Consider the following 72,089-nt stretch of genomic DNA (forward strand, 5'->3'; position numbering starts at 1 on the left):
ACTTGTGTTAATAAAATACTTTATTTAAAAACAAAATGAAAGAAAAGTTTTAATTGTTCATCCTAGGATATTTGAACCCACAATAATCTTCTGAGGGCCATGTTTCCCGAATTTTTGCAATGGCACAGCTAGGGATAGGGGTGCGTCGCTTGCGGCCTAAGCGCTTAAAAACAATCCTGACAAACTGCCGATAAGCAACATATCTATAACGCCTAAAAATAAAATCGTCATCAGGCTTAGTTTTCGAGTCGCTTGAAACAATAAAATCCTCACAGTGGCCTGCCTATCTTATTAAAAAGCTGAATGCCTACTCATGAATGTTATTCTCATTTTCGTCACTAGTGTCGTCTACATACGCGTAGTAGGCTGGCCCAACAACATCTAAATCTAAACAATTCAGTTTAAATTTCCTCCAATCTACTACGCATTCCAAATCCGGTGTTAACTCGGTCACCTTGACCATTTCCCGACAACACAAACTTTCATGTACTGTATCCATTGGGATACAATGGTTACAAATACACCTAATATGAAACAAATTAATTTTCGAATCCATGAAGCGAAACTAACGTACAACTAACCAGTTTGTGTTGCCCACACGTTGCTGGGCATTACCAAGATCAATATTTTGGTCATTTTCATCGTTTTCACTATCATCATCGCTATTAACCAAAAACTCTGGGTGGTCAATCAAAAGCATATGGTAGGACACCCAAATCTTCAGTTGGTGGTTCCATACCCTAAATTATGTTCAAGACTTCATGGGGGATAAGATCATAAGACACCAACTTAACGCCTCCAAAACCCCCATTGCATAACATTGAAAATATTGTTCCTTTTGCCTTTCTAGATTATTATATCCGTATTATAAGTTCTTTAGAAAGATTAACCGATATATTTTCCAAAATATTTCCCTGCTGTGTTGCCTACACATTGCAAATATTTGCCCCCATAATTTTAGCAGCATAAACTATAAAGGATGCAAGTGTTGTTAGCAAAAAGCAGGCATATTTACACTAAGCCTTGGCCACTGGAGAATTCGTTAGCATTTTTTCGCGAAATATTCGACGATTATGTGATTATTATCAGATAATTTAGAATAAATGGCGTTCACGGACGTAAAAACTTACCAGAAATTAGTCAATTAGATATTTTTTTTATGTAAAACGCAGTCAAAAGTATAAAAGTAAACAACTCGTTTATTAAGAACTTGTCAACACTCAACAGAAGCAGACAGACCATAGAGATACAAGAGGAACAGTTGAGAGTCATTTTTGTGACGGTTTTAGGGCATTCGCCCCTTCGCATGTGTGATGGGGTGAAAGACTGGTGGCGCCCCCCTATCGACGAGCGAAGGAGTTATTAATAAGGATGAGCTTAGAGTAGTGGCACTCTATGTTAACTCCCTATAGGGAATAATAAGTCAAAACCTCGGAGATGCCATTACTCCATTTTACACGAGCTAAGAGCGGAAAAACGTATTTTATAAATTTTACACCTGTAAAATATTTTAAAAAACACTTGGAACTTGTATTTCTACTTACTTTCGAGGAAATACCACCGTTTTCTGAAGGTAAGAGTCTTTTTTTATACATTTATTAGTAATAAAAACATTTAAGGCGAGCTAAGCCTTGGTCTTGTAAAACACGGCAGATTAGTGATTAGCGCGAGGATTAGCGTCGTTTTCAAAATCACTCATCTGCCGTGTTTTACAAGACCAAGGCTTAGCTCGCCTTAAATGTTTTTATTACTAATAAATGTATAAAAAAAGACTCTTACCTTCAGAAAACGGTGGTATTTCCTCGAAAGTAAGTAGAAATACAAGTTCCAAGTGTTTTTTAAAAGATTTTACAGGTGTAAAATTTATAAAATACGTTTTTCCGCTCTTAGCTCGTATAAAATGGAGTAATGGCATCTCCGAGGGTTTGACTTATTATGCCCTATAGGGAGTTAACATAGAGTGCCACTACTCCTTATTAATAACTCCTTCGCTCGTCGATAGGGGGCGCCACCGGTCATTCACCCTATCACACATGCGAAGGAGGAGAAGCGAAAAATCCCTCACAAAAACGTTCAAGGACCGCTTTCCCCAATAGTTTGTCTAGGCTTTAATAGTGTTATAATGTCTATGAGACAGACGCTACGGAAAAGGCGCGACTCGCGTGAACTTTTCGACCTGTTGAATGCGTCCGATAGAGGGCGCCTTGTGATTGTTCGTGGGGGGTTAGGTAAAATTTTTTAAAAAAAGGCGAAAATCGGCATTTATTTTGTTTTTTAAAAACTTTAGAGATATTGCCTGAACTTTTTACTATGCAAACAGGTATTAATTTTAGTAATAGAATCGATAAAAAATCACTTGATTTTCCTCTTCACCCACCCTTTAATGGACATTTTATCTTTTCTCTGCTTAGGTTAAAGCAGAAGCGCATGACATACGAAGTGATTTTCTAGACTCTTTGGTAGACCCGTCTTATACGGAAAGATTTTTATTCAAGTCGGCACTAGCCACCTATGGGGGGATACTGACAAGAACTGCATCGATTTATTAGGGTTGCCGTCTGGCGAGAATAAGGGGAACTATTTCTAGGCGGTGACATATGCGTACGCACCTACAAAATCCACCCGAACCCCACCCGCTTGGATTTCTCGGCGCGAGAGGAAAAATAAAGTTGGAAAGGGGGCTGACATTCCCCCCCCCTTGATGGTAAAAGCTTTCCGTATAAGACGGCCGCTATGTTATGCATAATAGAAAATCACTTCGTATGTCATGCGCTTCTGGTTAAAGCTATTTAAACTAAATTCCCAATAAAAGATTATTAAACTTGATTACCTTGTGGGTGCTTGTAGGTACTTGTGGGTACTTGTGGGTAGGTGCTTTGCCCGGGTGCTTGTAGGTACTTGTGGGTGCTTGTGGGTACTTGTAGGTGCTTATGGGTACTTGTAGGTGCTTGTGGGTACTTGTGTGTTCTTGTGGGTACTTGTAGGTGCCTGTAGGTACTTGTGGGTGCTTGTAGGTACTTGTGGGTACTTGTGGGTACTTGTAGGCACTTGTGGGTGCATGTAGGTACTTGTGGGTACTTGTGGGTGTTTGTAGGTACTTGTGGGTGTTTGTAGGTACTTGTGGGTGCTTGTAGGTACTTGTGGGTGCTTGCCCTGGGTACTTGTAGGTGCTTGTAGGTAATTGTGGGTGCTTGTAGGTACTTGTGGATGCTTGTAGGTACTTGTGGGTGCTTGTAGGTACTTGTGGGTGCTTGTAGGTACTTTTGGGTGCTTGTAGGTATTGTGGGTATTTCTAGGTACTTGTGGGTACTTGTAAGTACTAGTAGGTACTTGTGGGTGCTTGTAGGTACTTGTGGGTGCTTGTAGGTACTTGTGGTTGCTTGTAGGTACTTATGGGTGCTTGTAGGTACTTGTGGGTGCTTGAAGGTACTAGTGGGTACTAGTAGGTACTTGTGGGTACTAGTAGGTACTTGTGGGTACTAGTAGGTACTTGTGGGTACTAGTAGGTACTTGTGGGTACTAGTAGGTACTTGTGGGTTCTTGTAGGTACTTGTGGGTACTTGTAGGTACTTGTGGGTGCTTGTGGGTGTTTGTGGGTACTTGTGGGTGTTTGTGGGTACTTGTGGGTGTTTGTGGGTACTTGTGGGTGTTTGTGGGTACTTATGGTTGTTTGTGGGTACTTGTGGGTGCTTGTAGGTAATTGTGGGTACTTGTGGGTGCTTGTAGGTACTTGTGGGTACTTTCGGGTTCTTGTAGGTACTTGTGGGTACTTGTGGGTTCTTGTAGGTACTTGTGGGTACTTGTGGGTTCTTGTAGGTACTTGTAGGAACTTGTGGGTGCTTGAAGGTACTAGTGGGTACTTGTGGGTACTAGTAGGTACTTGTGGGTACTAGTAGGTACTTGTGGGTACTAGTAGGTACTTGTGGGTACTAGTAGGTACTTGTGGGTACTAGTAGGTACTTGTGGGTGCTTGTAGGTACTTGTAGGTACTTGTGGGTGCTTGTAGGTACTTGTAGGTACTTGTGGGTGCTTGTGGGTGTTTGTAGGTACTTGTGGGTACTTGTGGGTGTTTGTGGGTACTTGTGGGTGTTTGTGGGTACTTATGGGTTATTGTAGGTACTTGTGGGTGCTTGTAGGTAATTGTGGGTACTTGTGGGTGCTTGTAGGTACTTGTGGGTACTTGTGGGTACTTGTGGGTACTTGTGGGTTCTTGTAGGTACTAGTGGGTTCTTGTAGGTACTTGTGGGTACTTGAGGGTTCTTGTAGGTACTTGTGGGTAGGTGCTTTGCCCGGGTGCTTGTAGGTGCTTGTGGGTAGGTGCTTTGCCCGGGTGCTTGTAGGTGCTTGTGGGTAGGTGCTTTGCCCGGGTGCTTGTAGGTGCTTGTGGGTAGGTGCTTGTAGGTGCTTGTGGGTAGGTGCTTGTAGGTGCTTGTGGGTAGGTGCTTTGCCCGGGTGCTTGTAGGTGCTTGTGGGTAGGTGCTTTGCCCGGGTGCTTGTGGGTAGGTGCTTTGCCCGGGTGCTTGTAGGTACTTGTGGGTAGGTCCTTTGCCCGGGTGCTTGTAGGTGCTTGTGCGTACTTGTAGGTACTTGTGCGTACTTGTAAGTACTTGTGGGTGCTTGTAGGTACTTGTAGGTACTTGTGGGTACTTGTGGGTGCTAGTAGGTGCTTGTAGGTACTTGTGGGTGCTTGTAGGTACTTGTGGGGGCTTGTGGGTGCTTGTAAGTACTTGTGGGTGCTTGTGGGTGCTTGTAGGTACTTGCCTCGGGTACTTGTGGGTGCTTGTAGGTGCTTGTGGGTGCTTGTAGGTACTTGAGGGTGCTTGTAGGTACTTGTGGGTACTTGTGGGTGCTTGTAGGTACTTGTGGGTATTTGTTGGTGCTTGTGGGTACTTGTGGGTGCTAGTAGGTACTTGTGGGTGCTTGTAGGTACTTGTGCGTGCTTGTAGGTACTTGTGGGTACTTGTGGGGGCTTGTGGGTACTTGTAGGTACTTGTGGGTACTTGTGGGTACTTGTAGGTACTTGTGGGTGCTTGTAGGTACTTGTGGGTGCTTGTAGGTACTTGTGGCTGCTTGTAAGTACTTGTGGGTGCTTGTGGATGCTTGTGGGTGCTTGTAGGTACTTGCCTTGGGTACTTGTGGGTGCTTGTGGGTGCTTGCCCCGGGTACTTGTGGTTGCTTGTAGGTGCTTGTGGGTGCTTGTAGGTACTTGAGGGTGCTTGTAGGTACTTGTGGGTACTTGTGGGTGCTTGTAGGTACTTGTGGGTACTTGTGGGTGCTTGTAGGTACTTATAAATAAATAGAAGCTAGTTCTCATACAAATAAAATGGCGCAACGCGGCAGCACTTAGCAATCGCCTACAGAAGAGTAGGGGCGTGCGCGAGGTACATTGGGAGAGATACGGTGCCGCAGGTCGCCCATCACCCTTTCCAATCCATCTCAACTCCCTTATCCCTGTCCCAAACTCCGCGACTTCCAACGACTAGCATAGCCCACTCGATCACGCTCTCTTTTCCCCGGCTACAAATTTTGAAGATGGAACTTTTTAGGCGTATTAACAATCTTGGATTATCTTTGTGAACTTTTAGGGTAGCCCTGACTATATTTTGTTTAAGGTTTTAAGCTTAATATCAAACAGACGTTAGTTAATGCTACAAAAAAGGTTGAAATTGACAATCTCGGATCGTCTTTGTGAAGTTTTAAGGATATCCGAATTTCATATTGGGCTTATGACAATTTTGAGCTTAATGATAAACGGACATAAATCAGCAATTTTAAAAACTTTGTAAAATTGTCAATTTGGTCCTATTTCTGGAATTTTTAGGGGGGCGCCTCGCGTTTCAATAAATGATTGTAAAAAATTATATTATGTTAATTACAATAAGAATACAAACTTTTATTAATTTACTTTTTTTTTGAAGTATCATTATAAATAAACGTCTGTTTGAGCTAAAGTTATGTTCCCATTTATATATGTTTCTGCTTAGTGCAGATTTTGAAAATTTAAAACAGTTTCTTAACATTCTTAATTAAAATGAAGACTGAAGGGACAGATATTAATCAAAAATGTCTTGATTAGAATCAAGACCTAAAAAGTATCGATAAGACTGAGGTTATCACTTGTCTGAAGGATCAGATATTAATTTTTCTTTTTAATTGAAACTTAAATGCATGCTTAAGAAAAAACAACGTTCCATTACCGTTTTCCGTTGAAATAAATTATTTTACTGGTAATCAATTTCAAAAATTTACTTATCTCGGCTTTTCGACCACAATTCCATTCCCCGAAAACATTTTATCATTACATTAATTACTTTTGGGAGATAACGTGTCAAAATACCCTATAAAACAATAAAAAACTGTAATAGCGGTCTGTTTAGCCATGACAACAACCTTTTAAAAGTTACAAGCACTATATAACCCTTTCGAGACTAACAGGACCTGAGCAAACTATAGCGTAACCTACTAGTAGTACGACCAGGGAGAATTGATGTAAACTGGAGTTGAAATTTCATCATGTGCGTCCTGCGGCCCTGAAACTCTCCCATAGTCCCAATGTGTGTAGAACATAATTTTTTCGCGGTTATCTGCCAAAATCAATCTATCTAGGTAGTGCCGCCTCCTCACTTGAATTTTTCATGATACAATAAGGTTTGAATGAACAAAATTCTAGATTACTATTTTCACTACTATGTCCCTCTGCCAACTTGAAGCAAACTGTCCTCTCTTTTTGCTGCTCATTACCGGTGCCATTCCCTTGACTTTCTGTTCGTTATAACTACTATCATGAGTTTATTTATTTCAAACGAAAACATAAAAAAATGGATTCTTTTTCCTTTTGTGCTACTTAAATTTTCAAATGTATATAACGTTGTGCCGTGCCATATCAAATAGTCTCTAACTATTGTTAGAAACTAGAGAGAGAAATTGGGCAGTAACACTGATCATGCCCTGAACTATGTGAAAGAGCAATACGACGGTTGACTGAAGTACACTTGATATTACATCATTTTGCAAAACTGCGAGTAAAAATCTTACTGTCCCTATTGAATTTGGCGCCATTGGTTTTAGAATAATTAAAATGTTCCACTGCGAAGCGTGCCGGTCACGTATGGGGATGTAACGTCTTTAGGAACCTTTTAAAACGCAAAACCATACACGTACTCTCCCAAAAGTAATTAATGTAATGATAAAATGTTTTCGGGGAATGGAATTGTGGTCGAAAAGCCGAGATAAGTAAATTTTTGAAATTGGTTACCAGTAAAATAATTTATTTCAACGGAAAACGGTAATGGAACGTTGTTTTTTCTTAAGCATGCATTTTAGTTTCAATTAAAAAGAAAAATTAATATCTGATCCTTCAGACAAGTGATAACCTCAGTCTTATCGATACTTTTTAGGTCTTGATTCTAATCAAGACATTTTTGATTAATATTTGGAATGGTTTTAAGGTGGTGTTTATTATTTGAAGTTACGTCTATTTCTCCATAAATCGAGAAGAATTTTAAAAGAAAGTACTAGCTTGTGGCCCCGGATATTCACTTATAACGTAAGTAAATTTATTGAAGTTGGGATTAGGGGGTTATAATTTTTTGTTAGGGCATCGAGGGGCTATTCACTGTGATTATCTGTACTTCTTTTAATGGGTATTTCGTTTTACCACTGTTAAAGGATGCGCATCCTGGGGGTACTCACTCACATTTTCCGTTCGTGTCACACTATTATAACTGAAGTAAAAAAATGTTAGTAATAATTTTAAAACAGTAGCGCATCGAGGGGCTATTCACTCAAATTTTCTGTACTCCTGTATGCTACGATGTGGCTGCTTTACGAGCCCTTGGGTCGTCATGTTCTATAGCATAGCTACCCTACACCGTCCCAAGCACTGAGGACAACATCTTCCCCCTGTCGCCTAAATCGCCTGCCTTCAGAAGCAAGGTCTAAACAATAACTTCTCCCCGTCCTCTACCCACTACAGTACCGAGGATTTCCGAATCGAATAATTGAAATTTTACCATTAACTGCCCCCCTCAATTAAGCACGCCCACTAGTCACACTCGAGTTTAGTCTAGTCCTGATATAGTCAATGTCAAGTTATATTCAAACATTTTAAGAGTAATAAAATTAATTTGTGTGATGCGAAAGCTTTTGTGATAAAACATGCGTTCAGTCCTTAATTACTTTTCCTTATTTTATGACTCTAATATTCGCCTTATAGACAAGAGAGTGTCAGGATAAAAGTGATGTGTTTTGAAAAATTGGAAACACAATATTTAGGGAGGGCTTAAGCCCTCCCAAATTCTAGACCCTGGCGACGCCACTGACCTACAAGTACCCACGAGCCATGTTTTTCTTGTTTAATATCCCTCTAACGGCGTGAATTCGTGAATCACGACAAAAACGCCGTAAGTCCAATATAAAAAAATTAGGGCTTAAATGCGTGTCTCTAACAGTGGCAAAACGCCGTAACTCCAATACCCAAGACAACGTAAGTCAAAGTATGTGTTAATAATGATAAAAATCAATACTTAAACTTAATGGATCTTAATGAAACTAAAAAATGCGCTACATTGAACTGTTCTCTTTAATTTAAGATGGTTCCCAAACGTATCGAATGAATAGTTTTCCTCATATGCCTGCTTACATAATCCTCATTTTTATAAAATTCCCATGTTATGTCTATGGAAGAATATTGTATCTTTCACCAAATGTCGGATTAATTTTATGGATTCTAAAACCACCCTTAACAACATTTTTCTTTATAGAATTAACTATTAGTTGGATCTCTCTGAAATTTTAACCACAAAATTAGGGCCCAAATTTTAGTTCACTGGCAAAATATCAAAGCAGCAAACACAATACGTAAAAAGTTACGGCCAATCAAAGAACCCTCCTTTAGCATTAGAGGCAGTATCAAGTCTTATCTAAGAGAGTGACCGCTCTCCTAGAATACAGAATAAGCAGTCGTCCGAGGTAGGGAGTTGCCTATCCTATAGCGTCAAAACATATTTCCTCACTCGCATTGATTCTTTTTCCATGCTTTTTATTGGAAAACAATTCGGAAGTGGACCCGGTTTTAGAGCATTTTTAATCGGATTTTTTTTCGTGGCCAAATATTAAATAAGAAGTCAAGTTAGTTCTAATTTATATTTTGAGACCTATTTCATAATTTCCTGTCCGTTATTTGACAGGCGGTGAAATTAAATTTCTCGGAAAATCTAAGCATTGGTCCAACGGCGCCACAGCCGCCACTTAATTTTAACTTCCTTCGGACCAAGGCCTAATTCTAGACGGCCGCTTTGCGGAATTTCTTCGCCTTAAAAAGAACTCCAACTTTGAATGTTCATTATTCGTCAAATAAGGGACGGAGAATAAAAAATAGGTCTCAAAATATAATTTTCAACTTACTTGACTTCTTATTTAAAATTCGGCCACCAAAAAAAATCGGTAAATATTAAAAACGCCATCGCAAAGCCAACTTCTTCTTAGCCAAGACTTAATTTCCACCGCGCCGACAGACGCAGACGCGATCCATTTTCGCTCCCAAAATCACATGCTAAACCGGAAGTGAGTAAGTTAGTGCGCGTGGGCGCTAAAGATTTGGGCAACTATTTCTTCGGGAGTTAAGCGGTGTATGAATCCGCTGAGCTTTACGCCGACACTTATTATGAACTCCTGCCTACGTTTATAGGTAGCTGGGGAATCATTGCATTTTAAACGGTTAATAATACTTCACGAGAAAGATTAAAGTAAATATGAAACTTTAAATTATTGAAAACGAAGTGAAGTTGTGTTTTCGCGAAACATTAGAAGCGACACTGAGAATATTTCTGTCCACGTCTACACTAAGTAAGAATGGTGAGAAGTGAGGGAGTACTGAGTACTCTAGTAAGCGTGGAACCATACGAGACTCGTGTCGCACCTAAATTAGGGATATCAACTTGGCACAAACCCAGTTTTCGGTTAACTGGTCTTTGAAAAAGGCCGGTTTAACCGATCCAAAAATAAAAAAAATTGACAAAAACAGAAGCACTTAGCAATGTGAGGAGTAACGAAACATTGAAGCTTTTTTTACCCTTCAGAAATCATGCAAATAAACTGACGTCGCTGACTCACTGCGTCACTACAAAATGCTGGGCATAAAATTCAAGTGATTGAAACGTGAATAGTGAACTCAAAAAAAAAAATAAAAACGTTTCGATTTTAACCAAAGAATTAAAAAACCGAAAAAGACGGTGCTCGGGATTAGAAAAACGGTTTTCGGTTAAATCAGGCTGTTTATGATATCCCTAATATAAATATTGGGGGGGGGGGGGTGTTCCCATTCAACCGAATCTCATTGGACAGAATCGCATTCGACAGAAAATGTTTGGCTAGAATTTCAAAATCTAGCCCAACGGCGGGTTTCAATTGAGGTGGAATATTTTATAACATTTTTAAAGTCAGTTTAGGTTAGGTTTGGTTTTAATTGGTTTATTGATAGGTTATTGTTTTGGTTTGGTTAGGTTAGGTTAGTAATATTTTGTAAATCATTTAACTATGGTACGCGTTTTCCAAAATATTCATGTTTAGCTTCATTGACTTCTCAAATAATATGCCTTTTCCAAAACATTACTGTTATGTTATGAGAGGTTTGGTTTGGCTTAGTTAGGTTAATAATATTTTATAAATCATTAAACTATGGTACGCTTTTTCCAAAATATTCATGTTTAGCTTCATTGACTTCTCAAATAATATGCCTTTTCCAAAACATTACTGTTATGTTATGTGAGGTTTGGTTTGGCTTAGTTAGGTTAATAATGTTTTATAAATCAATTAACTATGGTACGCCTTTTCCAAAATATTCATGTTTAGCTTCATTGACTTCTCAATAATATGACTTTTCCAAAACATTACTGTTATGTTATGTGAGGTTTGGTTTGGCTTAGTTAGGTTAATAACGTTTTATAAATCAATTAACTATGGTACGCCTTTTCCAAAATATTCATGTTTAGCTTCATTGACTTCTCAAATAATATGCCTTTTCCAAAACATTACTGTTATGTTATGTGAGGTTTGGTTTGGCTTAGTTAGGTTAATAATGTTTTATAAATCAATTAACTATGGTACGCCTTTTCCAAAATATTCATGTTTAGCTTCATTGACTTCTCAAATAATATGCCTTTTCCAAAACATTACTGTTATGTTATGTGAGGTTTGGTTTGGCTTAGTTAGGTTAATAATGTTTTATAAATCAATTAACTATGGTACGCCTTTTCCAAAATAGTCATGTTTAGCTTCATTGACTTCTCAAATAATATGCCTTTTCCAAAACATTACTGTTATGTTATGTGAGGTTTGGTTTGGCTTAGTTAGGTTAATAATGTTTTATAAATCAATTAACTATGGTACGCCTTTTCCAAAATATTCATGTTTAGCTTCATTGACTTCTCAAATAATATGCCTTTTCCAAAACATTACTGTTATGTTATGTGAGGTTTGGTTTGGCTTAGTTAGGTTAATAATGTTTTATAAATCAATTAACTATGGTACGCCTTTTCCAAAATAGTCATGTTTAGCTTCATTGACTTCTCAAATAATATGCCTTTTCCAAAACATTACTGTTATGTTATGTGAGGTTTGGTTTGGCTTAGTTAGGTTAATAATGTTTTATAAATCAATTAACTATGGTACGCCTTTTCCAAAATATTCATGTTTAGCTTCATTGACTTCTCAAATAATATGCCTTTTCCAAAACATTACTGTTATGTTATGTGAGGTTTGGTTTGGTTAAGTTAGGTATTTCGGCAGTTATGTACTATATATATATATATATCTTTGGGAACGAATAGGTTTTTTTAGGGTTATTGTTTTCATACCTAAAAAACCAATATTCGAAAATATCTAGTTAATACTCTAAAACTGCAGCCAAAACCATGTAACCTGATAAATATGACTTAAAATAATAAAAAAAATCTACAATTCCATTTAAAAGGTAAATTTTCGGGGATCTGAAAGTATTTGGTTCTTCTAAACTAAAATAGGTGCTTAATATTCTACAGAATGTTCGCGTATGGTGCTCAATTTCTTTGACCATTATTTTATTACAAGTCAAAGAAATTCTTTGCTTTGCAAAGATGCAATCTTTGCGCTCCCGGGAATTAAATTCATTTTAGTTCCATCGGGTGTATATGCGCATGCATTCTTGTCCCAATGGACCGAACCCGAAACCCGGAGAAGTGCGGGTTTTCGCTCCGATGGGAATGTCCCATTGGACCGAATCCGCCAAAAGTGCGGGTTTTTTGGTTGATTGGGACTGGTTTCGGCCGAATGCGATTCGGTCCAATGGGGCAGAGAAAATATTGGTGTATTTAAATATAAGGATATAAAACTCAGTAAGAACAATCAGTAGAAAAAAAACGACGATAAAATATTTTAGTGAATAGTCTTATAACAAGACGGACCAAGGGCTCGTAATAGTAGCCACATCGTTCGAGTGAATAGCCCCTCTATACCCTACCCTTATGAGTGGATAACCCTCTATACCTTACCCTAATGAGTGAATAGCGCTATCTTTTACAATGCTTAAATGAATTACCTTGCATAAAATCCGAGTTAATAGCCCCTCGATGCCCTACTCTAAACAGTGATAAAATTATAATCGTATAAATTTACTTATGCTGTAATTCTAATATTCCGGCGAATCAAAGAACAGATAGTTTTAGTGATAATCCCCTCGATGAGTTTACAACATAGACTTATGCCGTTGCACGCTTATCGCATCTTATAAATACCTAACAAGGACTTATGCCCAGAAACTTATGAAAGAGAAAGTTTAGTTATAGTGATTACCCATTTTAGTGATTATCCCCTCGAATTACCTTTAGCAATGCTAAAATGATCAAACGCATAACGCTCATTTAACACTATGTTAGCTCTATCTAAACCCTCATTAGAATTAACCGCCAAAACGTTCCAGTCAAACATAATATAGATGACGATAGCTACCGAACGAGAACAAAACACACGAGGAGCACGGTAGGAAACGGGGAAAATCGTTATCATTTTAATTAGCACATGAATAAAAAGAAAATAAATATATAAACCCCAAACATACAAATTCATAAGTATCCGACCCCACAGATAAAAATTCAAAAGTATCCGACCCCATAGATTAAGAGGTACCCCACCCCACATCACCCCGACATTTTAGAGATAAAACTAAACTATAAAACCTCGCGATTTCTATCAAGTCTCTATGGCTCGGTGGTAGAATGTCTTACTACAGCGTCAGCGACCCGGGTTCGATTCCCGGCTGCGATCCGAAAAAAATTTTAATCAAAATTAAATCTCTAACTGAGCCCAGCTACCCTTTTAAGCTAAAATATAACGATAACGAAAGCAAAAACTCCGGGCCGGCCACAACTACTACTACTACTACTATTACGGCTCGGGTCAAACTAAGAGCCTATCGTATACTACGATGTGGCTAACAAACTATATAAGAGAGAATTTCTGTATTATTAATTTTGGCAAGAAATAAAATACCGATGAAAAAAATTTCATGAGCGCAGAAACAAATAAAAACATTGGAACTTACCTATATCAGGCCTTGTTTCAACATCGGCCACATTCTGCATACAACGATATAAGCATGCTACATACAGTGGACTAAATCTGTCACACTCTAGTGGATTGACGTCACTTCCGGCTTTTAATAGCTTCTCGACGATTTCAGTATAACCAAACCGGCAAGCCAAATTCAAAGGCGAAAAGAATCCACGGGAGCCTTCAGAATTCCAAAGTTCAACTTTTTCGAATTGTCTTTCCCGATACTGAACTAAAAGCTTTAACAGACTTTTGTTATCTTTGGATAAAGTGTCGATCAAGTTGCTCAGTGTATCAAGTTGACCTTCGCGGATTAGTACGTGTAGAGCGGTTTCTTTAGAGGCATTGTGGCAAGCTGGTGGATTCCTGGGATAATTTTCATCTAAAAATTTTATATAACTTCCTAAAATCTTCTCAGTTTCCTCGGAATTTTTGCCATTTCGAATGAGACCATCGAGGAAGGTTCGAATCACTGTAAATCCCGCTTTTAACATTATTTCTCGAGTCAAAATTGACAATTTATTCCGGGCGCCTGCGGTACTTTTCGTATTTTTAGCTAGGTACAAGAGGTAATCCATTACGAAATATTCAGCAAAGGTTCGATGCATAAACGTCAGATTTCCAATATAAACTCCCGCTTTTAAAAGTGAATCCTCAAGTAGGCCTTCTTCGTCCTCAGGTTCGGGGTACTTCAATTCTTCATATACGCTTTCAGAGAGTAAAAGTTGAAGAGCGTATTGTCTGTGTTTCTGAAGTATTTGTTTTTCCGCAATTTTTTGCGTGTTGGTCGAAGCTACCTTACCGTCCGTCGAGGATCCTTTTTCGGTATCATAAATTGCCATTTTACATTCAATAAAATCTTTGTATAAATCCATTAACGATACGTTGTCAATCATTGCAAATTGGCCATTTGAAATGTTACGGAGCATATATGACGCTAATAATTTGCATTGTAATGGGACTCCCATGAACTGTCTTTCGTTATCTTTTATAGAGTTGGATAAATTGTCAATTGATGTTGAGACGTATTTATTCAAACCTTGAAACGTTTCCGGGAATTTTATATTCAGGACATTGAAATGTTTTTGCAAATATTTAGCAATAAACTCCACTTGATCTTCTTTCGAAAATGGTACCATAGTATGGGCCCAAAAGCTGAAACAATTTTCCAACTGTTCCTTGGTATATGGCCTAGTTGATATTATAATTTTCTCGACACGAGTTTTCATCAACGCTTCTAGAATTTTTATGACCTGGCTATCATAAGTCGGACTAATTTCGTCAAATCCGTCGAAAAGTAACACCAGTCTCCCGTAATTGGTTAACGCATTTTCGAACAACTTTTCTTCAAACTGAGTATCTAATTTCGTGTTTTCGCTGCATGGTAAGATATATTTCAGCATAAAATTCGATACCTCTTTTGGATTTGAGATGGAAATTTCCTCTTCTATTAGCGGTTTTAAAGTCTTTGTGCACTCGTTTAAGTTAACTCTAATAACCCAATAATCCGGATATATATCTTTGATTTTTTGGCCCAACACAGAAAGCACGGTTGATTTTCCCATTCCGGGAGAGTCGGATATTATCAATGATTTGCCGGATTTTTCAATCAAGGTTTCTTCAGAATAGGAAGAGCTCAGATCTTTGACCATGTACTTTCGTAAACAATCCAGTTCACCACGTGACTTGTACCAAATTAACTTTGAATTTGAATCATACTTTAACCAATGAATGTTCTTATTTGGATATTGTTCGCATAAACGTTGAAAATGCTCATCTTCCGTTATTTGAACGCAGTTTTCTTGATTTGAGAAACGCGGATTGCATAGAGCTATTAATTCGGAAGAGTCTGATTCGTTTAAACATATATCATCAATAACGTACTTTAGTTGGAACTCTCGTGGAATATAATAATCCTCGACGTCACTCAGACTCTCGAGCTCCTTTCCGACCGTTTTGACTTTGTTTTTAATCAAATTAACTAGAGTTTCCCCTTTCAGAACTTCTTCAAATTGAATAAAATCCTCTTCGCAAAACAGATCTTTTAAACTCGAGTTTTCATTTCCTTGAAATTTGATTACTTTTCTCTGAGTTAGATCTTCCTGAGCTTCAATGGTCAACTCGTCCCAAGTGAGTCCATCATGCTTTATCACATGCTCTATCTTTAAATCTTGGTTATTCCCATCCGTTATTAAAACTAATTTGATATTAGTTTCAGTAGATATAATTTCGTCTCGCAAATCTTGCAGAAATTTCCAACGTTCGGTATTCGAGCCGAGTTCGCCAGCGCATTCGATTAATATTATGGTTTCTCCCAAATTTTCGTGTTTTAAAAATTCCTTCAAAGTGAAGAAAGTTTCCGTTGTTAATAAACTTTGCAATTCAAAGGCCAAAATTAAATTATTTCCCCGTGAACTTGGAATTGTCGTCAGAACCTTTGCCATAGCGATATCGGTTCCATACTGAGCCTGAATTTCACAAACTTTGACTGGTTTATTTTCGAAAAAGTTTATCAAACCATGCCAAGGATTTTTGGAATCTCCGATCTTTAATTTGATTAAATCGTTGATTTGTTTTCGGTATGTTTGGGATATGTCGTTATAAATCGTTTTCCTGACTTCAAAATCGGTTAAGGCATCTTCGGTTTTCTCGTTTAATTCGGGATAAAGTCGAAGCAAGCATTTAACGTATGGCACAAGTTGACGGATATCCGAATCAGAGTCGCAGGTAACGATATCACCTTGAAGATATAATTGTTGCAATTTTTGTTTTATCACGTCTTGTAATCGATAAAATGTTTGATTGTAGTCAAAAATTCTATTCGGGATTATTTTCAATTGCTGGAAAAGTTGCAAAAACTTTAATTCCGAATCGGTGAAAACGCTGACGTGGCATTGATCTTTCCCAACGAGTTTCGCTTGATACCGAACTTTCAAATCTTTTTGTGCTTTCGAGTTAGGTCCATCGGTGTATGTTAAATATGCCGTCGTATCTTGCGGTTCAATTTTATTCACTGCTTAGGCAAATTGCCAAAAATTGGCAAATTCTTTACCGAAAGATTTGTTTTGCCTTGTCCCCAATACTTTTCTTCCAATAACTTTCATACCAGTCCACAAAGTGGGTTCAATTTCGGGCCAGTCGACTACTTCAATATCATCTGATGACGGATTTTTCAATTTTGCTAAAAGACCTTCGAGGGCGTGAGACTGTTTTGTGTATTCAATAACATCTTCGGCAATATTAATCTCTGGAAAAATCCGGTGCAATTTTCCAACATGTTTATTGCAACAGTTGACGATATTCGGTGACGATATATGGTTGGTTATGTCCAGGCGATGCAGTTGGATCTTTCTATCAGCATATCGAACGTCAAAATCATCTTCCATCTTTGCCAGCATATTCTTGCAACCTGGGCTATCAAAAACTTCAGTGTGTGCGTGGTAACCTTTGTAAATCTTGCCTCCATCTTCTTGGTTGATGAAAATTCCTTTTTCCAACTTCAAGTACTTGAGGGAAAATGTCGTCACTTGGGCTAACCAACCGCCCAAGGAATGTCCAGTGAAATATATTTCGAATTGGACGTTGGATTCTTGCTCAACTGAAGTGACAGCTTCGTAAACTTTGTGCGTAAACGTGCAAGCGGCGTTCATCTGTCTGACATAACGATTCCACACGACTCCCATTAAATCGGCTCGTATTGTATCCAAGTTATTGGTTCCTCTATGCGCTATGACAATTCTGCGATGCTCTGGATGCAAAAATGCAGCACCAAAATATCCCCATTTTAATTTCCAGAACGCTGAACTTCTAGCGGTTGTAAGAAGTTCCCAACCTTGAGGTAGTTGCAAACGTTTCACGTAATCCTCATCAATATCCTCTTTATTTCGGTCCGGGTCTTTGTAGGCACTGTCAGCGAATTGCCCTAGCGTGAAACGGTCCAGGAAAGGCAATACGCTCTCCAGTTGCTCTTCTTTAGCCCTTGTTTCTTTTGGTGTTTTAGTTTTGAGGTCGTTGAGAAAATTTTTGTTGCTGAATTCTAAGCTATCTTCTACAGTTAATTTTTCTGAGACTTCTTCAAAAGCTAATTTGTCAATTTCATTTTCCGCCTTTGAAACCGTCCCTGTTATAGAAACCAGATTCAATATTCAATATATTTAAAATAAAACCATGGTCATTTAAGCTAGACGGTCATAGCAACTCCGAATGACTCCCTAAAAATATGATTGCCTTCTTCGAAGTGGGGAATAATCGGTGGGTTGCTATTGATTAAATTTTTAACATGATATGTAAGCCTTGGTCTTCCCATATAAAGCTCGTGTTCCCTTATAACACAGGTAGGTAGGAACAAATCAGAACTCTTACAAGCGAGGGTGGATCTAAAACCATTCATTGCTAATCTTAGAGAGTCAACCAATTCGGTTTGTTATCGATTGGGCGTGTTATCAAAACAGCATTGTCTAAAACGGCTTTTTCATAAACGCGTTTGCCAATATAGCCATTTCTCGTTTCAGCGCATTTTGATTACAGCGTTTATATCTTGAGCGTTGTTTCGTATTGTTGAAGGGATAAGTATTAGACCTCGGATTATCTGTCCATTATCCATGTTATTTTATCATTATCCATTACCCAGAATTATCAACAGAAGTTGTATATTAGATCGAATTATGTCCACAGCATTTATCTATAAATTATCGATTATTCACTAATTTACGGATAACGGATGGATAATGCCGAGCTCTAATTAGTATTAATTTCAGCTTTTTTAATGGTTGTCAAACAAACAGTTTCATGGTCTAGTGTGTTAATGCGTTTTAATGTTTGGTTGGGATGGGTTATTTGAACTCCTATAAATTACCTTCCACCTTATCCAAAATATCCTCCTATTAATTAGCTGCCACCTTTTCCAAAATATTCTGATATTGATTAGCTGCCACTTTTTCCAAAATATTCTCCTATTAGCTGCCACCTTTTCCAAAATATTCTCCCATTAATTAGCTGCCACCTTTTCCAAAATATTCTCCTATTAATTAGCTGCCACCTTTTCCAAAATATTCTCCTATTAATTACCTACCACCATTTACAAAATATCCTCCTAATAATTAGCTGCCACCTTTTCCAAAATATCCTCCTAATAATTAGCTGCCAAGTTTTCCAAAATATTCTATTAATTAGCTGCCACATTTTCCAAAATATTCTAATATTAATTAGCTGCCACCTTTTCCAAAATATACTCTTATTAATTTGCTGCCACCTTTTCCAAAATATACTCTTATTAATTTGCTGCCGGGTCATTCCACACCGATTCGAACGACCATGTTACCATGGGTCGGCCGATCTTAATGAAATTTTAACCACGTTAACTATCAACTATTTGATGGTGAAAGCCCAAATTTTAGCCCAAAATACTAATTAGAACCAAAAGTAGAGGGTTTTGAACAAAAGTCACGTTTTTAGGTGTGCGCCATGACCATATTCGTACCCCTAAGCATAATGTTGAATAACCTTTTTGCATTTTGATCAAATTTTGTAATATTTTCAGATAAAGGGTAATATAACCAGTAGATTTCAATAAAGCTAACGATATGTCTCTATCTTGAACGGTTCTCTCGCAAATAGGGGTCCATTTCAAAATTTCCAAGAGCGGGGGGTCAACTTTGAAGCAAAACTCTACAAAGGCGTTAACTTCAATTTTTTAGTTTTTATAAGGGATCGATAGCCCTATTCCTAGGCTTTAACGTGATACCAGATTTGTTTGTGATGTGGGAATGAATTTATGGTGGCTTCGAGGCCCTATGACAATACAAGCTTCTGTTTCATTAAGTCCATAATATCATACATTAAGGTAATTTTACCACACTTCACACATCTACACTGCTTTAGCGATGTAGGTGCTTCGCAATACAAAAAATATGCTAGATTTAGGTTTCCACTATTCGGATTTTGACTAGCCGCAGAATGGAATTCCTTTGATTATTCGCATGGTAAAAGCCCCTGTGACGGTGCTTCCTTGCAAAACATCGAAAATTATCAAATATTAAAACCTTTACAATTCTATGAATGGCCAGCAAGAATTCTTGTACTAATTTTTTTTTACATTTCGAAAGATTATGTTAAACTTCATGAACTATCTCTTGAAGAACATCTTTCCAAGGCTAATACTGTCATTGGGCCTCGAAGCCACCATAAATTCATTCCCACATCACACAGTGAATTACAAATGTACAGACTTCATTCGTTCAGCACAAATGTTATGGTCGCAATAGATGAGGATGTTGATACCAACGTGAATACAATTACATTTGATGATATTTCTGTTGTAGAGTTCGTAACAGCAAAATACGATAAAGACGTGTATGTGGCCTCATGTGATGGAAGCCATCAAAGAAGAAAATGACTTCCTTTAGCAGGTTTTTGAGGAGCGACAAAGTTAAATCGGAACTTTCTAGGCATATTTAGGGAAATTGACAACTCCCAAAATATGCCTAGACAATGCACAAGTATTATTTATAGCTAAATAATGGTTTACCTTGCGCAATAAAAAAATATTTTCGCCTAAAAATGTGTTTTTCTTGAGATTTGGTTTTTTACGTTTTTTGTGCCTTAGAACCAAAATATCACAAACAAATCTGGTATCACGTTAAAGCCTAGCAATAGGGCTATCGATCCCTTATAAAAACTAAAAAATTGAAGTTAACGCCTTTGTAGAGTTTTGCTTCAAAGTTGACCCCCCGCTCTTGGAAATTTTGAAATGGACCCCTATTTGCGAGAGAACCGTTCAAGATAGAGACATATCGTTAGCTTTATTGAAATCTACTGGTTATATTACCCTTTATCTGAAAATATTACAAAATTTGATCAAAATGCAAAAAAGTTATTCAACATTATGCTTAGGGGTACGAATATGGTCATGGCGCACACCTAAAAACGTGACTTTTGTTCAAGAGCCTCTACTTTTGGTTCTAATTAATATTTTGGGCTAAAATTTGGGCTTTCACCATCAAATAGTTGATAGTTAACCTGGTTAAAATTTCATTAAGATCGGCCGACCCATGGTAACATGGTCGTTCGAATCGGTGTGGAATGACCCTGCCACCTTTAACAAAATATATTCCGCGAACCAGTCCATAACCTGAGGATCACAAACGGTTATGAAACGCTGTAGTGCTAAACCGCTGGTTGGGAAAATAGCACTATATTGAGAAACGCGGAAACAGCAACCGCTGTTTTGGGAAATAGTGCTGTATTGAGAAACGCGGAAACAGCAACCGCGGTTTTGCTTCCACGCGGTTTTGCAAACCGCTGTTTTGGACACCGCTTTATTCCAAAACACTGTTTTGCAAACCGCTGTTTTGGACACCGCTTTATTCCAAAACGCTGTTTTGAAAACCGCTCAACTACCCGTGTACCAGTCAATTATACCTCTCGACTATGGGAGCATCTAGTGGTATTCATTTAAAGTAACAGGCGGCTCCATTATCACCCCTGGCATGCTGGCTAATCTTCTCTACACGAATTTTACCTTGTCAAAGGCAGGAACCAATCAGACCTAATGCACTTGGTCCCATTGGTTCCTGCCTTTGGTTTAACTAGCCTTTGCCAAGCTTAGCCAACGTGTAGCAGAAAAGGCATCTTTCAGGGGCATCAAGGGAGCCGCCCTTTGCTTTAAACTAAACCACAGCTGAGATTGGCTTTAAAGGAAAACTTTCAAACAGCGGGTCAACTTGAGGACTCCCCAGTCAAGATTTAGACTCCCACCATAAGTATCTTCGATGTAAGAGGCAGGGCCGTCGTCAGGGGGAGGGCCGGGTGGGCCCCGCCCTACCTACAATGTGTTTGGCCCTACCTGAAATATTTCCAAAATTTTTGGAAACTGCTTATGGCCCTACCAGTAGTTTCATTGGCCCAACGCTCCTACCCCTAACCCCACCAGACTACATTCATCAGTGTGGGAAATAAGGATTTTTTTAAAACTGGACCTGTGACCTGTGGCCAGTAGAGCCTTGGTATTTTAATTAAAAAACTGGACACGGTGCCACCTACCATTTTTAGCCTGAAAAACCAGCCTTTCGTATTTTATGGCCAAATTATCTATTCTTGACAATATGTGCTAGGGCATAGGCTTAGTAGGTTAGTTTTAGTACGGGTATTTCAAAATATTGGAGTCTTAAATTAAGAACTATAAGTCTTTATTGAGTAATGCTAAATTAAAAAATTCGACCCATAGGGAGGGAGTTGACACTCCATTGTTATCTTCCCATAGACTCTAATACAGTCAAAGGCAGCAGGCTGCCTTTTCTTTAGACCAGACCCAAACAAGACTACCGAGCATATAGTGTTATATGTCTATGCTACAGAGAGATTATCTTCCCTTTAGCTAACTGCAAAAATCACTTCATCTACGGTTCTACAATGTGTAGAGTGTAGACAGACAGAGGAAACCCACCCATAATCCTACTCCCACACACAATTCAGGCCAAGCAAGCTAACAACGTAGAAGCAAAGACGCAAAGACGAGACAGTTTTAGGGATTAACATGGTATTTATTTAATTAACCAAAATCTTGAGGGGGAAAGACTTTGAATTAATTAAGTGGCCACCAGGGCCAGTAGACCCCAAAGCGTTTATTTTTAAACTGGCCCAGGTAATTTTTAAACTGGCTATTGGCCTGTGATAGTGCCTATAAATCCCATATCATTAAAACGAAATTAAAAAATTATTGTCTGGCATTAAAAATCGTTTTCGCCAAGCTTTGGCAAATTGGCACACTCTTCGTAGACGGTAGAGCAGATGATTCCAGTGTTGCCAATGTTTGAAAGTGGATTTTCCCACCTTTATTTGTAAAATTCCCCACATTTCCCACAGGTCCTTTTTAGCCCCGCCCCCAGCTAAAATATGGAAAAAAGGGTACAGTCACATTTATCTGGACTATGTTTTCCTACTAGGTTTTATATGGAATACACTACGCATGGCGTTGACATTATGTACAAAACGCGCCAAAACGCTATAAAGCTTTAAAATTCTCAAAACATGCTACTCTTTTTCCAGTGTCAGATTTACAATCACCGAATTTATTTCATAATATCTCTTGCAATTATTTAACCGAGCAAAATTTTGGAAAATGCACTAATTTTAACTGCATAGTCTGAACTTTTAACACTTAAACAGTGAAATTCCAACATTTAACCGATTTCGGAAAAAAATTACGTTTTTCCCACAGAGCCTAAAACCTTACCAAAATTATCCGCACTTTGGCAACATTGGATGATTCTGAACGTGGCAACTAATTATTAGGGCCAATATTTTGGAAAAGGTGAAAGCTGGTTATATAATTTGGAAAACGTGGCAATTAACTATTCACATATTTTGGAAAAGGTAAAAACAAATCATACTAAGTATCAGGGCTCTATTTTGTAAGATGGGATCTTATTTGAAATAGACCTACGCGAATGCGAGTTGACATATTTATTTTAATTCGCAAACGTAACCTGACCCAACCACTCCTGCCAATGTTAAATAAATCATTTTTAATATACATACTAAATTAAAGAACGCAAAATATTAATATTGGATTTAAATTACACTTGGAAATAAACATTTCGTCATTTGGAATATTTATTGTCGTTTACAAACCTAACCGCTCCTGTCTTAATGTTAGTTTAGTCTTTTTTTTATTGATACACATTTTAGCTTATGGTCAAATCTCTTAACATATATGCAGCGTAAGGTTATTTTATTTTTTTGCCAAGTTTGGAAAGTTCACATTTCATAGTTTTTTTTACAAAAAAATAAAATTATAACGGAAATTAGCCATGAGTCGGAGGAAATATGTTTTTTTACGGTTTCACTGGTTCGAGTCTTTTGAAATATTAGTGAAAAGTATATTGAAGGGCTTTAAATTATCGTCACAAGGTGAATAATCTAACACCAAGGACCTAGCTTTCCAGCTTAGGAATGAGGGTATTGTGTGTCAGGTTTTCTCTAACGAACGTCTCATCTCGAGTGTTCCTAAAACTTGATATCCCAAGGCTAGGCCGAATGTATCTACTCTAGAGTATATGGTGGTTGATAGAGCTCGGAATTATCTATCCATTATCCGAAAATTAGTGATTAACCGATTATTTACAAACAAAACTGGCGGTTACAATGCGATTTAACATGGTACTTCTGTGGATAATTCTAGATTTCGGATAAAGATAAAATAAAGCGTATAATTTATTCGATAATGCCGAGCTCTAGTGGTTGAACACCCAAAGTTTTTCTCTCCTTACATTTTTTCTCGGCGCCAACTAACATCAGCCGCGAAAAGCTGGCTCTCACTAAAAAAATTCCACCCCCTTATAAAAGGTACGAAACTTCAATTTTTGGATTGGAGGTTGGGTCCGCTTGCGATGAGCTTCTCGGCCAATAGAGAGACGGAGATCTTATTAGACGATCGGAGTTTACGTTACGGCGGAGCAAGTTACAAATAACGAAACGGATTTAGGGCTCTCAAAACAAACTCAGTATATCCGTGCCAGAAAAAAATAATTCTGTCGGCTTCTAATTTATCCATTATGTCGACTTAATCACCCTCTTTAAAAACGTTAGCACTCCACACGATACGCCGTTGCCATAAAAAACGTAAACACCGTATATGAGCCCTCCATGCTTGAACTTACTCAGATAAAAAAAATTAGCCACCGCTGTGGAGCGCTGCTTCAAAAGCTCGTTCTCGGTCGTGGCCGAGATTTTAGAAATTTTATCTCTCCATTCACGCGAGCTCCGTTGGAAACTTTAAAAAGCTTAACGTCAGAACTTTCAGACACAGAGGCTACGGCATAAAATCTTACATAGGAACTTGGTGTAAGATTATTCTACTTGTGTTATCGTGCAAAGGTTCAGAATTTTAAAACTAATAGTTTTTATTTCAAAATTCATTGAAACTTTGTTTGTACTTAACACAGTAACATAGACACTTTTTTAGGAAAAGAACCAACTTTTTTAACTTTGCGCGATAACTTGCATCGTCATATTGACGGTCATGGTAAAAGCTGACGGCTTTGAATTTTCAAGTGGTAGTCGGAAATCCACACTTCAATTTATTTTCTTCTTTTACATGTTATTGTTATGACTTGCGTAATTTAATTTATAGTTAAACCCTTGTATTAATTTGTTTTAAGACCTCGTTGACATTGTCTCTTCTCTCGCTTAATTTTTAATAAATAGTACAAAGTTTTTAATTTCTTGTGTAGACAGCCTTTTAATACTAATCCCCCCAATTCCCGATGAGTATACCAATGCTTATAGCACGATTTTAATTGAACAATCTGAGGCAAAATGATGCGTCCTGTTCTTCACAGTAGGAACTTTTAAGTTATTTTCTAATATGGATCATCTTGAACCAGACTTTTCAGTTAAAAATCTTGCGTTAAGACTTGGCACACGCATCGATAGTTAGGTGCATTCGTCCGAATATGTGCCCTACCGTGGCCCTACCTAAAATTTGACCCTGGCGACGGCTCTGGTAAGAGGGAAAGACACGGTCACGTGGGTAAAACATTGCCATTCATCTCGCTTTTCGGCGTCTGCGCTATAGACGTTTTGGGCACAGAGACGGCTATGGGTCCACCTCCTATGTCACGATACTCAGTGTCGCTACCCCCATTTTTACATCGAATATTCTTCTTCTACTTTCTATCGAGTTGTAAACAGTCAAAAATATAGACAGAAAAGTTGACCGTGAAAATCCACACTTAATGCCACCAATTCCCGATTGGGAAAGGTCATAGGACGAGCCTATCTCTCCCGTGTTAAGGCTTTACATAAATTGGTCACAATTAACAAACTGTAGTAGGTAAGCACTAAACCATTCCTGCCCTCACCATTTTCGCACTATGACCATCTAGCTTAAAGAACTATGAAAATACGTTCGAAGCGTATTATAAAATATCCTACCTAGCCCTTCCATTGTAGAATTTCTTAAGTTTCCGCAGAAACTCGAAAACCAACCACAGAAAGCTTATGTTATAATTTCACACTACCAAAAAAAAACATGTAAATTCATTGAAAACTAAACTAAAAGTGAAAAACATGTTTCTATTTAAAATAGCACTGAAATCACTCACGTGACGTTTGATAATTCTATCCAATTTCTTCATTCGCCATTAATGGAGTGCAATTTCTATTCGTTAAGAACTAGGTATCAACATGACTACGTTAATTATAAAGAATGTTTCAAATATTGAAATCAAAACCTACTTTTTATCTTGCTAAGCCTTTTCACAAACCATCTGCGGAATCTTGAACAATACGCGTTCAGATTAGCGAAAAAACAGCGCAGTTTAAAATAACTTTAAACCATCATTACAATGTTCTCACTAAACAATCTTATATCTATTTCAACCAATTTTAAGCAATTAAACTAAATATTCCGAATTTAGCGTTAATTTCCGTTAATAAGGCTATGGACACGACTGAAGTAATTTAATCTTTCAAAGTCATTATCAGCTTACAAAATTTCACTTCATTGTGTAATAACATCAGCCGAGATTAGTAACGCGATGAAACTTACCTTAAAAGGCTAAATTAAGATAAGACTATAACACGCATTGTTTTATTCTAGTGAGATTGCAACGGCATAATCCAATTAAAAATGAGTTTCTTCAATGAATTTATTGTTACTAAGGCAAAATAAAAGTATTGTCCTTCAGATTTGAAAAACTATGACTCAATATGCTAGCAATTCCGAAGAATAGCAAACAAAAGCAGACTTGAGTGTTACACTTATTGTTGTTATGCTTCTTATAATAATAATAATATTGCAATAAATATAGTGTTAATATTATTTATTTACTATTTACAAAGAGTGCAATGGATCGTTAATGCTTCCCCGTTGTACAGAACCAAGGATGGTTAAGTATGGAGCGGGAATAAGACGTCATAAAAGATAAAATAAAGGATAATTAAGAATGGAGTAGCATGGATTAAGTAAAAGAGACGTCGTATAACGAGATAGTTTATTATAGAAATAAACAACTAATTCCAATTCAACATATTGGCGCCGATTCCCTTTAAATAGGCTGGTAGTACTGTAAAGTTGGTTATATTGAAATTCCCTTATTTCGCGCCAAAATATCCCCACGTGGCCACGTTGTATTTATGAAGGCCCTGTTTCTGGCGGTTGTAAAAGACTTGTGGTTCTTGGTATTCTAATTCAGTTGAGTTCCTCGTCTTCCCAAACCTTTTCAGATAGTTGCACGAGTGTGTACGCATACAGTCCATTGTCAAACCGTTCTTCGCTAGTCTTTGTTTCTTTAATCCTTCGAGATTTAAGGTTTTCGAGAAAATCGAAGTTTCTTAACACTAAGCCTTTGTCTAAAATTAATCTGTCATTGTAGGGTGGTGGTATGGGATTTCCCGCGTTTAAATCTAACGCTAATAATGAAATATATCGAGCAAAGTAAAACGCAATTCACAATGCTTAACCATACTAGTACAATTAAATTCAATGCTTAATCTTTCTATTATAATCCATATCCTTTTAAAATACACGAACGAAAAATATCACCACCTCACCTCAATCCTCTCCCATTCACTGTCCCTTCATACTGCCAAAGGCGTTACTCTTTCACGGCGACGCCAACAACAGGGCAGGTCAAACTATTACCTACATCGTAGATGTACATCATACGATGTGGCTAAAAAACCTACAGTCGCTAAAATTTCAACAACTTTCCAATTGATCCATGTCCTAAAAGTTCAGTAACCAACCTTATGACCTTTCAACTAGAGTGGCATATAGACCGAGTGGGGAAAGGTAAAGCCCCGCCCATTGACATGCGCGGTAACCACTGGATGTTTTACTTCCAACAGCAACACGTAGATGGCGGGAAAATCTACTCTTTGGAGCGAAATTTAAAATGCTTTGTTTTACAACATTGGTGTTGATATAGATAATGTTCGTTCAAATCTTAATAAAAAGGCGAATATTTGTGTTAAAATATAGATTTTAAAATACAACATAATAATAATAATAATAATAATAATAATTTATTTCCAATACCAGAAGGGAATAAGAGAGAAGGGACACACTTTATATCTCCATAATGCTTTACACTCGTAACAACAGTCTTACTAACCTCAAATCAACTACCCTTCACTGATTGGCTATCTAACTTCTGGCTTAGCTGTGACGTCACATAAGAAGGTGACGTCTCGGTTGACTTACATTGAAGGAGATAAAAATGGCCGAATTTCATGTTGATAAACGAAATCCAGCTGTGCAATTAATTTAGATACACGGGAATTGAGAACATACCAAAATCAGATAATTTGAAGGTAATAAATAGATGAAAACTAATTATTCTGAATTAATATTAAAAAATAAAAATTTGTTTCAATAAAATACATACTTGAGGTTATAATTACACAAGAACGAAACATCGACAGCCCTAAGACAAATAGGCCGCCTGATACCGCGGAGAACTTAAAGAACTATATTTGCAGTAAATTGGTTAAAAGCTGTGTACTTGCGCAAAGTTTTCGCGGTTTTCTTGAGGTTGGTCGGACTCTCGTTACCAAAGTAGGCTCTAATGTCTCCCTTCTCTCTTATTCCCTTCTGAACATACACATTGTTTATTACTAAACAATAAAAGTAAATATGTTTAAGTTCGTGAGTTTTGCAATATTAAATGTATAATTATGGGAGTAGTTTGTCTTTAGGATTTAACTTTATCATTTCTTAAATAAATATGGGTTGTAAAAGCCCATTTTCGAGTTTCAGAAACGCAGAAATGAATGTATATTTCCCAAATAAAGCTAATCATATCTGGGTAAATAAGTTTGTAAGTAGGCCTCCTTTTGACTCGGAGAGGTAATATTTTGGTTTTCCCAACTTGTTTATTTTTTTATTTATATTTTTTATATTTTATATGGAGTGTTTTTATTCTAGTGAAAATATTTTTCCTTAAAAGTGCATTGATGTTTCTCCATAGTTGTAACAAAAGCGCATAGATAACCAGAAAGTGAAGAACGATCGAGAAGCCTAACCCGCAACATGAGAAATGAGTTCCCCCATAGTCGGTTCAAGATTTCCGTCCCCCCCCCCTCCATTCAAAGCGAAGGGAAGAGTTGTCTTTTGCCGCGCCGTAGAGGTACTTTCGCGTAGTTTTACACAAGGTACATGCGTAAGTTGGCTAGAAATAGTTCACTTATTTCCTTAATTTCACGTCGTCTGCTATAGTTTATTTCCAAGGCCTAATGTGACAGTCTTGTCAGAATGTCAGATATCAATGTAACAAATATATCTCTCTTGCGCCCACCTACCACGGTGCACAGCCGTTAACAAACTTCTCTGACTATTCTTTCCTCTATGTTGCGCCGATTGCGCATGTGTGGAACTCTGATCCTGAGCTACATCTCGGTACCGGTTTTGAAAGGGGGACTGACGGAGAATTTGGCAGGGTTGTTTGATTTAAATCAGGCGATTTTTTAAAAAAATCATTTGATTAAAATCAAGAATATATTTTTATTTTTAAAAAATGTTTTCCGATGTTTTCTAAGATTCCAAGAAGTAGTTTAAGAAACTCGAGAAGAAACTTAACTAGAAAAGATCTAAAATTAAAAATAATAATGATTTTGGTATATTTCAATACCCAGAACACCAGTTTGTCTTGCTGGAAATTATTTTGGTTTCGGTTAATTTTGACTCAAAAGTTTTCATGTTGGTAATTTCCTATCTATTAGTTCAATAAAAATCAAATAAATCAATTAAATTAAAAAAAAATCCGATTTAAATTAAAAAAATCGATTTTGTTTTCATTTTTTTGAAAAAATCAAAAAAATCAACAACCCTGGAATTTGGTCTCTCCTAGCATGGAACTAACTAACGCTAGGGACGGTTCGCAGGCAAGATAATTTGAAAAACGTTCGTTGACAACGGCCCTAGCGGGATTTCGGTGCAGCTCCGGAATAGTGAGTCAATGTTTTAGGGGGGGGGACGTCATAAATAGTCACATGACTCACGTCAATCGGAGGGCGTAGTCTGCTTACATGTCTGCTCTACTTGTAATTCAGGTGTTTTTATTTACCCTTCAATTGGGTAGTCTTTCCTATCTAACCATTCTATCCATTGTTTACACTTTTCGTAAGTACGCTTTGGCTTGGGCAAAACAATGAAATCAACACCTTTCATCAGAAGTAAATGAACCGAAGTTACTGGAGCCCCATTGCTTCTTCGTTAAACACAAGTTACTTATAATCCCCCTTATTTAACCCCCATTCCTGCACCCCATTCTCAAGCGCCGTTATTCTAAAAACGCCACCAAACGGTCGCTGTGTGGAAACGGAAGTCGGTTGTCGGAAATTTGTATATTTTAAAATGGCGGATTCCTTCAGAGAAGATTTATTCTTTATCGATGAAGAATTGAAAGAAGATATGGTTTTGTCGTTCAAAAATGTTAGCACCCAGTGCAATTTTTACTTAGAAGCTAAAGTTCAACAAAAAAATAAATCGGTAATGTGTCATATAGAAACAAATAGAGTCGAATCTCGCCAAAAATCGAAGTTCAAGATAAGCCTTTGCATAGTGTAAACACAGCCACTGTTGCCACGCAATGTTTCTTAGGAGATTTATCTTTGACTAAAAAACGGTGAAATCTAATTCTAATAATGACGATTCCGAGGGAAATAATAAGCACAATGCCGGATTACCTTTAAAACCAATAGGGAAAGACATTTGCACCCAAACTTGAATCAGAAACCATCGGTATACAGTTCCGAAACGGCGAAACGGCAAGTAAACAACAGGTACTAAGCCTTGGACGTCAAGATCAATTTGATCAAGCAGACGACTTTTTCAAAACAACCATACCGGAACAAAGAATATATAGTCGGGCTTAAATGGCACAGTCACTTATAGTCTTTGGTCCCAGAATCCTCTGCAATAATTCTGCCAAGGACGAGGGAGGGATGAAAGGTTCTGCTTTTTTTAAAGCCCCGCGTTATGGCAAATGTGTTGGACAGTTTTTAGAGTCTTAAGTAACTTCGGTTCATTTACTTCTGCTTTCATGTATTCTTTATGTGCTTGTCGATTGTCACTTCTACAACCCTTATACACACATATCTTGTGTCTCACCATATTTATAAGAAACCTAATTGCGCATTAATCGCCCTATATTCTATAATAGTCAGATAATTATGAAATATCCGATTCCACAATAACTGTAAGTAGAAGTAACTGTCGATAACCTTATCTTAGCAGACGAACTTTTAGTCCAAGGTCAAGGTCCGGTAAATTAGTTTGAAAATGTTGTAGTAGGTGGCGCCGACAGCCTAATTTCTTTCCGTTTTGACTCACCAAATTCTTGTCAGGGGTCGGCTAAAATAAGGGAGATTTGTCAACGAACGTTCTTCAGAGGCGATAATGTAAACTCTATGGCTGCGAACCGTCCCTAGCGTTAGATAGTTCCATGCTCCTAGCTACTAGCAAAACCATGCTTTTAAAACACATGGTGCTCTTCAGCGGATTATTCCGTTATTACATTTCCTTTAAGCAGAAGCGCATGACATACGAAGTGATTTTCTATTATGCATAACATAGCGGCCGTCTTATACGGAAAGCTTTTACCATCAAGGGGGGGGGAATGTCAGCCCCCTTTCCAACTTTATTTTTCCTCTCGCGCCGAGAAATCCAAGCGGGTGGGGTTCGGGTGGATTTTGTAGGTGCGTACGCATATGTCACCGCCTAGAAATAGTTCCCCTTATTCTCGCCAGACGGCAACCCTAATAAATCGATGCAGTTCTTGTCAGTATCCCCCCATAGGTGGCTAGTGCCGACTTGAATAAAAATCTTTCCGTATAAGACGGGTCTACCAAAGAGTCTAGAAAATCACTTCGTATGTCATGCGCTTCTGCTTTAAGCAATGCAACGTGTAATAATATCAGATTCAACGTATCTAGAAACCCATAAAAGAAAATTATTTAAAGAAATAATCAAGAGAAATGCGAAACACAAGATTCAAAAGGTACTTTCACGGTTTTTCGGCTCGGTATGCTTTAGTTTTAATTTGACTTGTGGCAGTACCCTAGTTTTTACTTGGGCATAAGTTTTAGGAGCCTCCTGGTTATAGCAACAAGAACTTTTATTAACAACTGACTTCGCAATGAAAAAAAAAAAATTAAATATTTCCACCGATAGGTGGCTGCACTCTCAGATTTCCAACCACGAACAGCAATCTCGAGTTTCTAACTTTAACAAGTAGGCCTATAGATGGCAGCCGAAATCAAACGTTTATCCTCCAAGTTATCACATAGAGCATAGCCGCCTTTATTATTAAAGCCCGTGCTTGGTCGGATTTTTTTTAAAAAAACTGGCAATTTAAGGACGCGAATATTGACCGTTTGGTGGCGTGTTCTGGACTAGGGGTGGTGACGTATGTGCGTAGGAGGCGTCTGCTACGAGGCTTTCAGTCTCCTAAATTTTTTATTAACAATGAACATTTCTTTTGCCGGGAGTGTGGCGCACTCCTGTAAGCCAAGCTACTGGGCGGCAAAGTTTGAGGGAATACGACACATGTCGGCGATCCTCCCCTATAGGTGCCGACTGCCCCGTGTCCGCCGGAGGTGACTTGACCCCCACACCCCTTCCGTCACCTCCCAAGTAAACCTCATTTCCTTCCCTGATTAGTCACATACTGAAACCTGACTAATCGCATCCTTGTCGCGGACCCTTAAGGGACCCAATTTACATTGAAACCTCTTAAAAAAAAAAAAAAAAAAACATTTCATTTAACAGGTAAGAACTGATTTCAAATGAAAAATAATTTTTAGCTTATTGTTTCGTAACTAGGTATTGTTATTGTTTTGTAACTAGTTTCAAGTACATGAACACTGTGCACCATACTTTATTTAGGGTGTTCTATTTTGAACTACATATTGATGTTGTATAATTAAGACTTAGCTTAGGCTTTTTGGTGTTTTTTCCTTAAACTATTTTTATTTTTCAGTTAAATTGGTATTTTCATGGTTCATGAAACTCTAAAATTATTAAAATGGTCTACTGTATGGTTCCAAGATGCAAAAATAATGATTGGCACAAGAAAGGGGTTGATAAACGAAGTTTTCACAGGATTCCAAATAAAGAAAATAGAACTAAATGGCTTTGTGCAATATTCGGGGAGAAGTACGAAGATCAAAGGGAATACATGGATAATATTAAAAATCCTGGCGCAAGAGTTTGTAGTGATCACTTTAATCAAGCTGATTACAGCATTTCAAGTTCCAGAAAGTCATTATTGGCATTCGCTATTCCTTCAATATTTGCTGAAGACAAATTAAACAAGGCTTTAGTTGATAAAGGTAGTCACGAAAGCCGAGGAGATTATGCAACAAAAAGAACGCCTTTGTCTAGTATAATGCTCAATGGAACTTCTAATGATACAAGGAATCCTTATTCATCTCCTCCCAGGAAAAAAAGGTTACCTCAAAAAGTACAAAATGTAAATGAAGCTTGTCAAGAAACCTTAAACTTAGTAGCGACGGTTGATGTAAATGAAGCTAGTCAAGAAACCTTAAACTTAGTAGCGACGGTTGACGTAAATGAAGCTAGTCAAGAAACCTTAAACTTAGTAGCGACGGTTGATGTAAATGAAGCTAGTCAAGAAACCTCAAACTTAGTAGCGACGGTTGATGTAAATGAAGATAGTCATGAAATCTCATATTTATCAGATGCAAGTTTAGTGAACGAAAAGACCAACTGTGATATCAGTAATCAGTATTTTACTCCTAGAAAAGAAACGATAACACAAGCGCCAATCCTTAATAGAAGAAAACAAGCTTCCAGGCTTAGAAGATTATTATTTGAAAATACAAGCACTGAGGCTGAAACTCAATTTATCACGAGCAATTCTATAGGCCCTAAATGTATGGTAGATGAGGCAATACAAGTGTCTGTTCCAATTACGAGTAGGAGACGCAGAACAACAACTAGAAAACAGTCCAGGGTTATTTCCAATTTGAAAAATAAAATTGATAAGCTGAATAAGAAGGTTTCACGACTTGTAAAAGAGAATAAAGAAATGAAAAATGAGAAGAAAGAAGGTGTAAATGTCCAGTTTCGTAAAGTTGTTGAAGGTAGTACATCTGATTTACAAGCTGCATTTCTGTTGGAGCAAATATTATCATATCAGAAAAAGAAAATGCCATACCATGAATCGACTCTCAAAATCTGCTGTATATTATTCAGAAAATCCTCAAGCGCTTACAATTTCATAAGGGAATTAGGAATTCTGAGACTACCTCACAGAATTACGTTAGCCAGGTACGTTGGGCATTCTTCTGGTGAAGAAGGTATTAATAAACTTGTAAAACTAAGATTGAAAGAAGAGTTTGATAAAGTAAAAAATGACCATGAAACATTAGGCTCACTTGTAATGGATGAAATGTCCATTAAGCCAAAGCTTTTGTATGATCGCAACATGGACACATTTTTTGGTCAAACCAGTTCTGCTTCCTTAAGTGGAATAAATGATACTCTAGCCACACATCTCTTGTGTTTTGTCTTTCATGGAATAGGAGCGAATATCCGCATACCAGTTGCATTTTATTTTACAAGAAATACTGATGGTGTAACATTGCACAAATATTGCATGGAGGTATTGAAGATTGTAGAAGAAAGTGGCTTTGTCGTTGTACGGTTTGTGTCCGATAATGCAAAAGTCAACACCATGGCTTACAAAATATTTGGAAATGGAATTTTAACTCACGTCATCCCACATCCATTCGACCCAAAACGGAAATTATTTTTTGCATTTGACCAGAGTCATCTAATCAAAAATCTGAGGTCGCTGTTCCTGTCACGAGACATGGTACTTATTGGATTAAACATCTCGGCAGACTTCATAAAGAAGCTTTACAATATGCAAAAGGAAAATTTGGTTAAAGCTGTTCGTTTCCTTACAAGGAAAGTGGTATTTCCAAACAACCTAGAAAAAATGAACGTGTTACGGGCTGTGCAATTATTCTCGAAACCCCTAACTTCGGCTCTAAAAACACTTTTACACCTGGGTCTCGTGGATGAACGTGAGAGAGAGAACTTGGAAGCAACGATTTTCTTTATGGAAACTATAAGAAAATGGTACGAGATCCATGACATAGCAAATAAAACCCACGCCATTCATTCTCGCAATGAAAATAAAATACCATTCTCAGAATTGGATGACGAGCGACTCGAGTGGCTTCAGGAAGAATTCCTACCGTTTTTAGCGATAATTCAAGATAATGCTACTCATAAAATGGAACGTTTGTCAGACGAAACTTACGAAGCAATACAAATAACAACAAAATCTACAGTTGCCTTAATCAAATATCTTCTCGAAGGAGGATTTCACTATGTACTAACTCGAAAGCTATCAAGTGATATAGTAGAAATGACATTTAGCCATATCCGTCAATCAGGAGGCCGAAATGATCAAATGGACGTAAGGGCTGCTACATTATCCATTGAGAGAACTCTCAAAATTGGAATTATAAAGTCATCCGGGCACTCCAATGTAGGACAGAACAAATGCCTGAAAGAAACACTGCAATCCCGTAAGCATACTTCAAACCACTTTCACCAGAAATTGATTCGTAGTATTAAATCATATTTATCAAACTTTCAGAAATATTATGCAGCAACACAAAATCTTTCCGAAATCGTTTGGAAACATCTAATATCACTAATCCTAATAACGCAACAACTTCCAGTTCGCAACCAGTTTTATCATGGGGTTTGCAAAATTTACTCAATCAAATGGATCTTGTAACTCCAAACGGTAATATTTTGATAAAACTTAGAAGAGATAACTGATCGTAATGTTAAGTTCATTTCTTATTGTTTAGATCACTGCATGATTTCTATCAGAAGTTGTTCAGTTGCTTTAATAGGCGGTTATATAGTTCGTGTGGCGGAAGAAAATACAAATTGCCCTGGATGCTTAGAAAAACTTATCCAGCCACAGTCCGGAACTCCACTACTTTATTTAATTAAAGCTAATGATAATGGCGGTCTTAAATATCCAAGTCGGCTACTAATACGTTTACTTGTAATTGTGTTAGATTTTGTCCAATCGTCAATCACGTTTTTCACTCGACAGAATGTTTTAGCTAAATATGTTGAAATCATATTGCCCCATTTCCAAAAGCCGTTAAAATGTGATAGAAATTGCGTGAATTTAGATCTTCCTAAATTACTTTTAGAGAAATATTTAAGACCATTGCTAAATAATTACGCTAAAGATGTTTCTGATCGGATGGAGAAAGTTAGGAAATATAAGGCCAAGCCATTGTCTAGAAAAATTTTAAAGGTTTAGTTCCTAAAATTTCGTGATATTCAATTTGAATACTGTTCCTATTTAAAGTGCCTTTAACAATTGTTACTATTTTACACAAAAGTTTACGTAAAAAAATAAAACTTATTTTATAATAAAGCTTTGATTTAAAAACGTTCGTTGCCGCCTCTAATCTTATTATATCCTATTTTAAATTAAATAAGATATTATAAAGAAGTTATAAATAACTAAATAATAATATGTATTTTATTTTGTTTTGATATTTGAAAAACTTGCATTTCGAACTTTATGGAGACCTCCCTACTTGAACCTTTATTAAGCACCCCCCCCCCCCGAGTTGTAGTCCATAAAACGCCATCCAACGGCGTACGAAAGAACTAAAGTTCGGCTAGGAGTAAGTAAAATATCCCCCTCTCTCTGGGGACCAAGCACGGGCTTTAATAATAAAGGCGCTATGCATAGAGAAATGCGGCGGTAGAGGCGCGGAGGATAAAATTTTTATTTAAACGTTGAGAGATAACGCTAGATGGAACCGGAATCTCTAAAATAAGGGAATATATTTATAAAGCACAAATTATGATTAGCGAGAGTGCGATAACTGTTTAATTTTCAATCATCGTTTTTATACTATTTTTAGGAAGGTACTGACTCTTGGAATTATAATTACAGTATATGTGTATCTTGAATTTTTTTCCTGACCATGAAATTATTATATTGCCTAAATTTCCTATTTTGTCTACATTTTCTATTTTTCGTTTAATTTATACACTGGCGGATATGTAAACACTAAAATTAGCCGCGTCTTTTTTATACAAATCTCTCTTGTCCCAGTCTCAAGGAAACAATATTCTTAATTACCTTTGTGTTTCAATTTTAAAACACCCTACTTTACGCCAACAAGTGATATCTAGTTTATTAGGGAGAAGTAGTGGTCGGCATTTGGATAGGATAATATCTGTTTGTTTTATCTTTATCCATAATTTGAAATTATCCACGGGAAGTCTATGATTAATGCAATGTAATCACGAATAATTATCTGATTATTATCCATGATAACTGATTAACCAAAATTCTGTGGATTATCTTGTCCAAACGCCGACCTCTAGGGAGAAGGTATAAATTCGCCACAGTTCTAGAGACTATATTACAACCAGCATCTCATTGGTTCTTGAAAACTCACGTCAGCGCGACGCGAATGACGAAAATTACGTATTTTCCGACTGAGGAGAGGCGAAACAGCCCGGCCTCCTTTTACGTCCTCCCTTGTATTTTGAAAGGGGTACTGGGACTATGGCGCGAGAATACTTATGCATCTTATACCTTCTCCCTAGTAAACTAGATATCGCTTCTTGTTTACGCTTTGTGACATACCAGGAATATATAGATTACTTCTACCAGAAGTGAGATGAGACCAGAAGTACTGAGCTAACCAAATTCTTCACTCGGCGAAAGTGAATATTCTTGATACCAGACGAACGGTTGGCCCTCTGGTGGCGGTTTCTGAATTTTTTCTCCAAAACGTGAGACGCTCGTGGCGGTAGACGGCCGAACTAGATTCCAGCACCAGTGTCTGTGTTTCGCGGCTTTAGGTTGAGGGGAAGGGGGTAGGAAATGTTTTTGGAACTCGAACAATTTTTCTCTCTCTAGTTTTAGCGCGTGGGAAGCTGCATAAAATCCTCAAATTTGTTCACTAGTGCCAGGATCTACTATCAATGCTAGAGCCCTTCACTTCTAGTCTCATCTCACTTCTGCTTCTACTTTGAATCTTTAAGAAGCCATCAACTCCACACTAATATCTGATTGAAGGTAAGGGGAGAGCTTGAAACATCATTAAACCGCCCACTCCTTCCAAGCATTTCATTGGATTATTGCTCTGCCGGTGGTTTAGTGGCGTCTGCTAAACCGAACCTCTTACCTCTACGCGATTGGTTGAATTCTCACAGTCTGAGAGAGGTACGGGTTAGGTAGGTTCGATTTTAGCAGACGCCACTAAACCAATGGCGACTCAGTAGTCCTCGTTTTTAAGACTAATTAAATGCTAAATATTTTGTAATAAGAGATCATATACTTTTTTAATATTTTTCCTTTTATATTTAGAAAAAGGTCATTCTTTTAAGGTATAATGTTATGTTACCTGGCCTTTTCCTTTAAGCCTTGGCTCAGAATGCAATGTTGATTCAAGCTCATGGGTCAATGATTAGAATTTCTAAGTTATCTTTAAATATTAGTACCAGAAATCAATTTTCAAACTCAGTTTACGGTACATATTACCGGTGGTTGAGTGCGTGCATTTCACCTTTTAATAATCCGAAGTTGCAAACAGTATTAACCTCAACTTAACAGCCACCACGGATCCATTGTTGGTATGCGGTTGATTCAACATTTCTCACGCGAATAAATTGTTGAATTTATATTTCACGCGTACAAAGAGTGAGTGTGAGAATCTTTCTATTGTCAATCGTCCTACTCCAAAATTTAATAAAAACGGTGAATGACGCGTTTAAACGAACAGATGTCATAATAAACGCTCCTCCGTTTACTAAAGATGTTTAACATCCATTGAAAATGAATAAAGAAATATAATTTTTTGGTGAAAAAAGATGTTTGATTGACTGTAGTAACTTCAAATGCATCTCTTGAAATACATTACAATATTTCAGAATCCTAAAATTAAATAAGAAATTAATATTCTGAATTTTTGTTACAAAACAAAAGTGACCATCGAAGAAAAATATTTGTTTGCCAAAAAGTAACTATCCTTCAGTATGCAAATTGGCAACTCGGTGCTTTGTTGAAAATCGTAATTTGAAATTCTTAAAGAAAAATAATTCAAGACTCTTCATGAGATGACTTTTGTATTTTGGGACGATTTAGTTACTTCCTGACTTACTGGATTAATTATCTGTGGTTTTTGGAAAATGGGGCTATTTAAGGACCAAATACCGATTTCAGGAAAATAGGGACTTTTAGAGACCTGTCGGGAACCCTTCGTTTGTTTGGGAAGTAACAAGACATGATTTACCAAGGAACTTTGGTTTAATTATAATTTAAAAACATCATAGACTTTGTGACTACATACCTCTTGGAAATGATGGAATACTAAACTAAAACTAAAACTAAAAACACGTTCTGAATCAGTGTTATTATTTTTTGCCGCTAACCATAACATTTTCCGTGGAGTAGTTTTATTGAAGTGAGAATGAAGTTTCCTTAGGGGTGCCTTACATTGCAGCCACTCTTACAAAATATAGCTCCATGGTGGCAGGCTGGCATTATGAATTTATAATACAAGCTAAACGTTAGCTCGCATTATTAATCCATGGTGACAGAAATAAAAAACTACATTCCTGACTGTCACACTTCAATGTTTTGAGTGACATCTGCTAAAACCAAAAGTGAGGGCGTAAAATATGAAAAAATTTGGAATAATAGGATAATATAGGAAAATTGTCGAAATTATAGGAACCAGAAGTAAGATAAGGGACTAGAAGTATCTAGGTAAGCAAATTCTTCTCTTGGCGAAAGTGAATATTCTTGATAACACACTAACGGTTGGCCCTGTGGTAGTGGTTTCTGAATTTTCCCTCCAAAACGTGTGACACTCGCAGCGGTAGACGGCCGAACTAGATTCAAGCTTCTTGATTCAAGCACCAGCGTCCGTGTTCCGCGGCATTAGGTTGAGGGGAAGGGGGTAGGAAATGTTTTTGGAACTCGACCAATTTTTTTCTCTCTAGTGTAGGCGCGATGGAAGCGGCATGAAATCCTCAAATTTGTTCACTAGTGCCAGGATCTACTACCAATGCTAGAGCTCTTTACTTCTAGTCTCATCTTACTTCTGTAGGAACTAATAGGAAAATATCGAAAAAATGGGAAAAATTATAAAATATAGGAAATGTGGTCACGTCAATATATTTACTGGTAAAGACCAACATCCCCGAAAAATAGTTATATTTAATAATTAAACATAACTATTTTCCGTTAATGTTAGTCTCTAACAGTAAGTATATTGACGTATCAACGAAAAAATATCTTGAAATGATGCTTAAACAACAACAAAATTTAAGGGAATAAAACACTCCAATGGAAGCACTTCAAGGCATGGAATTTTCAGTTTCAGTTTATAGTCCTATAAACAGATCTTTATCTTTTTTTTCATTTAAAAAATTCAATAGGTCGCGAATTATGAGGGTCTCATTGTTGTTTGTCATTTATAAAACCCACGCGGCTCGCGCATCGTTCCAAGCGTACAGTACATAGTTCACCAATTTGCTTTTGATGGGGCATAGCGCGTGCCGTCTGCCACCCGCGCAGTCTCCCTCTCTCTCTCATTGGCGACACCTGGCCCCGCACATCAACTGGACCGCGTTCCAACCCCCACGTACAAAATTTGACAGCAACGAGACTGGTGGTGTTCAAGCGTACTTATGCCAAGGGAGGCGCGCAATCCGATTATTATGATGGAACCCGCATGGGATTCACTCAAAAATCAACAAGATGGCTGTTACTATATACATGACTATTCTAGACCATAGCGTTTGTACGTTGATGCGCGGTTTTGTCAATATTCAAATGCTTTAACCCATTAATTCAATATGATGCACTAATACATACTTCAGTTTGTACCTTTAACGCTGCCGAGGCCTAAATTTTCTTAACTAAATGTTAAAGTGGAAAATATTTGCGAAGGAAGAAATTCGCACAAATTATTGTGAATTGTTTTTTCATTTTTGTTTTTATAACCTGGCTACGAACAACGAAATAAGTCTTAAATTATTAATTACATTAGACTACTTAAACCATTATTCTTACTTGGCAAAAATTTCAAAAGTGCAAGTCGATTAAAAAGCCTTTCAAAAAGCAATTGACAACGTCGGCATAATCACGACGACGGCTGGTACATGCTATGCCGATACGATTATTTTTCATAACGCCACAAGTTTGTCACTGGTTACTACTGAGAGCTTGTCATGAAGTGACGTAGGTGTAACGTCATAGATTTTCGAAAAGCGACGCCTGGTGAGGCGCTGTCAAAGTCTTAGTACAGACTAAATGGGAAGATGGACTGCAAAACCGAGTGTAGTCTATTCTCCCGTTGCTCTTCAATTAGCTCTCATTAAGTCTCTAGCATTACGAATTATAGGTAGTGTCAAAAGTGGATGAGAGGAAAAGTATGAAAATGGCCAAAAGTCGCGAGTCATCAGAGTTTCGCCGTAGTTGACCGTTTTATTGGCGTAGCTATACTGGGCCTGTTCACTCCCTTAAAATAGGTCTTGTGTTAATTCGCGGTTACGCGGTTACCGTCGTCTGCTAATGTGTATGCTAGAACTTCCTCAATTTGTGTTTGAAGTCAGGACAGAGTAGCTGGTAATGTTTTAAAAGGAAGGTATAATATGGATTTAAGGTTTTCGAAGCAATAGAAGAGCACATAAATCTCGGTAATTTAGCTATATCGCGAGCAGCTTGCGTCGTGATGCGCGTGATCGAGTAGGCTATGGTTAAACCAAGGAGCATAAATGTCTGAACTACTTTCAGTCGCGAGTTTGCGAGTGAGTCCATCAGTCACTAGTAAACTAAATAGTTATTGGCGAAACTTTGATGTCCGCGTTTTTTAACACTGGCTTTATGGCCATTGTCATACTTTCCCTCTCATCCACATTTGGTAGTGTCATACTAATAGAACATATCTTATGATAAAAACAACAGAACAAGAAAACTACGAAGCTAAACTATTGTAGTAATTTCATAAACCGTTTCCATAAATGCTCCATAAAAAGCATTCAATGCAGTTTATAAGGGAGACGAAATCATAGCTTGGGAGTACGGTATTGCGGTCTAGCGGGACGGAAACCTTGTCAATTTCACAATGTTTTCGAATTCAAGTCGACATGCTTTGTGGCAACATAATGCTCCTATAGGCTACGAAAAATAATATCGCTTTTAGATCCCAACTCGATGGTAAGGAAAGAAAAACTCACGAACAATGGGATTTAACGCGAAATGGAATGCAAAAAATGTCTTTGTTGAAAGAGAAAAAAAAAAATAAAACCGTATTCTTCGAAATAAAATATTCGATCTCATATATTCTGGTGAAATATGAAATAAGCTATTTCAAAATAGTTTAAAAGGAATGTAAGAATATGGGGTCATTGAGGAGTAAGTGAACGCGTTTCGTTTATCGCGTAATTGAGATTTAAGCGATGCCAGAGTTCCATCACGTATTTTCTAGGAAATGCTTTACATTCTTTGAATTATCCCCTATATTTTTGATGGAAATTCTTCTATAAGTTTACCACACAAAGATATATATTGATAAAATATGGAAATTAATTGACTGTTTATAACAGGACGTAACCAATTAATTTACAAAATATCTTATAATTGTTAGAAAAAGACCGAGCTGGCTAGCCTCTCACTTGTAGTGAGCTTGGGCTGCCTTTAGTGGTGTATCGTGGCGTAAAGGAAATTATCCATTACGGTGGCGTGCTCCTGGATGTGTGTTTTACTGCATGTAATATTCGAATTGGTGTATTGAAATATTAACTGGCAGAAGTAGTAGTAGTAGTAATAGAGTAGAAGTAGTATTGTAGTAATAGAGTAGTAGTAGTAATAGTGAAGAAGTAGTAGTAATAGTAGAACAGAAGCGGGTTTAAAAGCAAAATGGTACAGCGTACCATTGCTAGGAAAGCGATTCTTTTCAAAAAGGGTTCCCAGTATCGTCTGCGTGATATGGAGTCAAGACCAATCATCTGGTATGATGTGGATCCAAAGACGTCAGATGGGACTTCCAAGTTACTAGTCCACCAAAGTCCTTTTGTTTGAAACCATATCTAACGTCTATGTTGTCAACATAATACCATATGTTTCGCATTAAAAAACCCTCCGATATTTTAATATCATTAAACTCGGAATCCTATAAATAAATTTGCTCAAGCAATTTTCAGGCCATTAAAGCCCCAAATTCTTTATTCCATCACAAGGTTATAAATCCCCTATTACTTAATATAGCCTCGGGCACTTCCTACATAACAGGAACTATATACCATCCCTGTAATTACTTGTAAGGGCAAATGTCTCTTAGAGGCAACACTAGATGGAGCCATAGTTCACTACACGCGAGAGGCTAGCCAACTCTCACTGCCGCTAGCGGTGCTTCTTGACGCACCCCTACGCCCAGTAAAGTTCCTCTTCACCCATGTCAATTATGGAATGGTCTATTCATGTACATCCAGCCATTTCGAAATTTGATGATGCTCAAGAAATTTAATATGCTACCAATTTTTCCAGATTTACAGTTCTTTGTTGGGGATAGTCTCGTTATTTAAAAGGGCGCGAATCAAATCATTCACTGTCTGTCTGGATGCACGGTATTTCCGGTCACTAATAAATCTCAGCTTCATTTTATTTCTCGACAATCACCCCAGGGGATGGTGCACGCTTTTAAACGGATCAAAGGCCTTACAAGAGCCCTATTAATAGACCGCGTCACGGCTCGAGACCCACAGCTGGGTGCTAGAAGTACTCACGTCATTTTTGATTGGGAGTATCACGCAGTTAGGCTAATTAGATTAGGTTTTTAAATTGTGAGTTTTGTGATATCTTTAAAGTTTTATCTGACTGAAAAATGCTACCCGGGTGTTCCAAGGAAGTGGGCATTGGGAAGAGTTTTCTATGTAGACCATAAAGCTAGGTTTCCACTTGACCGAAAATACCTACCGAAAACCTTAGCGCTGCGTCAAAAAATTTACTTTTACGCAGGCCTTTGACGATATGATTTTAGTTCAGTTCACACATACGACCGAATTCAGACAGAAAACTGCGGTTGACGTGGTACGAGTTGGAATTGGGACTCAGAGCCACCAGAAGTTAAGCCTTGGCCTTCTATTTTTTTTTATGATTTTAATTATGGAGCTTACTACTACCAAATTCAGATCAGAGAGATTCAAACTCAACATTTTACAACATGCAAACACGGCAATAGCGACTCGCGATCAAATCTGATTTGAGAATTCTAACTTAAAAGTTCATAACATGCAAATGTGGCAATGGCGACTAGGGATAAAAAATTTTCCCTATTATGACGTCAAAATAATTTTACGTCGGGCTCTGCGTAAAAAATGGAACACCATATCTGTCCGACCGAAAGCAGTTTCGGTTGCGTTCTGCGGTAAATGTTTTACCGCAGAGGTACTTACTCAATGTTTCCGGTCAAATGGGAACTAAGCTAAAAGCTAAAATGATAGGGACGGGAACAGGACGATCTTTACCGGCTTAATAGCTATGGGTTCGCGGACCCAACTTTGAGTAACTCTATCAAACCACTTCAAAAATCACCCTCTATATTAACTAAGATGATAAAAATACCCCCTACCTCATTTAAGTGAATTTAAAAAGCACATTTTGAATGAGATTTGCTCTTCAAACTAAAATATAAGGAATATAGGTGCATAATAAACTTCTTCAGTAGAAGTTTTTTAAAAATGCTTTAAAAGACTCACGAGTAGCAAAGCCTGTGTGAATTAATTTAAATCCTTATCTATCTACAGCGTCATCAATTAAGAAACGAACACTTCGATTTTTAAAAATTCGTTAAATGCCTGCTACTGTCTAGTTTCGAAAATAATGAGCCTTAATTCATAATCCCAAATCTTGTACAGCTTGGGGGCCCACTTACAGAAACTAGTTTATGAATGAAGACATAGCTTTAATCTTAGGAAGCATTATCTGCAATTATACTTTTAATGAACACGTTTAATTAGTATTCGTATATATATTCTTTATAACAACCAAAATCATAGTAATTATACAGCACGCCATTATCCAATTTATATGAAAAAATATAGCGTTGATGGAACTTCCGCAGTGACATCCCTGTCAAACGCTAGTTTAAGTTCCACCTAAAACGTTTTTCGAAACTACGATATTGTAATGAGAGACCATGGAAAGAGCATGAACAGTTTCAACTCGGATGACGCAATCCTCAAGCTATACTATATGTAAAAATAGAAGTATATAATACTTCTGTTCGAGAGAAGTGTACCTCAAAGCTGGGTAATTGTAACATAATTCTTCCCAACAACATATATAACATTTATTAAAGCAAGGTTACTAAACCGAACAAACATACGCGATAAATAGTTCCCTCATCATTACTCTATTAGCGCTTCACTATTTGCTATAGGCGCAAGCGTTTGTGGATTTTTGTCCCACGTCAAGACAATCAAAGTTTGTGGGAGATAAGAGTTGATTGATAAGAGTTGAAGGCCGAAAATTGTACTGAAGGATTCTCCTAATACTAAAAATTTGCTGTAACTGGGTTCCAACAGAGAACCAAGCCACGAGGTTGCTCGTTTAGTTTTTAAACCTGAGCTCTCTGAGATCGACAATAAACCATTCCATTATTGAGGACTTATCAAAAGGAGCGGTAGCAGGAAAGGAGTCCACCATACTAGGTTATTTCTCTCGCGCCAATAAGCACGGCAGTGCGAGTTGGCTAGCCTTCCGCGTGTAGTGATCTAGGTCTCTTTCTCGCGTTGCCTTTTGGCGCGATGAAAATGACCTAAGATGGCTGCCTTCCCCCTGTGAGTTGGTTTGTCTGCATGCAATTAATGGAATGTACGTTTCATAAACACTTTAAATATTAGCATCTCCTGAGCATCTTGTTCCGCGTTTAATAACAACGAAAAACTAAACAAGGTGGCCGAACGTCTGGTATATAATACTAGGCACATGGTTAGGTTACTTTACAAGAAATCAACTCAAAAAGTTATCTTAAAGGGAACGGGGCATGAAGGATTCAAACAATGTTTTTCAATTGAAGACATAACCGGCTCGAAAATGTAAACAAAACTGACCGAAGCCTTTCCCTGGAGATTTAATTCTGATGAAAATGAACCTTTAATTAATTTCACCTAACTATTACCATGTAATTACGTGTATTCTAAAGTTTAAGTCCTTAACCTTTCACTTTCTTTTAATTCGTAACCGTACCACAATTCGCAAAATTACTAATTCTTCAAAGACATCGCGGTTAATCTCATACATTCCGTCATCTACACTATACGATGTAACTGAAAAACAGGGAGCAGTAGGAAAGGAGTAAATTGTACGCGCTTTTAAAACGAACAACCGCACATCTAAACTCCGGTAACGGGAGATAGGAGGACTGGGAATAACTTGGTTATCGCTTATTACGCAAATACGAACTGCCCTATCGTCAGAATGTTGATAAGCAAGAACGGAGCCTCCGAAATGAACTAGGCCCATGCATGTCAAATTTTATGTGGGGAAATATCCAGTTTATTAAGGGAAATATTTTCACCATATATGTGTACGAGATGGCGCTTATATTACCGTTGTGACAGGGGTCTTCCTTAAATTATCGTTGATATTTTAGGGGTCAGTCATAAAATTTTTATGATAGAGAAAAGTTTCATCCTAAAATTAACGAAAATGTTTTTGGGGATATTTACTTTTTATTGAATCTTTCGGTTAGATTGTATTGATGACAGCAAATTAAATTATTTCAATTAAAATAATTCAGTAAGAGTAATAAAAACGTATACTTACAATCCGCGACCTTGGCCCAAATACTTAAGCAGTCGACAGGGTCGCGGGGTTGAACTTTGTTTATTTTACGGTAATAAAAGCGCCCCCAAGCGTAAAACCACGGCGAATTAAATTGGTTAAAAAAATATTCTCGCTTCACGACACGCATGGGCCTAGTTCATTTCGGAGGCTCCGGCAAGAAGCTTCCTTTGACTGTAGTTGCGCAATTAGTGCGAGACTTCTTTTCAAAGTGGTACATATTGCGTTGGAGAGAAGGTGCGAAAGAAGTTACTCAATATACAAACAGTAGCCCACGTGACAAGAATTAACCAATTTAACCGACTTTGACCCCCTTTCACCCACTGTTTGAGTCTAGGCTCACGGTACAGAATCCCGGTTCACGAAACAATACGACTCCTTTTCTACTCGTCCCTGCTAAAAAGAAGCGTTCATCGAGACATGTAAGAATAATGAGTAGTTTCCGGCTGGCGCCCATTTTTAATTCCATTGATTTGAAGCCCGTAGGCACGTTTAATTTCAGACTTTCGGGAGTTCCAGTCTGGCACCGTACCCTTATAATCTGGGCTCAACATATAATAACCGTATCTTAAACATTGGGACAATTTGCCCGATTTTTGTTCCCACGAATCGACGATTCGAGGAAGCGGAACCGGCTGCGGGCTGCCAAAAGGGAGATGATCCCGGACTGATTTTTAATTTCCCATGAACGAACGTATACACCCTTGAAGCGAGAGAAAGGTATCTCGTAATTGTCGATGTGTGTCGGATACGTGGTTTTCGAAAGAAACCGACAATGAGAGGTTGTTGGAAGATTATGTATAAACGCCCTTGATTAAGTAATTTTTTGCCTCTCGAACAAGGGATTTCGTTGTATTTTTAATACGGTACTATTGGTTTTAGTGCGGGTCAGAGAAATTTGTTTTAATAAATTGGACATGTATCAAACACGCGACAGATGCGAAAGCACGGTGCGGTGGTTTGTGTAAGCATTAATAAAATGCAATCACAGATGTGTAACGTTAATTGAAGGTTTATATATATATATATATATATTCAAGCTAAATTAAAAATATTGAAAGTGAATTATTTACTGACATGAAATTTATAGTTTGGAAACTCAACTTCAATTTTCAAAATACTCGCAATAGACCATTTCATTAATTCCAGGGGAAGCAATACTACAAGGATGGGGTAGCCTTCTTGGGTTATTTTACTCGCGCCAAGAAGCACCGCTAGAGGCAGTGCGAGTTGGCTAGCGTGTAGTGAACTCAGGCTCCGTCTGGCGTTGCCTCTTGGAGCGAGGGAAATAACCTAAGAGTGTGGCCTCCCGCCTGTGTATTGGTTTCTCTGCAAGTGTTTAATGGAAGTTAATTATCACTCCCTCGTGATATAAAGTTTTGGATTGTATACCAAAATCCCCCCAGCCAAAATCCCCCCATTTAACCCAATGCGACAAAATCCCCCCAATGTAGGACAAAATCCCCCCCCCAAATCATTATAACAAGACAAAATCCCCCCAAATCATTATACCAAGACAAAATCCCCCCAAATCATTATAACAAGACAAGATCCCCCCAAATAATTATAACAAGACAAAATCCCCCCAGTGAAGTACGAAACTTGGTAACTTCGGACGCGAGCACATTGGACAAGTGATTATGAGCGGACAATTTAATTACATCCTGGACATCCTCGTCAGTTGTCAAACTTCCACGGCATCCTAATTTCCTACTGACGCACTCCCATTTTATCAACGCGTTACTAAGGGTGGCAGCTAATTAGTAGGAGAATGTTTTGGAAAAGGTTGCAGCTAATTAATAGGAGAATATTTTGGAAAAAGTGGCAGCTAATTAATAGGAAAATCTTTTGGAAAAGGTGGCAGCTAATTAATAGGAAAATCTTTTGGAAAATGTGGCAGCTAATTAGTAGGAGAATATTTTGGAAAAAGTAGCTAATTAAAAGGAGAATATTTTGGAAAAGGTGGCAGATAATTAGTAGGAGAATGTTTTGGAAAAGGTGGTAGCTAATTAAAAGGAGAATATTTTGGAAAAGGTGGTAGCTATTTAAAGGGAGAATATTTTGGAAAAGGTGGTAGCTATTTAAAGGGAGAATATTTTGGAAAATGTGGCAGCCAATTAGTAGGAGAATGTTTTGGAAAAGGTTGCAGCTAATTAATGGGAGAATATTTTGGAAAAGGTGGCAGCTAATTAATAGGAAAATCTTTTGGAAAAAGTGGCAGCTAATTAATGGGAGAATGTATTGGAAAAGGTGGTAGCTATTTAGAGGGAGAATATTTTGGAAAAGGTGGTAGCTAATTAAAAGGAGCATATTTTGGAAAAGGTGTCAACGAATTATTGGAACCAAACCAAACCTAACCAAACCTGACCTAACCTAACCTAACCAAACCTAACCTAACCTAACCTAACCAAACCTAACCGTTAAATATAATTTGGAGGGATTTTGTCGATTAAATATGATTTGGAGGGATTTTGTCCATTAAATATGATTTTGGGGGGATTTTGTCCATTAAATATGATTTTGGGGGGATTTTGTCCATTAAATATGATTTTGGGGGGATTTTGTCCGTTACTTATGATTTGGGGGGATTTTGTCCGGGGGGATTTAGTCTGAGGGGATTTTGGGTCACACCCAAAGTTTTGAAATGATCAATATCTGAATTTTTGTTTAGTAATTTTAAAAGAGATAGAATTTCGCTATTAAATTTAAAGTTAGTATTTTAAAATTTATTAAATTTAAAGTTAGTATTTTAAAATTTATTAAATTTAAAGTTAGTATTTTAAAATTTATTAAATTTAAAGTTAGTATTTTAAAATTTATTAAATTTAAAGTTAGTATTTTAAAATTTATTAAACTTAAAGTTAGTATTTTAAAATTTATTAAATTTAAAGTTAGTATTTTAAAATTTATTAAATTTAAAGTTAGTATTTTAAAATTTATTAAATTTAAAGTTAGTATTTTAAAATTTATTAAATTTAAAGTTAGTATTTTAAAATATATTGAATTTAAAGTTAGTATTTTAAAACATTAAATTTCAAGTTAGTATTTTAAAACATTAAATTTCAAGTTAGTATTAAAAAACAATAAATTTCAAGTTAGTATTAAAAAACAATAAATTTCAAGTTAGTATTAAAAAACAATAAATTTCAAGTTAGTATTAAAAAACATTAAATTTCAAGTTAGTATTAAAAAACAATAAATTTCAAGATAGTATTTCAAAATATACTAAATTTAAAGTTACTATTTTAAAATAATGAAATTTAAAGTTACTATTTTAAAATAATGAAATTTAAAGTTACTATTTTAAAATAATAAAATTTAAAGTTCTATTTTAAAGTATTAAAATTAGTATTTTTAAAATAATAAATTGAAAGGTTAGTATTGAAATTAGTATACGTAAAAGTTTGTATTAGTCATTGAATGATTTAACAATAATTTTCGCCTTTTCTGAAACTTCTTAAAAACCTGCATATGCCACGTGGCAATTTCAATTTAAAAAGAAATGGACCAAATCCGGCTTTAACTGTAAGTTCGCCAAGGCAAAACATCGAAAAAATATCAAATTTCACGAAAATCGATTAAATTTCTACCTCGAAAGGGTTGACACCACATCACGCACGATTTCCCATAAGTCCCAAATAGAAACTCAATGGCTTTGGCCAAACAAGATCACGAACTTCTCAAATTTCTTTCGTTTGAGTTTTTTCGAATCGAAAATTCTCACCTGGCTCGAGCATCGGCAGTGCCGCGTGGGCTGAAGGCTGCTTGAAAATAGCGATCATACGGGAAACCTAATTACGAGGCAATACGGGATTTAATTTATAAACCAGAGTCTGCTTCCAATGCGGGAAATAAGTCGCCCGGATAAGGGAGACGCTCGACCTTGAGAAAGTGGTGGCGGCTGACCAGATTTTAACCCTAAATTCAATTCGAAAATCACTTATCTTTCACGACAGAGAAATATTATTAAGTAGGACATTGATCTGCGGCAGATAATACGATATTCAGAACACTGCATTCTCTAATACTAGGCCTTGCGATAGGAATAAAAGGGGGTGGCAGTTCGGATTTCACAAATGGCGCTAGATGTCGCTTTTCTGAGGTTTTAAACTGGCGGCAAATTCAAAACTATGGAAAATTGTTAGCAACAATCTGCTAAGTTCGGCTCGAAAAAGAAAGCAAAAAACATAAACCGGTTCATGATGCTGAACGGTTTCCGTGTTCGAAAAATACTAGTTTAAATTTGGTGTACGTTTTGACACGTGTCAATGGCGTCTGCATGGAAATTTCAACCTATCACAGCCCTTAAGTTTTTCCCAAAAACTGCCACTGACAATGAAATGCCTTAAGTTTGATTTGGATTGACCAATTAGCGAGCTTAGGAGAGGTAGAAGGAGATTTCTTTGTCAGCTGACACAGACATTATAAACTCCAATATTTTAATTACCCACTTCTCTAGTTTAGCAGACGATGTGCCCTGGTCAATGGTTATGGACCAGGTTATTTAGTTCAGTTTAAAAAAATCCTTATTTCCCTTCCTGGTCCGCCATAAGTGAAAGACGTGACGTCATGCGAGACTGCGCAGTACGAATTTACTTTCGTCATCGCGAAAATTCGCCTCAGAAAAGAGCCATCTAACGGTTACTAAGCGCAAATTCAAAATGTCACATAAAAATGCTTCTGTCGTACATTTCAAGGCCTAGTATTAGAGTTGGCGGTGTTCAGAAACATTTCGAGACACATTCGTTGTATTATTTATTAAAGGGAGAGTGAAGTAGAAGGAAATTTATCACGGGATTTGATAAAATTTGCGCGCGACGTGACAATCGTCGCGCGAGACATGGAGCGTGCCGCGAGAATTTTGTTAACAGGAAGGCAAGGCGTTACGCGATTGGTCGGAGGTCCTTCTTTAAAATTATCCTCAAAATCTGAACCTAATTTGAATTTTAAAATCATTCGGAAGTATTTCCTGAATGTTTCACTATGCAGACTGGTCTTATAATTAGTAGAAGAATCGATAAAAAAAATCACTTGATTTTCTACTTCACCCTCCCATTAACACCCAAAAAAATCAATAAAACCCGGTTGGCTGGGTTTTTTCGTACCCTAAGCTTAGAGGCCAATGTTTGGGAGTCCATATCTAATAAATTGAATGTTGTAGACCCTATGTTCTTTCACTTTTTCCACTCAGTTTGACTCCAACAACTCAACCAATGGTAGACTTATCAGAAACACCCTGTATATATCTTTAAAGGTATAGAATAGATTCTTTAACTTGATATATATATATATATATTGTAATATTTATTTCAAAAATATAATGTGATTCTAATTTTAAAATTCATATATAAATCAAAAATTTAATCTATAATACTAATTTTAAAATTCATATTTATTTCATAAAATGTAATCTAACACTAATTTTAAAATTCATATATATTTCAAAATATTTTATCTAATACTAATTTCAAAAATTTATATATACTTCTCAAAAATAAACAAAAAAGTGCATAATTGCATTTATAATAGTGTTTCTGATTTTACCAGCATACGCACATTCATACCCATTTTATAGTACATTTCTACTAGATCCATGTTCAATAACGTTCTTAGATTGAAGACCATCGAAGGCTTATATGTCTTACGCCATATGGGTGACCATTTCCTAATTGTTTTGGTCCCAATGTTTTAGTGACCATATCTGTAACCATATAAGTTCATAAGATATGTTCCATAAGTTTGTCACTGGTTACTGAGAGCTTGTCATGAAGGGACGTAAGAGAAACGTCATAGATTCTCGTAAAGCGACGCCTGGTGAGGGGCTGTCTAAGGCTTAGTACAAACTAAATAGGAAGATGGACTGTAAAACCGAGTGTAGTCAATTCTCGCTTCATTCTCCAACTAGCTCTCTATAAGTCTCTAGCATTACGAAGTGTAGGTAGCGTCATACTTATGGAACATATTTTATAAACTTATGTTGAAACTAAATGTTGTATACCCTATGTTCTTTGAAACTTTGAACTCAGTTTGACCCTTATGTCAGACTTGTCAGAAATACCCTATATTCATGTTTTTCCAAAAAAATTGGGCACAAGGTAATGCTAATTTATGTCCAAGTGAAAAAAAATTATTCCATTTAGGGTTCCCTTCCTTTTCCTCATTATGTTTCGTACATGAGTTCTTGCCATGATTAACCTTTATCCTTAAAGGCCATAAGAGCTATGTCCTGATTTAAGTTGTCTTTGGTGAAATATACGAATCTTTTAGGATATGTTTCGTCAATATAATCGTGATGTGGAGGCAGATGATTCTGTGAACCGAATCGCAAAGATAAAGAGAGAACCGGTGTTCGCTTCATGGCGAAACGATAGCACTTTGTGTTATCCAGCATCCATAGCGTTTATAAAGGTTAATGCCTAATAGTGCCATAACACTTCCAGTATCGCCATATTCTCAAAGCCTGACATAAAGTAAAGCTCACGATTCCTATTAAAATTCTTCTCGCTCGCTCATACCAAATCAGATGCCGTTAAAAAAGGGGCATCTGGTACGAAGCATTATGTCTAACACCACCATGAACAATAGTACGCATGCAGGAAACAAAGGGAAGACGTGAATTAGTAACGTAAAATTACGTCATAAAATGGAACTTAACTTTTTATTATGGTTTTGTGATCTATTGAGGGATTTAGTTTTCACGTCTAGTCCGCACTGTTTTTTTCTTGTGCCGCCAATGAAAGTTGCTTCACGTCAAGTTTTCTCACGCTTGAAGGCCAATAAACATTCGTGCTTGAAATAGGCCAACAAAATATTCCATAGAACAGAACCCACTGTACTCTTGTCCTATAATTACCCTCCCTTCTTGGAACACCCTGTATATATCACCTTATAAGCTTGGGAAATTATTTGTAAATCTATAAACACTTTGATTGACGGGTGCGGAATGTAACAAAGAGATTTTTACTTCTCTGAGTGACGTATGTCACGGAGAGGTTCTAATTTCGACGTGTCTGTCTGTGTGTGTGTCTGTCTGTTGTTATTGGCTTACACCCCAGGGGAGGGGACCGCGTTCGCAGTTTGAAAATCGGAGCAATCGTGTTCTGAAATTCCGGACCGCATTTACAGTTCCCGGAAATTTGGAAAATTATATTCCACTTGCAAAGGCTTTTACTCCATTGACTGTCTAACAACTCTGTTCATTTGTCCACCCCACATGGATACCAGTCTGTACGTACTGGCTTCTAAACACCACCATCTCCTGGTCTTTCGTCCATCCCACATGGACACCAGTCTGTACTTACTGGCTTCTAAACCCCCACCATCTTCTAGTCTTACGCCCATTCCACATGGACACCAGTTTGAACTTACTTGCTTCTAAACTCCACCAGCTTCTCGACTTTGTCCATTCCACATGGACACCAGTCTGTATACCTGGCTTACTTGCTCTCCGGTAAACGTTTTCCAAAATCCGCTGTCTTTTTGGTGAGCTCTGCTGAACGTAGCCCAGATCAGTGAAAGGTCTGATCGTAATCGGATTGTAGCTTCGTGTTTTCATGCTTTTTATGGTGCGCATCTACTTTCAGTGCTTGTAGCCACAAGCCCACAAATAAGCTTTGGTGTTATGTAACGTTAACAGTCATGTTGACAAACTAAGAAAATCGTTGAGGTGAAACGAGAGGATAGTGTTTACACGGCAACCGTGTTGTGAATATGGCTTCGAATATAGAGGGTATACAGTTGAGGAGTAGAAAATTGGGCCTTACAAACACGTAAAGATAATATCCCTCCAAAGTTTTATCTCTTCATTTCCCGTTTTTTCCCCATCGGATGATTTAAATGTGTAGAAGTATATCCTTATTTAATGTAAAATCTCGTCTGATTTACAGTTTATTCGCTATGCTTTGTATACTACTTTAATATTTCATAAATTTTAACTTCAGTATTTGTTCATAAAAAAAAGAAACATTTCCATATCTGGGTAAATAAGTTTGTAATTAGTCCTCCTCTTGACTCGGAGAGGTAACATTTTGGTTTTCCCAACTTGGTTGAATATCAATTGATTGTTTTATCCGTGGAAACAATTTCCTTCAATTAAAATTAAGTATCTTTGCAATATGTAATCTGTTAACTGTTGTTCCTACGAAACCGGCTTCTTGCCGCGGACAATTAATTGTATCTTATCTGTATATTTTGAAATTTCTTTGACAGGTGACATTTCGGTAAACATATTTTAAAACTTATGAATATGTCATAAGTATTTTTAGGTGACACATTTTTTGGTTATTGCCTAGTTACGATTGATATGAAAATGGGTATAAAAGCGCAGGAGTCCAGTCCTTGTTCATCATCACAGTTTTAGTGGTTAAACAAACCATAAAGACTTCTGAACCTTTTGACGAATTTGCCTTACCGATGAAACTTCAACTGCCTTCGTAAGTAGATATTTTAAAAATACTTACTAAATACTTGTCCTCGAGTAGTTAAGTACTTGTCCTCGAGTTAAAGGGTTTAGCTCTGATGTTCTGATTTGGTCGCGGTTTAGATCATGACGGCCCAAATGCCAATGTGCATCACTTTTGATGACAACTTCTGGGATGGTTTAATGTGGGATGAGGACCTGAGCGACACCACGATTGTCCTGGTTGACAAGGAAGGGAAAAGTATTTGGGAGTTCAATGTCCACTCCATCGTCTTGCGTCGAAGGAGTAAAGTATTTAAGGAAATTATCACCAAACTCGGGGAGAAGGTCACCTTCACAGGCATTGACCTCCTGGTTCTGAAGAAGTTCATCCAGTTTCTTTACGTCGGTGATGTTTACATTGAAACTTGGCAAGAAATTGTGCAGTTTTTGGAATTGGCCTTACGGTAAGTTAAGATGTTAAACTTGCACAGGATTATTATGAACTTATGTTTTTTCCGTGAATTCCATACATCAGCTACAAAGTCGAGAGTCTGACCCAAGAATTGGAACAATCTTTAGTAAAATTCGTTACTTTAATCAACGTCTGCGATATTTTGAAAGTGGCCACCGATTTTGGTTTGACTACTTTGGAAGGACAATGCATCGACTTGATTGTACGTGGAGCGGTCATCGTCTTCGGTACCAGCGGTTTCCAACGATAACCGATGAGAATATCACCAAAATCATTTCGGATCATCGTTTGAACGTAGTCAAAGAGGTCGACGTCATCCAGTACTTGATCTGTTGGGCCAAAGCCCAAGCTTTCGGACAAGGACTTAAGCTCGATGACACCAACCTCCATCTTAAGATTAACCCCTTCTTGAAGTACGTCCGCATGAACAAGATTCAGCCTGAAGACCAACAATTGTTGCCAGTTGGAATCCGTACTCTGGTTTTCCCTTCAGCTTCCGCTAATTACGCCGCTGAGGTAAGATCAAGATCACCAACGTACCACACGAGTCCCTTAACGTATCTTCGTATGTCAGGTTCTACAAACCACCCCTGTCAAGCCACCGCTAAGACTGAAGGACCGTGAACCATCCAGAGACACCTGTCTGGCTGAGTACATGGCCAGTGTCCTGCTCCGAGACACCAAGACTGGCGGAACCATCACTTGGTTCAACTCCGGAATTGGTGAACACTTGGTCCTGAGATTCTCCGTGACGATGCCCATCTTTTTGGGTGGTTTCCTTTTGAACTTCCGACACAGCGTCGCCGGTCATGCCAGAATCGTTATCAGACAAACCGTAACTAAAACCAATCGCGAAGAAAAAGAAATTCGCTACGCATTGAATTATAAGTTGTGCGAACACAGATTCGCCAATGATAATGTCGGAACCAATTCCTATCAGGTAATTAACTACACTTCAATTAAAAATTAACTATTAATTAGTGATCTAATGTAAATTTGCTTACAGTCATCTTGTTACGAACCCGAGAACCCGATTTTGTTAAAACCGGATGAGGAATGCAACGTTTACTTTGCAACAAACAACAACAACGACAACAAGAACATTCACGAAATGCCTAAGATTCCTTTGCCATTTACCACCATCAAGACCGACGAAGGACCAACCATTCGCATGCACTTGGACTCAATCATCGCCGTTAGAAAGATGTACTTCCTGTCCGCTTGTGGTCGTTGCAACATCAACCATTAATTTGCATTCAATGATATACTAATAACAACAGGGGTTGGTAATTAAAATTGGTTCCGAAATTTTCTGTAACTTCTAATAACAAATAAAAATCAATAGCATTGCAATCATAAGTTTATAATTACTCAGCAATAAGTTTCAAAACGACTTAATGCTTCAAAAGGGGTGGGGGTTGCAGTGTCGTCTGCTTAATTTAGGGTTAAGAACTTAAGACGGAACACTGATAGGATGGTATGTGCACCCAAAGATAACAAGGTGGTCAAACACCAGGCTATATTTTACCCCCGAATTTTGAAACCAGGGCCTATAGAGCTATTTCAGAGGGGGGTAATGGCTACGTCACCAATGCTATTTGCCCATAGAGAAAACCCTCATAAAATGTCCGCCCTACACTCAAAGGCAGGCCTAATTTTCGTAGCAGACGAAATTTTCCCCCCACTGAAATAGAAACCTCGAGACCAATTTTTATTTACAAGCTGGTGCGTGTATCGGCCATTTTAATGTTTTGCGAGGGCCTCGTTGCGAGTTTTGATAATAGAATAAGGGCTATTTCCCAACCCTATAATAAATTTCTTCTTCTTAAAGAAAAGCAAAGGCCCAACTTATTCTGGGATTCTATTTTCTCTCTCGCTTTTGGTATCCAATTTTCGCCGGGTAATGGAAAAAAACTCAGTCGAATAAAACCATCCAAAAAGGCGGGCCAGGCTAGCCTATATACATCTATAGGCCAAGGCTTAGTTCCGCCATACAATTCTCAAAAGGGAAAAGAACGCGTTAAGCGGCAGCCTAACCGATAGAGGCAGGTCTCTTTTCTCATTTCCAACGAAAAACAATTATGGGCTTTTTGGAAAATGGAATACGTATGGTAATATTATAATGCTTTCGGGAAACGTTACTAATTTAATCAAATTTAACTTAATTAATTCTAATATAATACAAAATCGAAAAAGCAAAACAGTCGACTTATCGTAGAGCTTCGACTCGAGTAGACGTTAATAGGCATAATTGTTGTGACGTCACAAATGGTTATTCTTGAGATTTCGAGGTTCTTTACTAAATTAAATTTAAATAATTTTAATTATCATTCAAATTAAATAAAGACAAGTTGGGAAAACCAAAATATTACCTCTCCGAGTCAAGAGGAGGACTACTTACTAACTTATTTACCCAGATATGGAAATGTTTCTTTTTTTTATGAACAAATACTGAAGTTAAAATTTATGAAATATTAAAGCAGTATACAAAGTATAGCGAATATACTGTAATACAGACGACATTTTACATCCAATAAGGATATACTTGTACTCACTAAAATCATCCGATGGGGAAAAAACGGGAAATGAAGAGATAAAACTTTGGAGGGATATTACCTTTACGTATTTGTAAAGGCCCAATTTTCTACTCCTCAACTGTATACCCTCTATGTTCAAAGCCATATTCACAACACGGTTGCCGTGTAAACACTATCCTCTCGTTTCACCTCAACGATTTTCTTAGTTTGTCATCATGACTGTTAACGTTACATAACACCAAAGGGTCCAAAGCTTATTTGTGGCTGAAAGTAAATGCGCACCATAAAAAGCATGAAAACACGGAGCTACAATCCGATTACGATCAGACATTTCACTGATCTGGGCTGCGTTCAGCAGAGCTCACCAAAAAAGACAGCGGATTTTGGAAAACGTTTACCGGTGAGCTCTGTCGTCATGGCTTTGCTGAATGCTTTTCTCCGGTCATCGGTGTTCTAAAAGGTATACGGACTAAATACCTCCAAGACAAAAGACCCCCGGTCATAATCCCCCGATTTTGAAGCCAATAAGTACAGATTGGTATTCATGTAGAATAGACAATTGACTTGTCAGATGAAGTAATAGTGGCCAGCTGATTTGCGATAGATTCAAGTTTTGAATTTTCCGGGAACTGTGAATGCGGTCCGGAAATAGCGAACACATTCGGAAACTGCGAACGCGTTCCTAATCGAGTCAGTAACTAATAGAGATGGGCCGATACCAGTTTAAACCGATACCGATATGATCCGATGCTTGGGAAACCGATACGTACCGATACCGATATTTTACCCGATCCTTCGATTAAACCGATATCAAACCGATACCGATATGGTATCGGTATCGGCCCATCTCTATAGATGATTCTCGATCCAATTTCGGTACTTGAAACTATAAAACTGGCTTATCATACGAAAAACCCATTTTAGACACTAGTTACGTTATCCAAAAATAGATGAAAAACTGTGCTGTCTCAGGGTTTAGGTCTTATGGCGCCATCTACTCTCAACATAAGTATTTATTTTCTTCAAAAAATATCGGGTAGAAATGTCGGTTAATTTTTAACCGATACCATGCCGATACCGATATATCGGTTAAAGCCAAATATCGGTACCGATACCGATATGGCATCGGTATCGGCCCATCTCTAGTAACTAATCCCGGAGAATGCCGAAGTTCAATGCTGAAATGTTTATTGAAGATGTTAGGAACAATACAAATCTGTATGATATTAGAAACAAAGATTGCAAAAAAGAAAGACAATAGATGGGCCGCAATTAGTTCAGTGTTCAGTTTATCAGTTAAGCCTTGGTTCCATTATTTGCATGAACTACGCTAAGTGAAAACGCTATAACGCTGGGCGACAACGTAAATAACAAATCTGACGTTTGACGTCCAGCTGCAAAGTAGTTTTTTTCGGTCAAGTGAAAACCATGCTTAAGGAACTAAAGCTAACCACTTCGTGGAAAACCTTCCCCTAATGTTACTGATTTCAACCTCACAGTTTGGTCAAATTCGGTAACGAATTGTGACTGTGCACAAAGGACAAACGTCCAAAAACTACCTTCTAGGATATACAAGTATATGAGATTCTTTAAACATATCACTTGTCCTCCAATAACTTTTGCTTTCAAAATTTTAGTCTTCTCATTCTAATTGACCTGATACCGAATTTTAGCTCCAAAAATGTAGGATTTGATTGAAGATAATTTACTTTGATTACATTTTCTATGTCTGTTTTGCAAGAATTATATAATTTAATATCTATAATTTTCAAGAATGTTAAGTCGAAATACTTCTAATAAATATTTTTCCATAATGCCAAAAAGAATAAAATTGAAAACAAAATTTCGAAATAATCGGGTTAAGGTTGAGGGTGTTCAACTCTACGAAATCATAAGCTATCGCACGTGCGTCACAAAACTCACTGACCAGAAAAAACTAAGAAGTTGCGACACCTCATAGCTTTAGTTGTAAGATCAAAAAAAGTACGTCATATTCTAAGAAAAATGGGTTATGCTATTGTACGAAAGCAAAGGAAATGACGCCTGTGTACCCTTCGACTTATGAAAGAAGATCGGTCCCCGTACCAAAATTAATTCTCCATACTAAGAAAAAATACTAAGAGGCGGGAGCACAAACAGAATTGGGCGTTACAAGTTATCCAACCATAATCTGTGGTAGCCATTTTTCCTTTAAAAGATATTGTTACCGAATACGCGTAATGCCCTTTGTCACATTTCTACCTACTTGGACTAAATAACTATGGAAATGCAGTTACTAGATAGTACAAAAAGTTTAAATATAATTTAGAAAGTAGAGGCCCCCATTTCAATGTGTCTAATGGCCTTTCAGACTCATTTGGATGAGTAAACAGAAGTTGTACAAGTTGAATCACAAAATTAAAAATTGACCACTGACCAATTTTTGCTGACTCAACGTTTTGACCCATCTAGTTGAGTCAAAAGTTTATCGTCTGAGGAGGCCTTTAGATGGAAAACCACTGTTTTCCATATCACTTTTAATTTCAAGAGAGTTTGCAGGGCTGCAATGTTAACCATGTGTCAGTAAGATTTAAATCTTATTGAAACCTTATTTTGATGCTTAGAAACAATGAGGTTTTAGCATCTTGTGACGTGCAACTAAACTATACGTTAAACTTGAGGGGGATTCTTGAACTTTGGCACCGTTCAAAAAGCAAACCATAAGTTTATAAGACATGTTTATGTGGCAATGGCAAACACAATTTAATGTTTTTATAAATGTGAAAAGTTCTCAAACCAGAAACAGAAATCGAACCAAACTCTGACATAATTTTTATTTATTTTTCTTTGTATTTGACGCTATTTAAAGGTCACTAATAACTATCGAAAATAAAGGACCGATAGTAATCGCTTGAGAGATAATATGTAGGATGTGTAACCGTGTTTCTAAAAAAATCTTCTATCCTTATGTTTTGTAGCTCTTAAAACTTCTTCGGTTACTAAATCCAAGCTACCCCTTTTCATTTTTATCTACGTCCATTACTACATAAACATAACGTAGGTTATAGAAACGAAACGGAGTTTTGGGTGGCTTTGACAGTGTGTGCAAGTTTGTTCTGTGTGTTGCTAGTTTTAGGAGATCGGTCACACAAAAAGCAAATCTGGGGAGGAACTAGTTAGGAAATCTATTACTCGAATTGAGAAAAAATGTTAATTCAATTATGGGATTCACACTATCTTTTGTGGCGTCGACAAACAATTTGTACTGCACCTCCAACACTGCCAGATTCAATAGACAAAGAGGTAGTAAAGTTCGTAATGTCCAAATCTTAAATTTACTGCAACATTTTCTGACACTAACTGATAGCTTTAAGCTTTTGTTAGGATCTGATTTGATGAATCTGGATTGGAGACTGTTTCACGGTAACGGCCCTTAAGTGTTTAAGCTAAATTGCAATTTTAACTATCATTACTTAGTATGGGAGCAGTTACATTTAAATATTTATTTTCAATACGAATTCTGTCGTTACAAAATGGGCAGGGATAGATTAAATTTTAGAAGTAGGAATGGAGAACGGTTAGTATTTACTTCAATCCGACTCATAGCCCAGTATAAAGCCCCTCCCTCCAACACGTAACGAAAAGTTTGAATTATCTTATTGGCTCACTTAAACTACGTTTGGATGACGTTGCTGGCGGGGACGGCGAAAAATTCGTAATTCCTTTTTTCCTCTGTCGCTATGACCCGCCTCTTCTCTCATACCCCCCCCCCCTTCCCGTGGAATTGGTTCCGGGACTTTGACGCGCGCCCAGATTACTCTGTTCTCCATTCCTACTTCCAAAATTAAATCGATACCTGAAATGGCATATTTGTTGATAGAATGGCATTAACACACGTAGATATAATATTTCGTAATCTTTCTTGTTCACAAATACGTAGCGTACCTAACTGTTAGTCTTAAAATGATAAAAAAAAATGAAAGGTTTCGGAAGCCAAGGAGAAATGCGCGTTCATATTCATAAGTTTTTGTTATAATCTTATTTTATTCTTTTTCCCCCTTCATCTTCACTCTTAAAGGGTATATTCGTGATGCCTCGTAAGATTACGTCTTTAGAAAACGGGTCCTCTACTTTTTATACAATTTTGCGTAGCTTCTCATGCATGCGTAAGCTAGCTCATGCACTCTTGTCTATTTTTCTCCCGACGCGACCTTCCGTCTTTTCAAACTTCTTTATACTTTATTCTTTTTTATTTGATTTTGCTTTCGGATACAGTGTTGTATTTGATAGAAATCGTGGCTATGCTTATACTTGCTTGTAGTAGTAGTAGATTTGAAATTTCTTACATATCTCTTTAAAGATGTGTGATTGCATGTAAGTATCGTTATTAAAATGTGTTTGTAAGTACCATAAACTAATGTAACTATTTAGATAGTAAGGCTATGGCATTTATTTTTCTGCCAATATTCTAACCAAGAACGTCACTTTTGCAGCTTGTTTTAAGTGTAAAGCGATATAAAGAAGTTGGGAAAGCGAAGTGTTTCCTCTCCTAGTTCAGAGGAAAACTATCTCCTCACTTCTTTCAAATCGAATAACATATAGTATAGGGTGTTTGTTAATCGTTGGCAGAGTTGTGAGATATTCAACAAATTTTATATAAAGTAACTCATGAAGATCTATTCAAATGTGTTTTGTAAATAAATAAGACAGAGTTCGAGACAGCTGCTCATTCATATATCACCAATTCTTCCATTGTCACAGAAAAGCTTAATGCAAAAAAATCGATCTTTGTAGATAACTTATTTATAGATTTAAGTCACACAAATTCCAATTAATGCACGCAGTGTACGGAATTAAGGATAATAATTAGACTGAAGACCTATTTCTCACTAAGTTTTATCTTTGAAATGAAATTATTAACGAACACTAACGCATTGTGAGACATTACGTGAATCGCTTGCAAACAAGTATGGTCATCGCAACCAAACACTGTTAGAAAAAAAGGTGTTTCATGGGTGTTCGGAAATACCTTGAGGTGTTTATACACTCTTTTTGGAGTGTTTTTTAACTGAGATGGTGTTTTCTCCGTAAAAAGGTGCTAGTTGACTCTTTTAAGGTACTTTTTAAGGAAATCGTGATTCACTGGTACGTAGACACACCTTTAGGTGTTAATTGACCCTTATTAAGTGGTTTTTTAAACGGAAATAGTGTTTTTAATATAAATCTGTTCGAATGGTGCGAATAAACACCTTTGGGCTTTACTTCACACATTGTTAGCTGATATGATGTTTTTTTAAGTGAAAGGTTATTGATATGAGCTTAGAGGGAAATAATCTACTAATTCTACCTGCATAGTGAAGCATCCTAAAAATAACCCAAAGATTTTAAAAATCTAAATTATTTAACATTTCTTAGGACTAGCTTATTCTAATATTTATAGGAATTTATAATTATTTTGAGTTTTCAATCATTGGAAAATAATTCTTGAAGAGTTCAATATGCTGGAATGTCTTGGTATTAGAGTAATTAATAAAATTATCACTTGAATTTCGCCTTGACACAGGTTTTAATCTCTCCGAGTGACACAACTACTAAAATATTTCCATTTAATATTCTGCAAAAAGAAAATGTTATCGTTTTGAAGGAGATCTTATCATCCTACTCGCTTTATATTAACTTTGATATGCGTGTTGTGTCTCGATTCAGATGCAATCTTCATTACTCGTTCTATATAAACTCTCTTTTTTTGTCATTCCAAAGAAAGAAGTTTATCTTAAATAATTAAATAAATATAAGTGCTATGAATTATTTTAATTGTTAGTATTTTACGTTAATTATAGTTAGGTCGGTTTAAGAAATTTAATTCCTTAAATAATTTTAAACATAGCTATCTATAAAGTTATACTTCAAGGAAACACCTATATCAGAACTTTTGTAAATTTTGGGTATATAAAGTGATTGATTCACACTAAGAGATAAGAAATGCGCAATTGCGTGAACCTTTGGTGGTAGCTCTGCCATTAAGAGGCTAGACGTTTCTCATGTCTCACGTGTGGCGTATGTGGTGTACACGAATGACTAGTGCATGGTGTTGTTGTTAGAAACCATTAAATACCGGATAGCATTGGGTGAAACAATTGGTTGTTAGACAGCAGATGAAGGTTTAACGAATAGTTAATGATTGACGTTAAATAAGATGGATATAGCAAAGAAGTAACATTTTCCGAATTTCTGTATACTTCGAACGCGTTCCGGAAATTACGAACACTTTTGCTTCGATTTGCCAACTGCGAACGCGGTGACAGACAGACACACAGACACGTCCAGTCACTTGGAGAGAGGTAAAAATTCTACTTCATTACACTATCGCCACACTGGTTTTTCTAATGGTAAATACCACATACACGCTAATCTGTACTTATTGTCTTCTGACAACGCCATCATAAAGTCTTCTGTGTATAACACATACACGCCAATCTGAAACATTGGATTCTACTCCATTATCATCGTTGGGATTAAGATGTACGCGCGATCGGCTTAAGTTACGAGAAACGACCAGCCTCCCAATGGCAGGGCCTCGACCAAAGGTTCACGCAATAGCGCTTAATCCTACCATTTGTGAATCAATCGCCTTATATAACCTAAATTTCCAAAAATTGTGAAAACGGTTTACGCTAGAAGTCAAACGTCAACAATAGCTTTGTTTAAAATCATTTTAAGAATAACGTTCTTAAAACCACTTAACTAGATTTAAGGTAAAATACTGACGATTAAAAAATTAATATCATTTAAATTTATTTAAATATTTAAGATAATTTTCTTTCTTCGGAACGACACAAGTGAAAGTTTATATAGAACGAGTAAAGAAGATTGCATCTGAGTCGAAACACTACATGCATATCACGAGTAGGATAAAATTATCTCTTACAAAACCATAACATTTTCTTATTGTAGAAAATTAAATGAAAATATGTTAAGTATGTTTCGGCATTACGATTCTTTAAGTAGTTTTGTAGCTATAAAGCTCTTTTTCATTTCAATATTCTAAGAAGATCTTTTATATTAATATATCAAATTTGGTGTTTACTTTCTAATTCAGCTTTACTACATTTATATACAGTGTAAACATGAAATTTAACTTTCCTTGTTTCACTAAATGTTACTTCTAAATATTTTGGTAAGCGTTGTTCAGATTGGTTCCTTGAATTCGTGTGTCTTTGAGGAGGTCTTGACGGTTCACAGTGAGCCGAAAATTAAATACACATTTGAATGATGTAAATCAGGTCCTTAAATAGAACTATTGAGGATATACAGTAAAGGTTAAGCGTAACCATTTCACGCGCATATCAAATCTTACACGGTTGAATAAGGCTTACAGAAGAAAAAACGTTTACCCTTAATCCACTGGATTTGAGCAGCAGATTTTGAGCAGCTATTTTGAAAGACTAATCTATGGTAATTCATGTGTTTTGAAAAAAATAATTTCAAAAAACACCTTTTACAGAGTTGATAGACACCTTTCTGGTATAATTATAATCCTCTATTAAGGGTGATGGTTTAAACCTAACAAGAATTAAAAAGCACCAACGTCAATGAAATTTAAAAACACCAAATTAGTCTCAAAAAGACCTTTTTTTAAAGGGTTTATTAACACTTTTTCTGGTATTAATATACACCTCTATTCAAAGTGATTAAAACACCTCGCAGGATATAAAAGCACCTTCAGAGAAGGTATTATTTCGCACCGTTTTGAAAGGTGCGTATTGACATCCTCTCGTATGGTGCTTTTCAACACCAATAGGGGTGCTGCTGGGGATGCATTAGGAAACACCTCTTAAGGTGTCAAACAGTTCCATTTTATTTAACAGTGAAGACGCAAAATAACTTATGGCCAGTAGAACAAAGGTGCTTTGCAAATCAGTGAACTCGATGTAGTTTACTACGGTTGCCAAATCCTTGTTCTTCAATTCTTGCATGGTTACTGGAAACATCAATTTTTCTTGCCACTTCTGCAGACATCCACTTTCAGACAAAGCTATGATGCTGTCATGTGCAATAATATACGTTTATCCTGACTTGATTCACAAATATACTATACGGAGTGTTTCCGATAAGTCTACCAGACAAAGTGGAAAATGTCAAAGAACATGGTATCTACAACATTTAACTGCGGAGATATGGGCTCCCAAACATTGGTCCCGAAGTATAGTCTTACATGTGTAGTAAGACATATCATCCTTCAATAGACTTCAATCTAATTATGTTATTGAACCTTTATCTATCAGAAGACGTTTATACTATTTAATGGGTAGAAGTGTGCGTACACTGGAAAAGTAAAGCTCATTACTCCACATGCAAGGCTATTTCCGTGATTTAGGAGCCAATGTTTGGGAGCCCATATCTCAGTAACTAAACGTTGTAAACCCCATGTTTTTGCCACTTTCCAGCACCCAGTTTGACTCAAAGAACACACCCTTTAATTTATGTCATACTTATCAGGAACATCCTGTATTTTAAAGGTTCTGTATCTCAGTGAACCATACTTACACCCAGTTAAACGATGATTGACAAGTAAAGTTCTTTTGAAATCCAATGGCCGTATTTAAAGCCACAAGCGGCTCACTCACTGGCCGTATCTTAGACGTTGGATACCCCGCTCTAAGTAGTTTGAGCTTCATTCGAAGAAGCGATTCCGACGCGGTAATACGTCTGGCATAGATGTCAGCGTAATCCGATGGTCTTCGTGGTCTAATCTCACCCACTCGACGAAAGAGATCCCCATATGGTCTGGGAGACTGCGTCAATTAAATTCAAGGAACATTTTATCAACAAAAACTTTCAGTATCACTGTGCAACTATACCATTTTCGCAATATGCTCTTCTAGAGAGTTGTGTTTTGCAATGAAAACCTTCATGCTTCCCAATCTGAGAACTGACGCTAAATCGTCCAATGTATTGATATCATGTTTCGATGGAACACTAGTGGTCGCTTTAAGCTCATTTCCATAGAAAATGTTTAATATCGTGCAAGTTATCAGCCATGAGATTATCACTAACGAAGCTGGTAACTGAGCATTATTCACATTAACACCTGTAATTATTGAAAAGAACAACCGTAGAAAAAGGCTTGCATGAATTTCACTAGGATATATCGGGTTTAAAAAAATTTATAAGCTTTGATCCATAAGTATGACACTACCTATACTTCGTAATACTAGAGACTTACTGAGAGCTAGTTCAAGAACGACGCCAGAATTGACTACACTTGGTTTTGCGGTACATCTTCTTGTTTAGTCTGTACTAAGCCTTTGACAGCTAGTGCCTCACCAGGCGTCGCTTTACAAAAATTTATGAGGTTTCACCCTAAGACCATTAACAACCCCCGGGATTCGCAACGCAATAAGATCCTCATATTGAAAGGTCCGCCTCTAGGAGTTACGGCTGTTTTCGCGACACGGGTGCCACCAACCGGCAATTGATAGAAACTTATAGGGTGTACAGAACTTCCGGTTCCGGATATCGCTTAAAAAGAAATAAGATCGTCTTCTTCTAAATTCGGAGGCCGAGGCCGCAACGGTTTTGTACAATTATGATTCAATAGTAAAATAATATATCGTTAAATTAGCTTGATATTTGCAATATGGTAGTTAAAAAAATATGTACACGTTAACATTTTCATTCTTAACTTCTTCCTCGTGATCCGCCATTTTTAAATAGCAAAGAGGAACCTGTAAACCGGAAATTCGGTACCCCCTAAACGTTTCCTCAATATACCGCAAGGGTCGCTAGGATCGCGCGAAACAGAAAACCACGAAAAGTTGAAAGCTTGCGTTGCGCATCCCGGGGTTGTTAATGGTCTTAGTTTCACCTACGTTACTTCATGACAAGATCTCAGTAACCAGTGACAAACTTATGGAACCTATTTTATGAACTTATGGTGGTTCCAAGATGGGAGTTAATATGGAATCCACTATTCTTCGAAGTAAATTGAGTAACAATTGTTTTTCAAAATAAACGCATTACCTTGCTTCGCAGCAATGCCAAAGACGATCATAAAACTGAGCAATTTGAACTTTGGCTTATGACGAAACGAAAAGCACATGTACAAAATCAATACAACCAGAATAGTACAAGCCAGTCCTACTAGCCAAACCTTTTATATCAAAATCAAAATATACTTTTGATATACATAGATTAAGTATTTTTGTACGTACATTAACTTCAAATGGACTGAAGAATAATAAGACTTCTGATCTAGTTACGTTTTCAACACCTACGAAGAAGTTCGACGTGTCTTGGATGTAGGGGACACTGAAATCAATAACATTTCTTCTATCCTCAGTTACTGAAAGTCCTGCAAGACCAAAGTCGGCTTTCTACGAGATATTTTAAAAAGTTATAGAATTATACCCCTTTTTGATGCAATAACGGGGATAGGCAACACTCAGTATAGAGACATTCAAGGGGGTTGATACATTGCCACTCATGATACAAAACAACTACAGCGCAGGCGCCAAAAAGCGAGAAGGAAGACAAAGTTTTCCCCAGTGTCTTTCCCTCTTAGTTGCATCAGGAACGATGGGTAGTGGAATCGTAATCTGAGAGAAATCGGCCCGCTAACTGTGGACTGGCTCACGTCCGGTGGGACGCTAGAAAATGGGGGAGGAATACACGGAAAAATGGCGGGCAGTTTTATTGATTAGTCTGAGGTAGATCGCCCGCCATTTTTCCGAGTATTCTTCTCAAATTTCTAGCGTCCCACCGGATCTAAATCGTTCCACAGTTAGCGTGCCGATTTTCCCTCATTACGTATACTCCCCCCATCAACCTTGGTTACATCGAAATGGTCTATAGGGAGCTAAAAGTTCTGACCCTGAAACGTCGCACCCTTCTATTTCTTACTGGGGTCTAACGGTTGGAAACAGTATTCTACGTGCAAAAATGCCAACCAGAGGGGGCTGCGTGACGTCAGACTATCTCTTCCCGTAGCCAGTTGTTAGCTCCCTATTGCCTTAAAACGTTATGGACAATTACTCACTCCAGAAGCTAGTTGTCCGACAACTCCGGTCCAGGATTTATTTGGTAGCATTGTTCCATGACGTCCATGCTTAGTCTCGTAAAGATCGTATCTTTAAAAATATTAATTTCTAACGTGAAACATCTGATGTCTAATAACTGGTAGAAATATCTCACGTAAAGTTAATTGTGCTGGCCAGGCTATTTAAAAGATTTGATTCGATTCCATCGAGAATTGGTTGACCACTAGGTGAACTTTTAACAATTTGAAGGTAAAAACTCTAATACAAAATCAAATTTCAATACAAATTAATATAAATAAATACACGTTTAACGAAACCATCACCTTCAAGAAAGTTAGACGCAGTCTTAATCCCGAACAAATACAATCCTTCATGGTCGACTGAAATATTTCTAAGTATACACAACACAAGATCACCCATTCCTTCAGATTTTGTTTACTATTGTGAGTTTGAGCTATATTAAGGCAATGTGTGAGCGCGAACCGTGACTAAAGACCACGGTATAATTAAATCTTTTAGTCAGAAAATAAGGTTTAATTTACGGCATCAGTAACTTCGTGCTAAGAAGAAAGTCGTCTATTTAAGAAAACAACTCTTGCACGGCAAGAAGCGATATCTAGTTTATTAGGGAGAAGGTACAAATTGCCTAAGTATTCGCGCGCCATAGTTCTAGTCCCCCTTTCAAAATACAAGAGGGGACGTAAAAGGAGGTCGCGCTATTTCGCCTCTCCTCAGTCATAAAATACGCAACTTTCGTCATTCTTGTCACACTGACGTGAACCAATTAATTTAGAGGCAGGGATTAGCTCCGGACCTACGTTTACGTTTGGACTGGAGATAAAGATGGAAATGTGACGATTTACGCTTTCTCCCTAATGAACTAGAAATGACTTCTTGGCACAGTCAATAGAAACGTTAAGGTCACTCTTTACGCTCAATAATTTCCGCAAAAAAACAACGTGGGGCCCGTTCTTCTAGTTACAAAGTATAAACAAATGTGATTTAGGCTAACATTTGTACAAAGTTCAAATATAATGCCACAACAATTTTTTAGGAAATGAAACATCATTTGCGGTAAAGTTTGGACAATATTTGCGTACAAAACTGAACATACATATTGAGTTAGTTTTTATTGCTCAACATGTTATTCAAACAATTGAACAATATTTCGCATTCGAATAACATAAAAGTATGTGTATTTGACGCTTTATATGTATTGTTAGAACAATATAATTGTACCCGGCCCGTGGACTCAAAATCAACTTTTTTATTGTGACAAAAATATATCCAATATAATTCCAAATAATCATGTGAAATTTAATCCACATATTTGTCCAATAAAGTTTTGAGTTTTTTTTTCTCTAAATATTGGCATTCAACATCATTATGAATTTTGATTTGCACAATTAGTGAAAAGTCTTATAAGATGATGAATTTCATAGATGTTCCCCATTTAATTTGTGCGAAACATTGAACATGTAGAGACCGCATCAGCTCAGGTGCATTGTACAAAAACGTTAGCCCCCCCCCCGAGTCCATTGACACCCTACGGTGGTACCAATAGTTATTCCAATAATCGTATTATTAACTGCTACACTGGTGAAATTCGAGACATCTAGTCCAAAAAATTACAATTAGTAAAAACAATGAATAACGCAAACAAACCTTGCTACCAAGAAACACTAATTTCACGAACAAATAAACATACAAAAGTTGAAAAATAACTGTAGCTTTTTGCCCTATTAAATGATACTCGTTCAATTATGGCTTGGCTAATTCGTTAGCAAATTAACGTGGAATCTGTGACCTGTGAACCCAATCCGGAAATATAAAACTCTTTTGGTCCGATTTACCAACTGTGAACATGGGGAAAAACAGACAGACAGAATCGTCCAGTGTAATACATCCCGGTGAACTAAGTTCAATTGTGGATATAAAAATTTCATATTCTCGGGCTGTTAACTTCGAATCTTCATCCTTTGAGTCCACTCACTCTCTAGCCATTTAAAAAGAGGGTTGGAATATTTATGGGATTGGGGATTCCCCAGCGTTACCTACGACTTTTTAATTGGAGTTTATTCACACTCGGTATAATACCGACTTGGTCTACCGCTAGAGACCTTTAAATGGCAATAAATAAAATACCCTATAAAATCAAAACCGGTTTTCTTTATGACAAGACGAGTATGAAAGCTTAGAAGCACCCAGATCGATGTGTAACAAGCAATCCACTTATTTTTGTTTCTCAAATTACGTAAATCTGATCAAATGTATTATGTCTCAATTTTCCCGTATTCTAAGGTACGCCCTAGAATATGTTTTATTGAACACGGTCATGTCTGTGGTTTTAGATGCGTCCTTAATGCATTCATGATTGTTTCAGACTCATGTTCGATACCTGCATTCCCTCTTGAGATTATTCTAACTTCGTTGCCTCTATGTTATGTTTGAATATGTGCTACTTCGAGCAAATCACAAGCAGGCCCTTCGTTGCAACTAACCAGTACTCATGAATTTGACAGTTTTAAATCTTATACGCTAAAATTTTGTCAAGTATATCCTTTACACGTGTTTTAAGCAAGCGATAATAGAGATTCTACCAACATATCGTTAAAATTTGGTAAAGATCTTGCCAAGCCTGGCGGGAATTATTAGCCTGTTAGGTTCGGTGTTAGCCATTCACAGATACTAAGGTTTCACAGCTCGATCAATACCTAATTGGGATTGTTGTATTTTCACCTAGTTTTTTAACTGCTAGATGGCACTACGGGTATCGCTACAAATCAAACACTCATTAAAGGTTTTCGTTTTCTTTCATTTGGCCTAATTTTGGCACAACAACAACAAAGAGGAGAAAAACGTTTGGCGGGAAAAATTTTTAATTGTTAGATGGCGCTTCAGGTATCGCTGCAAATCACGCAGTCATTAACGGTTTTCCTTTATTTAACACAACAACAACAACAAAGAGAAGAAAACATTTTGGCGGGAAAATGAGTAAATTCTAAGCCTAGAAATTTCCAAACTCTTTAAACGAGTAATTGCCTTCTTTCCTTATGCAAAAAAAATATCTTAAAAAAACGTTTCTCTTGGCCAGGACAAAAGGACAGGAAACTCGCCACCGTAAAAGATTGAACGTCGCTCAGAAAGTCATAAAACTGTAATAACAATTTAAAGCGCCAAGTTTTT

General features: G+C 37.2%; 4 protein-coding genes and 1 long non-coding RNA gene across 5 annotated transcripts; 2 read left to right on the forward strand and 3 right to left on the reverse strand.

Annotated features, from left to right (window-relative positions):
* Positions 1-307: 307 nt before the first annotated feature.
* Positions 308-700, reverse strand: LOC149616721 (uncharacterized). Its single transcript, XM_089856196.1, has 2 exons — positions 582-700; positions 308-524 (listed from the first exon to the last, which is right to left on the reverse strand). The coding sequence occupies exons 1-2, from the start codon at positions 698-700 to the stop codon at positions 308-310; spliced, it is 336 nt and encodes a 111-aa protein (XP_089712322.1).
* Positions 701-29,852: 29,152 nt separating this feature from the next.
* On the reverse strand, positions 29,853-30,374 carry LOC149616722 (uncharacterized). The gene is made up of 2 exons (XR_016375943.1): positions 30,274-30,374; positions 29,853-30,050 (listed from the first exon to the last, which is right to left on the reverse strand). It is a non-coding gene; the product is annotated as an uncharacterized LOC149616722 (long non-coding RNA).
* A 3,408-nt stretch (positions 30,375-33,782) lies between these two features.
* LOC149616723 (uncharacterized) lies at positions 33,783-35,959 on the forward strand. Its single transcript, XM_089856290.1, has 4 exons — positions 33,783-33,880; positions 34,135-35,151; positions 35,223-35,375; positions 35,443-35,959. The coding sequence occupies exons 2-4, from the start codon at positions 34,209-34,211 to the stop codon at positions 35,910-35,912; spliced, it is 1,566 nt and encodes a 521-aa protein (XP_089712416.1). The 5' UTR covers positions 33,783-33,880; positions 34,135-34,208; the 3' UTR covers positions 35,913-35,959.
* A 19,327-nt stretch (positions 35,960-55,286) lies between these two features.
* On the forward strand, positions 55,287-56,597 carry LOC149616724 (uncharacterized). The gene is made up of 4 exons (XM_089856197.1): positions 55,287-55,340; positions 55,412-55,864; positions 55,923-56,288; positions 56,355-56,597. The coding sequence occupies exons 2-4, from the start codon at positions 55,535-55,537 to the stop codon at positions 56,595-56,597; spliced, it is 939 nt and encodes a 312-aa protein (XP_089712323.1). The 5' UTR covers positions 55,287-55,340; positions 55,412-55,534.
* Positions 56,598-65,684: 9,087 nt separating this feature from the next.
* On the reverse strand, positions 65,685-69,523 carry LOC149616725 (glutamate receptor ionotropic, delta-1-like). Its single transcript, XM_089856198.1, has 8 exons — positions 69,227-69,523; positions 69,058-69,161; positions 68,903-68,993; positions 68,079-68,240; positions 67,888-68,017; positions 66,726-66,955; positions 66,412-66,659; positions 65,685-65,907 (listed from the first exon to the last, which is right to left on the reverse strand). Exons 1-8 carry the CDS (start codon positions 69,275-69,277, stop codon positions 65,685-65,687), a joined length of 1,239 nt encoding a protein of 412 aa, XP_089712324.1. The 5' UTR covers positions 69,278-69,523.
* Between the last annotated feature and the right edge of the window lie 2,566 nt (positions 69,524-72,089).

Source organism: Phalangium opilio, unplaced genomic scaffold (assembly GCF_054372755.1).
Source record: "Phalangium opilio isolate 3A_F unplaced genomic scaffold, DU_Popi_V2 ptg000217l_1, whole genome shotgun sequence".
In the NCBI taxonomy this organism is placed as follows: Eukaryota; Metazoa; Arthropoda; class Arachnida; order Opiliones; family Phalangiidae; genus Phalangium; species Phalangium opilio.

What these genes read in the sequence shown, in the direction of transcription:
- LOC149616725 (XM_089856198.1), bottom strand. Translation starts at nt 69,277, where the DNA reads ATGAAGGATTGTATTTGTTCGGGATTAAGACTGCGTCTAACTTTCTTG. An exon ending in TCAGTCCATTTGAAGTTAAT is followed by an intron (nt 68,018 to 68,078) that starts GTACGTACAAAA and finishes TTGATATAAAAG; the next exon opens with GTTTGGCTAGTAGGACTGGC. An exon ending in AAGAGCATATTGCGAAAATG is followed by an intron (nt 66,660 to 66,725) that starts GTATAGTTGCAC and finishes TAATTGACGCAG; the next exon opens with TCTCCCAGACCATATGGGGA.
- LOC149616721 (XM_089856196.1), bottom strand. Translation starts at nt 700, where the DNA reads ATGCTTTTGATTGACCACCCAGAGTTTTTGGTTAATAGCGATGATGAT. An exon ending in CGTGTGGGCAACACAAACTG is followed by an intron (nt 525 to 581) that starts GTTAGTTGTACG and finishes GTTTCATATTAG; the next exon opens with GTGTATTTGTAACCATTGTA.
- LOC149616723 (XM_089856290.1), top strand. Translation starts at nt 34,209, where the DNA reads ATGGAGGTATTGAAGATTGTAGAAGAAAGTGGCTTTGTCGTTGTACGG. An exon ending in GAAAGAAACACTGCAATCCC is followed by an intron (nt 35,152 to 35,222) that starts GTAAGCATACTT and finishes TCAAACTTTCAG; the next exon opens with AAATATTATGCAGCAACACA. An exon ending in GGATCTTGTAACTCCAAACG is followed by an intron (nt 35,376 to 35,442) that starts GTAATATTTTGA and finishes CTTATTGTTTAG; the next exon opens with ATCACTGCATGATTTCTATC.
- LOC149616724 (XM_089856197.1), top strand. Translation starts at nt 55,535, where the DNA reads ATGCATCGACTTGATTGTACGTGGAGCGGTCATCGTCTTCGGTACCAG. An exon ending in CCGCTAATTACGCCGCTGAG is followed by an intron (nt 55,865 to 55,922) that starts GTAAGATCAAGA and finishes TTCGTATGTCAG; the next exon opens with GTTCTACAAACCACCCCTGT. An exon ending in TCGGAACCAATTCCTATCAG is followed by an intron (nt 56,289 to 56,354) that starts GTAATTAACTAC and finishes ATTTGCTTACAG; the next exon opens with TCATCTTGTTACGAACCCGA.